Source organism: Aquarana catesbeiana, linkage group LG13 (genome assembly GCF_042186555.1).
Source record: "Aquarana catesbeiana isolate 2022-GZ linkage group LG13, ASM4218655v1, whole genome shotgun sequence".
In the NCBI taxonomy this organism is placed as follows: domain Eukaryota; kingdom Metazoa; phylum Chordata; class Amphibia; order Anura; family Ranidae; genus Aquarana; species Aquarana catesbeiana.
Window position 1 is genome coordinate 186,741,027 of NC_133336.1, and position 72,089 is coordinate 186,813,115.

General features: G+C 43.9%; 2 protein-coding genes across 2 annotated transcripts; both read left to right on the plus strand.

Moving 5' to 3' along the window:
• Positions 1-6,209: 6,209 nt before the first annotated feature.
• CTXND2 (cortexin domain containing 2) lies at positions 6,210-9,317 on the plus strand. Its single transcript, XM_073610688.1, has one exon. It carries the CDS (start codon positions 6,252-6,254, stop codon positions 6,414-6,416), a length of 165 nt encoding a protein of 54 aa, XP_073466789.1. The 5' UTR covers positions 6,210-6,251; the 3' UTR covers positions 6,417-9,317.
• A 25,388-nt stretch (positions 9,318-34,705) lies between these two features.
• LOC141117704 (uncharacterized) lies at positions 34,706-44,216 on the plus strand. Its single transcript, XM_073610703.1, has 9 exons — positions 34,706-34,791; positions 35,902-36,004; positions 38,071-38,474; positions 38,942-39,041; positions 39,245-39,433; positions 40,664-41,037; positions 41,501-41,600; positions 41,815-42,273; positions 43,420-44,216. The coding sequence occupies exons 1-9, from the start codon at positions 34,742-34,744 to the stop codon at positions 43,882-43,884; spliced, it is 2,244 nt and encodes a 747-aa protein (XP_073466804.1). The 5' UTR covers positions 34,706-34,741; the 3' UTR covers positions 43,885-44,216.
• The last annotated feature ends 27,873 nt before the right edge of the window (positions 44,217-72,089 follow it).

Sequence of the window (72,089 nt, forward strand, 5' to 3'; positions counted from 1 at the left end):
TTTTTATATCCCCTTTCCTGTTTTATACAGTTCAACTACCTTTTCCCGCAGATCCTTTAACAATTCTTTTGCTTTCCCCCATGACGCAGAATCCAGAAACATCAGTGCAGGACTGGATGAAAGATGCAAGGGTCTGTCAGGAGTCCAGAAACTCATTGACCTTTTATACACACATCCTTATTACAAGCAAACGGATCACAGGTGAGGATGGTTATCTTTAATAGCCATTCAAAACCCTTTGTGTCAACTTGTGTGCATGTTATCAGGCCAAAATCACCAGGGTATGTAAACTTTTGATCAGGGTCATTTGGGTAGTTTCTGTTTTCATTATGATTTAAAAAGAGTAAACACAGTTGATGGATAATAAATAGCTTCAGCCAAACACTAAGCATGAGTGAAAGAAAAGTTTTTGTGTTATCATTCATATTCTCTGAAAAATGGCCAAGAAATCATAAATTCTGCCAGGGTATGTAAACTTATTGATCACAACTGTATGTAACGACATAGTCTTATGCCTAGTGTACATGATGACAAAATCCGATTAAAAATACTGCCTTCGTAACGATCATGCGATAATCTGATTAATATTAATAAGGGCCAGTTGCGATGTCCGAGATCGCAGTGCAAATCACATGTGATCTCTGTGCGATGCCATTTCAGCCATACAGATAGTATGGCTGAATTTGCATCGCATTCGGACCAAACTCCCACAGGACCCTTTTTTTGGTCCGCAGCAGAATCGGATTGCATGGGTATTCACACAATCTGAAAAACACACACATATATATATATATATATATATATATATATATATATATATATATATATATATATATATATATATATATATATATATATATATATATATATATATATATTAAACATCAAGGAATAAATTGCAGTGCTTCAAGTGAAAAAATATTATAATTTAACATAAAGTCCACTGGTGAGATCGTGTCAGATGCCAAAGTCTTTAAAATAAATTAGGTGAGTAAAGATGCCGCAAGCTCCACACAAACAAGCGTGTCCGTGTATCCCTCATGCTCCCCCCTGTGTAGTTGCACTCACCAGATAGATCTCCCCACTCAAAGGGTAACCTGCATTCACAGTTACAGTAACTATGTAGATATTTTGCCACAGGTACCGCTGGCCTCCTTAGCGTACTTTGCCTCAGTGGTACCATGTAAAATAATGAAAGCCTCCATAATGTAATTCGGTAAACTGTTTTTTATTTGTAAAAGATAAATATTGCACTTACATCAGAGTAAGATTCATTAAGCATTCATATGGGTAAAAAAAAAAAACAGGAAATCCGGAGCTCCCTGCGCTCCATGGACTCAAACCGGATGTGACCCAATGACGCTCTAACTCCGTCTTACGTGTTTCGTCTCTCAGAATCATCAGCGTGATTTTGCTATACCATCCAGTATTTATTGTGTATGGTAACCTTCTTCTAGCAGGCTGCAGCCAGTCCCACATTGCAGGCTGTGTATACTCCTCCCTCTCCTGTCCTCCAGCCTTTTTTTTTGTTCTTTTTTTTTTCTAATCTGATCATTAGTACACAGCTTTTGAGAGCTGATCATGACAGTTCATGCAAAATTATCCAAAGGAACAAGTACAAAATATTTTCTCATATGATACCAATACAAACTAATTTTGTGTAATTAGTATAGTTTTTGTAAGAAAAAAATTGTGTAACCAAGACCGTGCATGCTCAGAAACAATTGCAATACATTGCAATACATTACATCACTTCCGAAGTTGTATTCTGTCGTATGAGAATTTTCATATCTTTGGTAACCTATTAGCTTTTCGATATGATAAACAAGGGAAGAGGCACCTCTGAGTGTAGGATTAACAGCAATTTATTAAAAACATCCAGTTGACAACTCACATGTATGTGAAGAAAAACAGACACATGTGTATATGGAGGATCCCGTGGAATAACATCGGTGGGGAGGCAAGTTCCTCTGCTAATATCTCTGCAAAGCACTAAGATCCCTGCTGGACACCATTATGATGGAAAATGGCCATACGGTGGAGAAACCCAACGCAGGGCTTGGTGTGCAGGTGGCTGGGCGGGTGGAGGGATGATGTCACCAGTGCTTTGTGGAGATAGGAGTGGAGAAACTTGACTCCCCACAGATGTCATCTCTCAGGATCCTCCATTTACAGATGGCCGTTCAGAAACGAACTGAAAAGGGATAAATTAAAAACGCAAAAAGAAAAGCGCGAATCAACACTCACCAAACTTCTACTAACATGAAATTAGCAGAAGGAGCCCAAAGGGTGGTGCTAAAGAGCTGAAAAAAACACATAGTAAGTCTAGTACGTCACTACATTCGTAATTGTTGGCCAACATTTGTGTGACCGTGTGTATGCAAGACAAGCTGGAGCCAACGCCCTTCGGACAAAAGTTCAAGGTTTTGTTGTCGGAAAGTCCGATCGTGTGTATGAGGCATAAGTGTTTTGCGCCTTTTATTTGTCTTTGGCTTTCGATATAAGACCAGCATGCAAAAAAACAAGAAAAAACAACGGACAATCATTTGTTCAATACAGTGGAACCTCGGATTGCGAGTAAAGCAGTTTACGAACAATTCGCAATACGAGCTATTTAAAAAAATGCTGACTCGCTTGGCGAGCATTGTCTCGCAAGACAAGCAGGATTCAAACCACTGGGATGTGCAGTACCGCATTTAGCCAGAGGTGCAGGGGCGCAGGTGACATTCGGAGACACTTGGAAACACTCAGAGACATTCGGTTCCCGAGTGGTCTCCGAGTGTCTCTGAGTGGTCTCTTAATGTTCCCGAGTGTCTCAGAGCATCTCCGAGTGTTTCTCTGAGCGTCTCCGAGTGGTCTGAGTGTCTCAGAGTGGTCTCCGAGTTTCTCCGGCGCCCCCGCAACGCTGGCCACATGCAGTAATGCGTAGACCAGCAGTGGCTGTGTAATGGATTATCTGAGTTTCCATCATTTCCTATGGGGAAACTTGCTTTGATATATGAGTGCTTTGGATCACAAGCATGCTTCTGGAACGAATTATGCTCATAATCCAAGCTATTACTGTATTTTTATCGTGTGTACTAGGCACTACTTCTACTTCCGGGTTATAGCAGTTGTGCAATGCATCTAAAAAATGACTTTGAACTCCAATATGACTGTGCTGCCTGTTCAGCTACACCCTTCCCTTCCTCGGCACTACAGGTCTGTGTGATGAGGGGTTACTCAGTTATGTCAGCATAGAGCACCAAAGTGGAGGGTGGGAAAAGGATGTTGTAAGGCATTTCTAAGCAAAAATCAATTTAAAACCATAGCAAATTTCTGTACAGAGCAGTACTGACGATATAACATTAGCACTGCTCTTTGCATCAATACACTGTAGTGTTAGTGTAGGGTGCCATGGTGATGCTCTAAACTTGGGAGAAGAAGCTCTCCCAATTCTACAGACTTCTGAGATTCAAAGTCAGAATTCTGAGATTCAAAGTCAGAATTCTGAGATTTAAAGTCAGAATTCTGAGTTTATAAATATATTGAATCTCAGAATTCTGACTTTTAATCTCAGAATTCTGTAGAAATTCTTTTTTTTTTTTAAACTTACAATTCTGAATTTCAATCTCAGAATTCTGAGTTTCAAAGTCAGCATTCTGTTTTTTTTTATGATGGCCCCAGGGCTCTTCCATAGAAAACCGTACTTGTTGAGTTAGACAATCATTTTTTGCTTATTTTTAACTCCTTCCGTATAACTTTGATGAGGCAGGGCTGCATCCTTTTCCTATATAATTTGTGTTGAAAGGTGTTCCTCTTTGTCATCTCAGATATTTAGGAGGTATGCGCTTGAGCCCCAATGGGACCATGCTGAGAATACATCTAAACAATGACAGACTGACAGAGGTCACGCCGCATTACTAAAATGCCTCTACGTACAATGACTGTCTAGCTGATGAAAGTGAAGTGTACACAAACCCTGGACCTCAGCAATGTACCATGGCAGGATATCAATCAAATGTATGTCCACTGTTTACAAGCCAAATATTGTCCCATCCAGAATAGATCCAGGCATTCATCCATTTGAGGGACAGTCAGTCATCGTAGGACAGCTGTTGGTCAGGAGGATTTTCAGAACTGATGACTTTTTTTTAGCTTTGCATGTCACTATAAATAAATTCTTCATCTGGGGGTTTAAACACGTGTTCTTTGTAGTATATTCCAATTAATTAGACAGATAACACTTCAAATAAAACAAACAAATTGCTGCTCCTTTTTGCATAACCATTGTTGATTATCCAGTTTAGTCCATGTACCATGGCATCCCAATCCCCATTCCTCACCAAGCAGATGATAAGCTAAAATGTATTCTGCTACATTTTTTTGGTGAAAATAACCCAAATCAGTGTATATTATTTAGTCTGTAGGAAAGGTATAGAGTCCACAAACTATGGTATATGTCTGAAAATTGATCAATCCTGATGTACTGGCGGCCTATCTCATTTCCTGAGGCCCAAAAATGTCAGGAAATTACAAATATCCCCCAAATGACCCCTTTGTGGAAAGTAGACAGTCCACGGTAATTAGTAAGAGGCATGACAAGTTTAAGGGGTCTATTTTTTTTTTTAATTGCTTGCATGAATGTCAGAAGCTGAATGAATATTCATGGTGTGTTTTCTAATAGAAGAATTATTGTCATCAGCTCCATCTAGTACCTCTTTATTATGAGAGGGCCTAGGGCATCCAATGCATTTGGGTGTCCGTTTATGAAGCAGTGAAATCTATTTACTGCTTCATTCTCCGGCATTCACAGAGGAGATCTTTCTCCTCTGTGTGCCGGTTTATGAAGCAGAGCAGATCGCTTCACCTTCTGAGGAGTGAAGCGATCTACAAAGGCTTCCAACAGTGGAGAACGGCCCCTGATACTGGAATCTCGTGAGACTTCACGAGATTACAGCACCAGAAATTCACAGAAACACAGAGATGTCAGTTTATTAAGTAGTGATAAATTATTACCGCTCAATACACTGACAGACGGTGTGGTTAATGTTAAAAAAATAACGAGTCCCCCTACATTATATATATATATATATATATATATATATATATATATATATATATATACACACACACATTATATATACATGTATATACACACACATTATATATAAATACATATACACATTATATATATATATATATATATGTATATATATGTATACACATAAATATGACAGGGGGACATGGTTACAGTGTTGGGGGGGTCTGAACGAGGTAGAAGGAAGTTAAAAATCTTCCTCTTTCCTCCTCAGATCCCCCGAGATTTCCTCTTCACGCCCCGATTCTCCATCTCTGAGCTGGTGAATTGGGGAGGGTGAATTCTGACACAGATTGCCAGTGAAGCGCTGAGATCGCAGCTTCATAAACTGCCCATTTCTGTGTCATTCAATGAGGATTCTCCATGTGCGGAGATCAGCGGCGGGAGAACATGTTCAAACACTTCTCCCCCCGATTATCTCTGTTTCATAAACCGTTTATGGACTGTGATCAGCGGCAATCCTTGGGATCACTGCTGATCACTGCTTCATAAATGGACACCTTGATGAAGGGGAGTTGGTTGTATGGCCCCCAAAATGCCTTGGCTGTCCTTTGCCCTCTCATAATAAAGAGGTACTAGATGAAGCTGATGACAGGAATTCTTCTATTATAAAACATATCATAAACATTAATTCAGCTTCTGACTTTCATGCAACCAATGTTTTAAAAAAATAGATCCCTTGCTGTAACCAGCTGAACAATAAAGACTTTGGACTCCTAAGGATTTTTCATTTGGCACTCTCTTTGACCTATTACACATGAACTTCTCAACTTGGGAGAATGTTCTCTCCTGGGAGATCACCATCTTTATGGTGAGCTGTTGAATACAGGCCAACTGGGACCAAGTAATGACTAAAATCCATGTCCAGCACTATCTACCATTATCCCTTGAGCTGTCCTACCCTAGGACTGAGTGAATGAAGGTTTTTGTGGTTCATTCTTTGCTTGTCTTATCAACCCAAACCTGTTACTGAAAGGAAGGACACAAGGATCACGTAACAACATTCTCCTAAAGCTCTAACAGGTGGAGCCAAGGCATTATATGCACCCGCTGGAAGGCCATTTGGAAAATTGCTCTAGATGTTTGTATTTTCTTTTCAATATCATGACCTTCTGTTTCTTTTAGGTCTTTGCCCATTGACACAGATGACGAAAAGACAAGGAACCTCAAGATGGATGACCCCACCTTACTGCCCCTTGTGGATGTGGATAAAGGATTTGCTATTGCATTGTTCCTGCTCCTTTGCGTGTTCCTCGCCATGATGATCGTACGCTGTGCTCGCCTTATAATGGATCCCTATAAAGACATCCCAAATTCCATGTGGGAAGACCAGTAGAGGAATGATCTCGGTGGGAGGTTAATGACTTTGACTTTTGGCCTTCTAATCTCCAGAACACTGGGGATCCTGTATATACCTTCTTATGTGGTTCCTGTCAGGCAGGAGGATTATGAAAGTTACTATTAAATCACTGCCTTCACCGGTGAGGATCAGCAATTGATTCTGAGAGTGAAACCTGCCACTTCAGCACTCACTTGACAAGCCATTACTTTCTCTAATTTCATTAGCTAAATGAGCTGGTTTTTCAATGATCATTCACTTCTGCGCTCATCCATCTTGAAGAAAATCACAGTTTTTGTCAGGCTGTTAATTTAGTGCTCAAGGCCAGTGCACGGGCTGCTGCTCTCAATATGAGAAGCCAATACAGTTCTTCTTAGGTGGAAATTATTTAACTCATTCCAATAGTGGTTAGGACTTAAAAAGTAAAAAACAAAACAAAAGGAATATAAAAATGGCATTACTATCCAACTTGAGCTGGGCATATCATTAGAACCAAACTGTTAAGGGGCAGCATGATATTTAAAGTGCACTTGTGATTTAATAGTAAACATATTGCTATGAAGGGGGCTGGGGAGGTAGACAGTACTTTGTCCTTCCAACAAAGGTTTTAATGTATTTTAGAAGTGTCACTTTAAGACCCATTTTAGTTTTTGGTGTTTTTTTTTTTTATTTTAACCTTGGTAGTGCTATTAGGTTAGATCGTTGGAGAGACCTAATACCAGACAATTGATATTACATTCTAGAACAGCAATTCTCAACCAGGGTTCTGTAGAACGATAGGTTTCCTCAAGAGGTTGCTGAATGTTCCTTGAGCAGTGGCTGATTGACACCCCCCCCCCCCCCCATTTAATGATGCCTCCATAGGTCAAGGGAGCCAGTGGCATGACGCCAGTGATATTTAGCTATCTGTAAAGGTAGCATTCTGACCACCACAATTAGGTCTTCCCACTTGCCACCAATATAAGGGTTATTTGTTCCAATGACCACCAATGAAATGGTTTTTGGAAGGGTTCCCTGCGACCTACAAATTATTTCAAAGGTTCTAAACACAATTAACCCCGGATATACTGAGGAACCAGATAAATGGTATTTCAAAGGTTCCCCTGGGGTTAAAATGTTGAGAAAGAAATGTTCTAGAATGTTGGTGCTACAGAGAGTAAGCTGGAGAAAAAAAAATACGAGTTGTCTTTTCCACTAGTTTTTTTAAAACAATTTCAGGACAACCTAACTCCTTGGAGCTGGTGGTAATATGTAAGAGGGTGAGGCCTAATTGAAAAGTGAATGGGGACAATACCACATTTCTAGAACCTATAAAACCTTCATATTGGAAAACCCGAGGGCAGTGCCTACCTTCCCTAACCTCTTCCTTTTCAACGTATTGTTTGAGGCAAACTAATAAGTGCACTTTAAGAAATACTTTTATAGTCTTTTGATTTACCTTTTTATATTATCTTTTTAGATTTTTAAGATGGGTAGAAACATAATTTCTAGTGTAGGTTTGTCGTTTCCTTTAACATTGTTTCTGACCAAAGATCAACTCTGTAGGACAGCTGATAGGACAACAACATTAGAATGCAAATTGTGAAATACACTCTCATGGATGTGCAATATTTAATTGTAGACTGGGTGATACATACAAGAATACATAGGACGCAGACACCCCAGTGCTGCTCCTGCGGGAACAATAGGCTCATTTCAAGGTACCTGTAGACATGGCATTTCAGTTATTGGATCTGGTTGAATTTGGTCAGATTGGCGACTGTCTCATGTCAAAGGACACCACCAGACACCTCTTGTCAACTCATCTCAGGGAGGAAATTGAACAGCTTATCACCCTTCCCAAAGATAATTTGTCTAGCTGCTCTTCCTTTATGTATCCTTGGCTGAGGATACATGTTTAAAGCTAAAGGACATCCTTGGGATGAGTGATATCTTCTATGCATGGCCTGTCTACAGCTCTGGTTGAATTTGGTCAGATTGGCTTCAGTCTCATGCCAATGGGCACCACCAAACATCTTTTGTCAACTCATCTCAGGGAGGAAATTGAACAGCTTATCCACTTGTCACCACCCTCCTCCAAAGAGGATTTGTCTAGCTCCTCCTCCTTTATGTTCCTTTGACTGAGGATACATGTTTAAAGCTAAGACATCCTTGAGATGAGTCATGACATCTACACAAGGCCTGTCTACAGCTAGAAATACGTCCAATAATCTTTTGCTCTGCTAGTGAAAATTACTACATTTCGAAGATAGCTTTTTACTGTCAACCATGGCTTGGCCATCATATCCTAGAGGCATTTCCCAAAAAGTTGTCCTGTTATTGGATACATCAATTGTAACATAATAAGGACTGTTAGAGAACCTATCATCAACTGTTGGTTTTATGATTATTATTTTTTTTTTAGTAATTCCTCTGATTTTTTTTCTTTTTAAACTTTTTTCTCTATCCACAATCTGGAAGCCAGTATCTTATACTCTGAGGGTTCTGAAAGCAGGAGAAAAAATGTCTAACCATATTTCAGTCATTTATACATGATCATTGTACGGTAATGTTTTCAGACACCGTGAGGAGCTCACGTCAATAAGAACTCCCCTGACACAGCAGTGCTAGAAGGAAACCCTAACACAGCAAACCTTCATTCCATAGCACAACGTTATTAGAGCACAACAAAGTGGTAGCAAATAATAGCCAACTTTTAAGGAAAGATTATATTTTTGTACTTTTCCTTCAGCCTATGACAAAATGCCAATAAAATGGGATAACCTTACTGAAGCCTTGAGTCTGAAGGTGAAAATTGTTTCAGGCAGCATTTTTTTTTGCATTGAAGTTCTCGCAAACCCTAACAAGGAACTTCCCTTATTTGTTCCCATTTTGGTCTTTTAAATATACAATTGAAATTGCATTTGTTATATGTGTTCGATAAGCACAAATAAATACCAGTTGATGCTTCCAGAAATCTCGGGCTGTCCTGTTCACTCTGCCTGTGTTATCTAAGGGAGTCTACTCAGATCGCCCAGTTCCTTTCTGAGCTACAGAACACCTCCCCTAATGTTGTAGAGATGAGGAGAGGTGTTCTGTAATTCATACATTCATAATTTCAATGTAACAAAGGCATTGTGTTGTCGGCCCACAAAAAGGAAATTAGGAGCTCAGTGCTTTCTGCTTAGGTTCAATGGGTATTTTTATTCAACAGGCTAAAACATAGGGAAATGTACTTGTATTGCAGAGATGTACTGCATATGGTCTATTTTTAATTTCTCCCTGATATACACTTTAAAGCCCAAATGAATGCTCCTGTAAAATGCTCCCTTATAATTGGAGATCTATAGCTCTGGCTCATACGGGGCATGGTGGAACTCTGTAGAAAGGCCGCTGCTTCCATACAAAGATCAGTGGTTCTCCTTTACAAGTATAATGGATACTAGCACATTATGACAGACTTGCCTGTACACGGAGCCCTCCAACGCAGCGCAATCATGGCTCCCCGGCTCTTCTGTCTTCACTCAGTCTTCCTTCAGGGTTTGCGAGCTCCGGCTGTATCAATGACTGGGGCCATGATGACGTCACTCCTGCACATGCATGTAAGAGCCCCGGAAAGCAGCTCTGAAGGTATGGCACAGGTATACCGTCCCTTCAGGGCACGTGCGTCGGTGACGTCACCGGTTGCATCCCGTGTGAATATCTCCTAAACAGTGCAAGTTTAGGAGATATTCATTGTACCTGTAGGTAAGCCTTACTATAGCTTACCTGGAAGTACAAGTTAAAAAGTGGGCTTTACTTCCACTTTAAGCTAATGAATGCAAGTGTCCTCTTATAATACGTAAATGTGGCTCACACGGTATTGAGGACATAGCCTTGAGAGGTGACCTATGACTCCATTGATTAATTGATTGTACTATACTCCAGAGCACAATGCTGCCACCATCACGTACAGCAGTTCATTGTGCATTCTTTTTTGTTTTTATAAGGACTTTGTGACAAAGACCTAACTTGTAGCTGCACTATAACTGATCAAGTTCTTCCAAATGACTTTTAGACTGTTAAAGTAGTATATTTGGAATTTCAAGTTACGGGTGAGTCCTGCAGGCGGTGCTTCACGTGCTGCAGCAACCAAAGCAAATGATGTACAGTGTAAGGACCACCAAAGGAAATCAGGGTTGGGACTACTAGGGAGCAATGTGAGAAGCCAAGAATCTCAGCCTGCAGTATGCATTTTCTCCAGCGGGTGGTGCTCTATGATTACAGTAGTATTAAACTCAAAAAACAAACATTTATCATATTGCAGCTTACCAATTCTTGGCTGCATTCATTTTCTTCTTTTTTTATTTTTTTATTTTTTTGATCTGGCCAGTAAGTGTTGTTATTCAACAGAACAAGCTTTCCTGCAGATCTAGCAGTTACCAGGTTGAGACAAACCATTTACCACTGACCAGATTGCTTACAATGGTCAACTTTTATTTATGTTAAACATTTTATCAGAAAGGGAACAAATGTGTATGCTGTAACTGCTTATAAAGTGTTAGCTAGAGTTTTCCTTCAATTTCCCAGATAGCAAGCAAGTGTGCTACAAGTCAGCATTGCATGACTCCAGATCAACTTTCTTTGCAAACATTCTGCAAGTTCTGGTTCAGTTACGTGCAATAGTCCTCCTGCCACAGGGGGTCACTGTGGCTGAATTTTCATGCTGTAGACTTGCAGAGCTCTTGCTGTAGACTCACCACTGCAACTTTGCTCTTACTAGAGGCTTGCCATGCAAATTTGCTTCAAATTGGAAAAACTAGAACTTGTGTTTTAAGTGCTCTGCAAGTGTATAACTTGGCAGTGAAAATGTACAGCAAGTTAAGACTTAGAATTCAACAAGTTATCCTTGCTATCTGGGTTGTTAGTGCAATTAAACCTGCTAGTCTATCTAACACTCCCCTCCCCCACTAAGACTGACAATGCTGCTGTCCAAAGGTCCCCCCTGTGCTCCTTCATCCAGAGTGGGGACACTCTAAGGCAGGCCATAGATTATGTGATTTTCTTTCCCGCAACCTGCAGGATAGAAAATCGCTCAACAACCCCCCCCCCCACGCAGCTATTGTGTTCTCCCGCTAGGAGGGGGGGGAGCTTGGGGAGCCGTCCCTTACGGTCGACATGCTGGTTGTACCAAAGTCGATCCATGGATACAATCAACCTGCCCATAGATGGTTTGAATCTCAGCCGGTCCCTGCTAAATCAGCTGAGATTCGATTCATATATGGCAGGCTTAATACAGGAGGTGTGTTATTGTCCAGATCACCAAGTGAAAACAGAGGGGAAAAATACAAAAAAAAAAAAAAGAAAACTAATGCGGCCGCCACATCTAATGATTGGTAAGCTGCAACATATTACATTTTTGGTTTTGGGGGTTTAATACTGCTTTAAGTATGATTTAGGGATAATAAGGATTTGCCTACACCGAAAATGCTTGTGTTATATGTTGTGCTAGGGGTTTCAATCAATTGACTTGAATGGCAAAATGCAGATCAGTAGAAGCAAAATGTAGCATAGGGAAATATTCATAGTGTACCATGCAATGTGAACAAGTCCTATAGAAAACAACATGTTTTCTGTAGTATATGCATTGTGCAGTGTTTAAAAATGCAGGAGAATATGTTCATTGTGAGAGGGGGAGGCAGATCATCAAGCCAAATCAGGGCTCACACTATGGGGCAAGGTGAGAGTCTTGTTATAGATCAGTGGTCTCCAAACTGTGGCCTGGGGGCCAGTTGCTGCCCGTTACTTGCTTTTATCTGGCCCTTGGGGTACTGTTATATTAAAGTGGTTGTAAACCCTTTGCAACCACTTTTTACTACAGGCAAGCCTATAATTACACTGACACTAATGATGGGGCTCAAAGACACCAAATGGTGGGGCACAATTCCTCCCAATAAACCAACAATGGAGCCCAATAACATCAATGATGGGGCACAATTCCTCACACTGACACCAACAATGGGGCCCAAAGATACCAATGGTGGGGCACAATTCCTCCCACTGACACCAACAATGGGGCCCAAAGATACCAATGGTGGGGCACAATTCCTCCCACTGACACCAACAATGGGGCCCAAAGATACCAATGGTGGGGCACAATTCCTCCCAATGCCACCAACAATGGGGCCCACAGACACCAATAATAGGGCACAATTACTTCCACTGACACCAACAATGGGGCCCAAAGACACCAATGGTGGGGAACAATTCCTCCCAATGCCACCAACAATGGGGCCCAAAGACACCAATGATGGGGCACAATTTCTCCCACTGACACCAACAATGTGGCCCAAAGACACCAATGATGGGGCACAATTCCTCTCACTGACAACAATAATGGGGAATTGTTTACTCCCACTGAAGCTGGGACATTTTGTACTCCTGATGGCCACGGTCTGGCCCCCCTAAAGTCTAAAGGACAGTAAACCGGTCCTTTGTTTAAAAAGTCTTGTTATTGATTAGTGGTCTCCAAACTGTGGCCAGGGGGGCCAGATGAGGCCCTTTACTTGCTTTTATCCGGCCCTTGGGGTGCTGTTATACTCACTGACACCGATGATGGGGCACAATGACACAACGATGAGGCATAGTTCCTCTCAATAAAACCAACAATGGGGCCCAATGACACCAATGATGGGACACAATTCCTCCCAATGACACCAATGCTGGGGCCCAATGACACCTATGATGGGGCACATACCTCCTAATGACACCAACAATAAGGGCCCAAAGACACCAATGATGGGGCACAATTCCTCCCACTGATACCAACAATGGGGCTCCAGTGCATCTCTATTGTTCCCACTGGTACCACATCCCCTCATATAGGACACTGAAAAATACTCGATCCCTACCAAAAAAAAACTAATAAGAATTTAAAGCTACCACACCAAACATTAGAGTTCACGGTTCTAATTTTACAAAAAAACTTTGAAAAGTTTAAAATGAGAAACACTTAAAACTCATAGGTATCAATTAAAAGAAAATTGCAGTCACATGTATCAAAAATTATGAAATGCATCCCTAGAGAGTTCAAATAAGATGTTCCATAAAGGAGTCTCCGATGCGTTTCGCAGGGACAAAGCCCACTTTTTCAGGGGGAACAGACATAGAACTCTCATAGATTTACAATGTGCATGCAGCATGAACCAGGAAAGCAGAGCCACTGTATATCAGGGGAAACCAACCCAATACTTAGATGCTTATTGATTTACTGTGCACATGCAGTAACTCAAAAAAGGATGACACCATATTCCCAGAACCTGGCCCAGGACACAGCATCATCGAGACTGAGGTCTAAGATGTGGCATTGTTCTGGCAAGACAGGTACTGTTGGCACCTATGTAGGCATAAGTTTTTTTCCTGCAGCTATGGAAACCAGTACGGCTTGCAGGGATACAGAATAGCAAAGCTGAACAAGGTTACAAGACAGGATTACAGATAGCTTTTTAAAGGTCAGTCCCCCCCCCTCCCCCCATACCCAAATTCCAGTTATGGGTAAACACATGGGTAGTTGAGTTATCTTGCCTAGAAACCCCAATGTTTTAGTCTCAACTAACTTCTATTATGTAAAAAATTGGGTTTTATGGTGTGGGTGAATGATACATCAATTTATAGCACCACTTCTTTTTTGACATTTGGACAGAGAGATTAGTGTGTTTTTTTAAGGGTGCTTTAGTATACACAATGATAAACTAATGGTTAAAACTTCATCATTTATTCATTTACAATATTAAGAACATTCCTTTATAAAAGCATACAAATTTGTTACATGGTCATTGTTGTTTTAATTTATACAGTGGTATGAGAGTGTGTAGACTCCTGACATGTTTCGCCCTTTGGGGCTTCTTCAGGGGATTTGATAACCACTAGTGATCTAAAAGCTAAAATAACAGAAAATGAGGTATCAGTCACATACTATGGTAACAACATATAGTACATTCACATACTTAGATATTCACAGTGTTAGGCCCTATCATGTTTACCCTTCACACTCTTGTTAACCAATAGAGTCTTATCCACACAGACAATGAGTTTTCGTGTGATCACAGAAGGTTAAGGCTACTTTCACACTGAGGTGTCGGCGGTGGCAAAGCGCCGCTACTTTTAGCGACGCTTTACCGTCGTTTTAGCGGCACTGTTCGGCTGCTAGCGGGGAGCTTTTAACCCCCGCTACCTGCCGAAAAAGGGTCAAAACCGCCCGGCGCTTTGCCGGCGGTTTGGCGGCGCTGCCCAATTGATTTCAATGGGCAGGGGTACTTTGGGAGCGGTATATACACCGCTCCGACAGCGCTGCAAAGATGCGGCTTGCAGGAATTTTTCTACCATCCTGCAAGTGCACCGCTCCAGTGTGAAAGCATTTGGGCTTACACTGAAGAGACAGTAGAGGCTCTTTACTGGTGCTATGCAGGCGCTATGTTTAGCGCCTCAGTGTGAAAGTAGCCATAGAGCGACCAGACTGTGCTAAATACATATGCATATATACCATAAGACTTCCAATTCTTCAAAATACCCATATCATACTGATCTGCAATACTTGATGAAGTACTTACAATGTGTAGCATTCTGAAAAACCACATGGGGAGCTGCCACGTTCCCTTTGTAGGCACTAGATATGGGTGCAGACAACCCATATCACTAGCATGAATCAAATCCCTTGAAGAAGCCGCAAAGGGCAAAACATGTTTGGAGTCTACACTGACATACCACAGTATAAATGAAAACAACAATGATCATGTAACAAAATGTGCATGCTTTTATAATGGAGTGTTCTTAAAATGGTAAATTAATGAATGATGTAAAATTATCGAATGATGAAGTTTTAACCTTTAGTTTATCATTGGGGGAGATTTACTAAAACTGGAGAGTGCAACATCTGGTGCAGCTCTGCACAGAAACCAATCAGCTTCCAGGTTTTATTGTGAATGCCTAATTGAACAAGCTGAATTTAGAAGCTGAATGGCTACCATGCACAGCTGCACCAGATTTTGCACTCTTCAGTTTTAGTAAATCAACCCCATTGTGTATACTAAAGCACCCTTAAAAAGTCCCACTAACTTCTCTTTCCAAATAACCTCCATTACGTGTTCTCCTTAAAGCCCAATTGCAGTTTTAAATATTTTTTTTTTTAATCAGTAGCTCAGCATCTGTAAGAAAAAATATGTGGTTCTGGATAAAATACCTATTCCTGTCCTCCGCAGACTCACTTCTCCAGTGCTGGTCCTCTTCTGGGTTGAATGATGTCCATCTTCACTCAACCCACTTGCTACCCCCCCCCCCCCACCACCACCACCACCCGCTGTCCTTACCCTGGATGCGAGTGGTGAGAGTGTGTCAGGCTCGGGGAAAGCTGCTCCGGTTCCCTCTCCTGGAGCAGCTTCCGCTGTGTCTCCTTTCTCCTTCTCCCGGCGCTAGGCGTCCAATAGAATCGCCTGACATTTTGGCCAATCAGGAAACAGGTTTCACACCTGCTTCCCGATAGGCTGGGAGGAGGTTCAGTGTTGCAACAGCGAATCTTCATTCGCTGTTGCAACACACCTGGGTGGGCTCCAGACGCAATGCTCTGCGTCCCGAGTCCACCCTGTTTCCAAGCCTATTAGCATACCTCCCAACATTTTGAGATGGGAATGAGGGACACCTACTAACAAATGTATGTAGGCATAGGGCACGCCCCCTGTCACACCCCCTTAAAGAAGAATTAACCACAAAAAAAAGGTTAATTAAATCCACAAGGACTTTTTTTTACCATTGCTATTCCTTTATATTGGCTTTTAAAATGTACATATGCCGCAATTTAGAAATCAGATGAAAGGTTTAGCACTGGGAAACACTTTTTGAAAGATAAAAAGTGCATTTTGTATACTATATGGATCAGACCAAAATGAGGGACAAATGAAGGAGAAAGAAGGACAGAGGGACATTGCTCCAAATCAGGGACAATCCCTCGAAATCAGGGACAGTTGAGAGCTATGTATTAGAGCCTATGGCTCTAATCGGGTTCTCAAAAAAAAAACCTGGCCACTCTAATTGATATGCCCGGTGACCCGAAAGGGTGCCAGTCACATGACTAGAGAGTGGCAGCAGTGGCCATGGATAGATTCATGCTGCAGTATGCATTAATCTATCCAACTGCATATAGGGGGTGGAGAGGATGGGGAGGGCGGCGCCCCTAATAGACAGGCCGCCCCTGCACAGGACCCTTTCCAAATGCTGACTGCGGATACCCTGGAGGGGTGTGAACAAGCCGGGCACACTTTCCTGTCATGTGATTTGGATGCGGGTAAACTCGCATAAGTGTGAACCCAGCCTTAGTGTAATATCAATTTTTAAAAAATCCAACAGGAGTAAGACCCCCCCCCATAAAGGTGCTTGTAGGTTATGTCTTGGATCTTGATGCAGACATCTCACCACCAGACTCACCTGGAGGTTATCGGTGGGATACGGACTGAAATCTGGTCCCATTTCCCATCATATACAAATGTGCTTTTCTTCTGATCTGCAACCAGGGAATATTTTATGATAGATAACTGTGATTTTTGTTTTTTTTTTAACTAAAGGAAGTGAATACTATTAGGCTTAAAGAGGTCCTCCACTTTAAATTCTGGTTAAACCCCTCCATGTAGCAACACAGATGTGGTTCTTCTGCTCACCTTTTGTATGCAATGTTGGAGAACTGAAGGTGGTCATACACATCACAACCTCATTGTACAGTCTTTGTACTATCCCCATTATATTTAAAGTGGTGTTCCGGCCGAAATTGTACTTTTTAAATAAAAATACCCCTATAATACACAAGCTTAATGTATTCTAGTAAAGTTAGTCTGTAAACTAAGGTCTGTTTTGTTAGTTTATAGCAGTAGTTTGTTATTTTATAAACTTACAGCAGGCCGTGGCCATCTTAAGTGTGGGCATTTGAAGCCAGACTGTATTTCTTCCTGGATCTCATCCTTGCAGATCTCGCACATGCTCAGTGCAGCACAAGCAGTTTAATAGGTTTCAGGTCTGGTTTCCATAGCAATGGCAGTGTCAGAGGAAGTTGCCGCTCCTTCCCAGAAGGCATTGCAAACAGGAAATGATGCGATGGGCCACGGCCAAGGAGGAGGAAGTGAAAAATGAATACAGCAGATATACAGTAGGTGCTGAGAAAAAAAAATTAAACATATCCAATTTGTTTACAGTGCACAGTTTAGTGAGGGATGCTGAAGAGTTGTAAAAGTGGGTGGAACTCCACTTTAACAACAATCGTGTAGTATGAGAGATTCCCTGAACAGTACATTCAATCTAAAGCCATTCAGGGAAGCCCACAGATCTACAACATTACTGACCTCATAGCTAGCCTGGGACAACGTATAGGAAGATAGGACAAAATACTACATGTACTTTGCATTCTGGGGTATAATGGAAGTGAGATGTCTTCTTTCATTAGGCCTATCCACTAAACTGTGTATACTTATCTTCTAATTCCACCTCCCCGCTCATCCAGGGAAGTGAACATGACAGCACTGGCCCTTGGTGATTGGCTACTCAGGCGTCCAGTGTAGTCAAATAGGAGAAGGGGGCAAAGCTCATAAACCAAGTTCATAGTGTGAGAATGCTGGAAGATTTATAGCACAGGTCCGCTCGTAGCACCAAGTGGAGCACCCCTCTAAGCATTTTGGTAACTATGCATTGCGTTCAAAATGATATGGCATTGATGTGAATAGATAAGCACAAATCAATTTCTTCAGGATTTATTTGTTACTTTTTAATTTTCTTTAAACAACCTGTACCTATACTATGTAGAAAATATTTATACTAAGTAAAAAAATATTAAATGCATTCTAAAGAATATTTCGTTGTGGATGTCTGTGTTTGTTTTTTTTAATAACAGGGCCTTGATCTGGCCTTGACCTGACATAAACTCCAGACACAAAAATACAGGAAGATGCGCTAGACCAACCATTCTCCACCAGGGTTCCTCCAAAGGTTGCTAGGGGTTCCTTGAGCTGTGGCCGATTGACCTTCTATCTTAAAGTGGTGTTCCGGCCAAAATTATACTTTTTAAATAAAAATACCCCTATAATACACAAGCTTAATGTATTCTAGTAAAGTTAGCCTGTAAACTAAGGTCTGTTTTGTTAGTTTATAGCAGTAGGTTGTTATTTTATAAACTTACAGCAGGCCGTGGCCATCTTAAGTGTGGGCATTTGAAGCCAGACTGTATTTCTTCCTGGATCTCATCCTTGCAGATCTCGCACATGCTCAGTGCAGCACAAGCAGTGTAATAGGTTTCAGGTCAGGTTTTCATAGCAACGACAGTGTCAGAGGAAGTTGCCGCCCCTTCCCAGAAGGCTTTGCAAACAGGAAATGATGTGATGGGCCACGGCCAGGGAGGAGGAAGTGAAAAATGAATACAGCAGATATACAGTAGGTGCTGAGAAAAAAATGTAAAAATATCCAATTCGTTTACAGTGCACAGTTTAGTGAGGGATGCTGAAGAGTTGTAAAAGTGGGTGGAACTCCACTTTAAGGTGTCTGCATAGTTCTGATGTCAATGCCACTTGATAGAGCCAGTTGCATGAAGCCAACAATCTTTTAAGCCATCTGTAGGGATTGCATTTTGACCACCACTGTAAGGGCTGCCTCATTTCACATGACCACAAATGTAAAGGGCATTTTGTTTCACTGACTACCAATGAATTGATTTTAGTAAGGGTTCCTCAAGACTAGAAAATTATTTCAAGGGTTCCTCTGGGGTAAAAAAGGTTGAGAAAGACTGCGCTAGACTAAAGAGTTCAAGATAATTTTATTGTTGGTAAAAAAAAAAAGTCCTAAAAAAACAACCAACACGCTTAAGGGCAACACCGCTCTCCCTTCATCAGGGCTCAACACAGGATAAAGCTTGGTGCTTAGCAAGTGCTGTCAAGTTGTGGCTCCATGTGGCATGTTCAATACTGGTTCTAGTATAGATCTGTGAAGTTAAAGTAATACTAAAGTCAATTTTTTTTTTGTGTAAAAATAACAAACGTTATACTTGCCTGCTCTGTTGCAGTGGTTTTGCACAAAGGAGCCCAGATCCTCCTCTTCTCGGGCCTGTTTTCAGCGCTCCTGGACCCTCCCTCCTGTTCAGTGCCCCCTACAGCAAGCAGCTTGCTATGGAGGCACCCGAGCTGAACCCCAGCTCCGTGTGTCCATTCAGACAGAGCCACGGCCCCTCACCGCTACTTCTCTCTCCTCATTGGCTCACTGATTGACAGCAGCGGGAGCCAATGGCGCTTTGCTGCTGTCTCAGCCAAAGAGGAGGGAGAGTCCCGGGCAGGTGAGTCTCTCGTGCTGCATCTGGATCTAGATGGGCTCAGGTAAGTATTAGGGGGGCTGAGGGGGGATGCTGTACACAGAAGGTTTTTTATCTTCAGAAGTCCATCAATTCCAAACAAACAACTTAATACACAGTGAAATACATACATTGCGGTGCTTTTACCTGCCAAAGGAGAGATTGCTAGGGCAAAGATGCCAGGGCTGTACAGCGTCAATGATTCTTATGGAGCTCTGACGTCAGTGGACGCAATAATACGCCCCAGTACTGCGGGTCAGTGGATGCAATAATATGCCCCAGTATTACAGGTCACTGGACGCAATAATATGCCCCGGTATTGCAGGTCAGTGGACGCAATAATACGCCCCAATATTGTGAGTCAGTGGATGCAATAATAACCCCCGATATTGCATGTTAGTGGACGCAATAATACGCCCTGGTATTGCAGGTCAGTGGATGCAATAATAGACCCTGATATTGTGTGTCAGTGGACGCATTAATAGCCCCCAACATTGGTGTCAGTGGACGCATTAATAGCCCTCAACATTGGTGACAGTGGATGCATTAATAACCCCCAACATTGGTGTCAGTGGACGCATTAATAGCCCCAACATTGGTGTCAGTGGATGCATTAATAACCCCCAACATTGGTGTCAGTGGACGCATTAATAGCCCCAACATTGGTGTCAGTGGATGCATTAATAGCCCCCAACATTGGTGTCAGTGGACGCATTAATAGCCCCCAACATTGGTGTCAGTGGATGCATTAATAGCCCCCAACATTGGTGTCAGTGGACGCATTAATAGCCCTCAACATTGGTGACAGTGGATGCATTAATAACCCCCAACATTGGTGTCAGTGGACGCATTAATAGCCCCCAACATTGGTGTCAGTGGATGCATTAATAACCCCCAACATTGGTGTCAGTGGACGCATTAATAGCCCAAAACATTGGTGTCAGTGGACGCATTAATAGCTCTCAACATTGGTGTCAGTGGACGCATTAATAACCCCCAACATTGGTGTCAGTGGACGTATTAATAGCCCTCAACATTGGTGTCAGTGGACGCATTAATAACCCCCAACATTGGTGTCAGTGGACGCGTTAATAACCCCCAACATCGGTGTCAGTGGACGCATTAATAGCTCTCAACATTGGTGTCAGTGGACGCATTAATAGCCCCCAACATTGGTGTCAGTGGACGCATTAATAGCCCCCAACATTGGTGTCAGTGGACGCATTAATAGCCCTCAACATTGGTGTCAGTGGATGCATTCATAACCCCCAACATTGGTGTCAGTGGACGCATTAATAGCCCCCAACATTGGTGTCAGTGGACGCATTAATAGCCCTCAACATTGGTGTCAGTGGATGCATTAATAACCCCCAACATTGGTGTCAGTGGACGCATTAATAACCCCCAACATTGGTGTCAGTGGACGCATTAATAACCCCCAACATTGGTGTCAGTGGACGCATTAATAACCCCCAACATTGGTGTCAGTGGACGCATTAATAGCCCTCAACATTGGTGTCAGTGGACGCATTAATAGCCCCCAACATTGGTGTCAGTGGATGCATTAATAGCCCCCAACATTGGTGTCAGTGGACGCATTAATAGCCCTCAACATTGGTGTCAGTGGATGCATTAATAACCCCCAAGATTGGTGTCAGTGGACGCATTAATAGGCCCTAACACTGGTGTCAGTGGATGCATTAATAACCCCCAAGATTGGTGTCAGTGGATGCATTAATAACCCCCAACATTGGTGTCAGTGGATGCATTAATAACCCCCAAGATTGGTGTCAGTGGACGCATTAATAACCCCCAATATTGGTGTCAGTGGACGCATTAATAGGCCCTAACACTGGTGTCAGTGGACGCATTAATAACCCCCAAGATTGGTGTCAGTGGACGCATTAATAACCCCCAACATTGGCGTCAGTGGATGCAATAACATCCACAGCATTGGTATTAATGCACGCAATGATAAATGCTCAGTATTGAAGTCAGTGGATGCAATAAAATTCTCCAGCATTGGTATCACTGAGTGCAACAACAACCCCCAGCAGTGATGTCAGTACTATTGGCAACTCTCCAGATAGCTGGTCTGTTTCAGTGAAAGTTAACCCCTGCCTACCTTGGTGGCAGTAAGAGTTAACCCCTCCCCTTGGATTGAAGATCACTGGCAGTGAAAGGTAACCCCCATAAGTGATCACTTACCCTTCACAGCTCCCGCACTGCTCTCTTTCCCTAGGATGGGATTTGCTTGTACTGTGAGTGCATTTTTTCTGCATTTCTATGTCTCTCAGGTGTGAAATCCACCCATCCATCTCCACCCCAATACATAAACCTAAAACTGTGAAAAATGTGTAAAGTCATCATAAATTATAAATCCAATGTCAAAAGCCGCTTCAAGTGCGCACCAGCTTCAGGCTGCATTTCTGTGCGTCTTTCCGGAACGCCAAGGTGTGAATGGGGCCACAGCGTTCCATCACCGGTGTACATATACACTTCTAACCGCCAGCATTGGTGCCAGTTGATGCAATTACAACCACCAGCATTGGTGCCAGTTAATACAATTGCAACTGCCAGCACTGGTACCAATGGATGCAATTACAAATGCCGGCATTGGTGCCAGTTGATGCAATTACAACTACCAGCATTGGTGCAAGTACATGCAATTACAACTACCAGCATTGGTGCAAGTACATGCAATTACAACCACCAGCATTGGTGCCAATGGATGCAATTACAACCCCCAGCATTGGTGCCAGTGGATGCAATTACAAACGCCAGCACTGGTGTCAGTGGATGCAATTACAACTGCCAGCATTGGTGCGAATGGATGCAATTACAACCCTCAGCATTGGTGCCAGTGGATGCAATTACAGCCACCAGCACTGGTGCCAGTGGATTCAAATACAACCCCCAGCACTGGTGCCAGTGGATGTATTTACAACCGCCAGCATCATGTCAGTGGATACAATTACAACCGCCAGCACTGGTGTCAGTGGAAGCAATTACAACCCCCAGCATTGGTGCCAGTGGATGCAATTACAAACGCCAGCACTGGTGTCAGTGGATGCAATTACAACTGCCAGCATTGGTGCGAATGGATGCAATTACAACCCTCAGCATCGGTGCCAGTGAATGCAATTACAACTGTCAGCATTGTGCCAGTGGATGCAATTACAACCGCCAGCATTGGTGCCAGTGGATGCAATTACAACCGCCAGCATTGGTGCCAGTGGATGCAATTACAACTGTCAGCATTGTGCCAGTGGATGCAATTACAACCGTCAGCATTGGTGCCAGTGGATGCAATTACAACTGTCAGCATTGTGCCAGTGGATGCAATTACAACCGTCAGCATTGTGCCAGTGGATGCAATTACAACCGTCAGCATTGGTGCCAGTGAATGCAATTACAACCGTCAGCATTGGTGCCAGTGGATGCAATTACAACCGCCAGCACTGGTGCCAGTGGATGCAATTACAACCCCCAGCATTGTGCCAGTGGATGCAATTACAACCGCCAGCATTGGTGCCAGTGGATGCAATTACAACCGCCAGCATTGGTGCCAGTGGATGCAATTACAACCGCCAGCATTGGTGCCAGTGGATGCAATTACAACCGCCAGCATTGGTGCCAGTGGATGTCAATGGATGCAATAATTTCCCCCAACACTGGTGTCAATGGACGCTCCCAACATTAGTATCACTGGGTGCAATCATAACCCCCAGCACTGATGTCCATACTGTTATCTCCCCTCGACACTGGCGGTCAGTGGCAGTGAAAATGAACCCTCCCTGCATCTGTGGTTAGCGGCAGTGACAGTTAACCCCTCTCTCTGCATTCCTAGTCACTGGCGGTGATTTACAAAACCCCCCTTCCCCTGCTGATAACTGACCGTGAAAGGTAACCCCCATTGGTGATCACTTACCCATCACAGCTCCCGCACCCCGCTCTCCCCAGGCGGGGATTTTGCTTGAACTGTGGGTGGTGCGTTTTTCCTGCGTTTCCATGTCTTCCAGGTGTGAATGGAGCCTGATACATATACCTAAAGCAGGGAAAAAAGAGTAAAGTGTTCAAAAAAATTAATTTAAATAAAAAGACTTTTAAAAAGCATGCAGCACGCCCAACCAGCCCCCCCCCCCCCTGCCCATGCTTTTATATTTTACAACAAAAAAAAACATGTATTCTATTGTGTTTGTGTGCATTAAAATGCACTTAATTGGGGTTTCATTTTGCATTTAACCGCTTTATGACCACCCACCGCACATTTACTGCAGCAGGACGGCCGCTCTGCACCAGATCACGTATAATGTACGTGATCCTAGTACGTGATCTGACACTTCCGGGTCTGCAGCGCCCCCTGCCAGCGACCACAGTGGAAGCCCCACCGCTGGACTTGATGTCCGCTAACTGTTTAGTACAGAGGGATAACATTGGTCGGCCTATGCAAACAAGGCAGATCGCCGTTCAGAAGGTAGGGAAGACATTGATCCTGTGTTTCTGCTAAGCAGGAACACAGACCTATGCCTTCCCTTTGGCTCAGTTCACACACTTCGCAACGCGCGAAGCTGTCACTCAAAAAAAGCTCCTGTTCCTTTAGGGTGGCAAGTGTCAGGCATTGCGATTTGCCGCAATTTATGGCACGACAATCACAGCAATATCGCGCCGTAATTGAGGCGCCATTAGGAAGTAATGGCATTGCAGAAGCGTCCTGCGATTTCCCGCGATTTCGATTCAGATCGCTCAGGTGTGAACGGAGCCTAAGTAGAAGAACCTCCCACACAGTGACACATTTCATTTTTACTGCTTGCCCTTCCTCCTCACACTTAGAGCCTAGTGCAGATGCGTTTCTCTTCAAACAATTATACAGTGGGGGGGAAGTGTTTTTTTGAAGCACGTGATTAGAGCCAGAGGCTCTAAAAGGGCTTCAAAAAAGGGTGGGCTTGGGGCACAGATCCCACCCAGTTTCTTCCCCGCCAATCAAGAGGCTGGTCGTGAGACCCGTATCCCCGATTGGCCAAAATCGTCAGGCAATCCTATTGGACACCTAGCGCTTAGGAGGAAGGGAGTGGAGACACACGGTGGAAGCCATGGAGGAAGCCGCTGGGGGAGCGGACACCGGAGCCGCTGCCCGCACCCCACCTCCCACCACTTAGATGGGGTCCGCCCGCCGTGCTGGAGGACACCAGAGCCGCTGCCCGCCCCTCGGCACCTAGATGAGGTCCGCCCGCCATGCTGGATGACACCAGAGCCGCTGCCCGCACCCTGCCTTCCACCACTTAAATGGGGTCCGCCCGTTGAGCTGGAGGACACGGAGCCCCTGCCGGTACCCTGGTTATCACCACCTAGAAGGGGTCCACCCGCCATACTGGAGGACACTGGAGCCGCTACCCGCACCCCACCGCCCGCCAACTAGATGGGGTCTGCCCGCCATGCTGGAGGACACTGGAGCCGCTGCCCGCACCCTGCCTCCCACCACCTAGATGGGGTCCACCCGCCATGCTGGAGGACACCGGAGCCGCTGCCCGCACCCTGCCTTCCACCACCTAAATGGGGTCCGCCCGTTGTGCTGGAGGACACCGAGCCGCTGCCCGTACCCTGGTTATCACCACCTAGATGGGGTCCGCCCGCCATGCTGGAGGACACTGGAGCTGCTGCCCGCACCCCGCCACCCGCCAACTAGATGGGGTCCACCCGCCGTGCTGAAAGACACCGGAGCCGCTGCCCGCACCCTGCCTCCCACCACCTAGATGGGGTCCACCCGCCATGCTGGAGGACACCAGAGCCGCTCTCCGCACCCCGCCACCTAGGTGAGGTCCGCCCGCAGGAGCCGCTGCCAGAACCCTGCCTCCCACCACCTAGATGGGTACCACCCGCCATGCTGGAGGACACCGGAGCCGCTCTCCGCACCCCGCCACCTAGGTGAGGTCCGCCCGCCGTGCTGGAGGACACAGGAGCCGCTGCCCGCACCCTGCCTCCCACCACCTAGATGGGGTCCACCCGCCATGCTGGAGGATACCAGAGCCGCTCTCCGCACCCTGCCACCTAGATGAGGTCTGCCCGCCGTGCTGGAGGACACGGGAGCCGCTGCCCGCCTCCCACCACCTAGATGTGGTCCACCCACCATGCTGGAGGACACCAGAGCCGCTGCCTGCACCCCGCCACCTAGATGGGGTCCGCCCGCCGCGCTGGAGGAAACATTTAAATTTTTAAAAATCTGATTTTTTTTTAATCGATTTTTATCCACTCTGTTTGCATTTAATAAATGGCTGCGCAAAATATTGTGCAATATTTATTCATGCTGAATAAACTAAATTATTAATGTATCTTAAATAGAAAACTATCTTTAGATAGATTTTTTTTTTTTTTACTCCAAAAGCACTTTATTTAAATAAATTTGGTAAAAATGAAAAAAAAAAAATCTGATTATCATCAAAAAAATCTAATTTAAATTTTTAAAAAAATCAGATTTTTTTTTAATTGATTTTTATCAATCCTGTTTGCATTTAACAAATGGCTGCGCAAATCTTGTGCAATAATTATTCATGCTAAATAAACTAAATTATTAATGCATCTTAAATAGAAAACTAACTTTAGATAGATTTTTTTTTACTCCAAAAGCATTTTATTGAAATAAAATTGATAGAAATGAAAAAAAAACCTGATTAACACAAAAAAAATCTGATTTAAATAAAAAAATGATTTTTTTTTAATCGATTTTTATCCACCCTGTTTGCATTTAATAAACGGCTGCGCAAATCTTGTGCAATATTTATTCATGCTGAATAAACTAAATTATTAATGCATCTTAAATAGAAAACTATCTTTAGATAGATTTTTTTTTACTCCAAAAGCATTTTATTAAAATAAATTTGATAAAAATGAAAAAAAAAACCTGATTAACATAAAAAAAATCTGATTTATATAAAAAAAATTATATATTTTTTTTATCGATTTTTATCCACCCTGTTTGCATTTAATAAACAGCTGCGCAAAATATTGTGCAATATTTATTCATGCTGAATAATCTAAATTATTCATGTATCTTAAATAGAAAACTATATTTAAATAGATTTTTTTTTTTACTCCAAAAGCATTTTGTTAAAATAAATTTGATACAAATGAAAAAAAAAATCTGATTAACATCAAAAAAATCTAATTTAAATTTAAAAAAATCAGATTTTTTTTAATTGATTTTTATCAATCCTGTTTGCATTTAACAAATGGCTGCGCAAATCTTGTGCAATATTTATTCATGCTAAATAAACTAGATTATTAATGCATCTTAAATAGAAAACTATCTTTAGATAGATTTTTTTTACTCCAAAAGCATTTTATTTAAATAAGTTTGATAAAAATGAAAAAAAAATCTGATTATCATCAAAAAAATCTAATTTAAATTATTTAAAAAATCAGATTTTTTTTTTTATCGATTTTTATCAATCCTGTTTGCATTTAACAAATGGCTGCACAAATATTGTGCAATATTTATTCATGCTAAATAAACTAAATTAATAATGCATCTTAAATAGAAAACTATCTTTAGATAGATTTTTTTTTACTCCAAAAGCATTTTATTAAAATAAATTTGATAAAAATGAAAAAAAAAAAAAACCTGATTAACATAAAAAAAATCTGATTTATATAAAAAAAATTATATTTTTTTTATCGATTTTTATCCACCCTGTTTGCATTTAATAAACGGCTGCGCAAAATATTGTGCAATATTTATTCATGCTGAATAAACTAAATTATTCATGTATCTTAAATAGAAAACTATATTTAGATAGATTTTTTTTTTTTACTCCAAAAGCATTTTGTTAAAATAAATGTGATACAAATGAAAAAAAAATCTGATTAACATAAAAAAAAATCTGATTTAAATTAAAAAAAAAATCTGATTTTTTTTTTTAATCAATTTTTATCCACCCTGTTTGCATTTAATAAACAGCTGCGCAAAATATTGTGCAATATTTATTCATGCTGAATAAACTAAACCAGACTTTTTTTTTTTTTTTAAATCAGATTTTTTTTTTTTTTAATCGATTTTCATCCATCTTGTTTGCATTGAATAAATGGATGCGCAAATATTGTTCATCAAAAGAAAAAAAATAAATTCAACAGCTTCCATTTTATTCTCCTGGGCCTCTGCTTTCAGAAAATATATCATATATGGGAGGTTAAAAGTCATTTCTAGCAAAAATAAATAAATGCAGATGTCAATTTTAATCCAGGCAGCAAAGGGTTAAATGTTTTTCCCTGCTGTGCCCAGCTCTGACCGTTGGAATCCTGATGACGTCATAGTATGTGTGTGTGCGTGCGTGTATAAACTAGGACGGGACAGGCAGTGTGTCAGTTCTGAGATACAGAGCTTAGTGTTTGTTTGTATTGGAGATAGTGTGATATACTATTGTACTTTACAAAGCGATTTTTAGAGGATATTCAGCGATTTTTGCAGATTTACTACATTTCAGTACGTATTTAATTTTCTATAAATAAATTTTCTTGTAAAATGATTCATTTCCCTTTTAGAACCCCAAATCATCCCCTGCCCTGTGTGTGTCCAACTGACCAAGACAATACACCTGCCTTTACACTGCTCCGCCCTTCTCCCCGCCCCACTGCTCCTCCATCGCCGCTCGGCTCCTCCCCCCCGCCTCCCTAATTGGAGCACTGGCAGGCAGCAAGGGTTGCCGGGGTGACGAAACGGCGCCAAACCCGGACCTCGCCGGCTATCGCGAGAACCAACTGACCTGAGGTTAACGCGCTGGGCGTACGTGATTCTGGTCTGTTGACTCTGGCCACGTACTGTTGCGCGTGACGTCGCAGACAAAAAAGAAAAGCGGGCGCCATTTTCTTCCATAGAGAGCCGTTGTCTTTTAGGAAAAATGTAAAATTCTTTGTCGTGTAATGAAAAGGAAAAAAAAAACAAACGTTTTTTTGCTTTTCAAACACAATTAAAAAATGTGAATTAAAAAAAAAAAATTAACCCCTTTCTGCCCAAACCAATTCTCACATACGTGTCAAAATCAACATTTGTTTTGCTCATAAAATGATTTAGACCCCCCCCCCCCCAGATAAGTTATATTGTTCTGTAATCAGGGACCCTAAAGAATATAATGGTGGCTGTCGCATTTTTTTTTTTTTTTTTTTATGTCACGGGACAGCGTTTAATCAAACGTTAATTTTAAGGGAAAAACAGAGACCCTAAAAGATATCATGGTGGCTGCTGCAAATTTTTTTTATGTCGCACGATATTTGCGCAGCCGTCTATCAAATGCAATTTTTTTTTTATATTTGATGACAAATCAGGTATTTTATTGTGTTTGTGTGAGGTAAAATCCAATAAAGTGGATTTTTTTTCTTAGAAATTATTTGCATTTAGTAAACGGCTGCGCAAATATTTGTGCGTCAAAAAAAAAAAATTAAACAGCCGCCATTTTATTTCCTCCCCCCCCCCCCGACCTCTGTGTTTAGAAAATATATCATGTTTGGGGTATTATAAGTAATTTCTAGCACAAAAAAAGGCAGATATTAACATGTATGAGAGAAATGTCAAAATTGTCCCAGGCAGCGAGGGGTTAAAAAAAAATTCCTGCAGTGTCCAGCCCTGATTGGCTGTTTTAAATTCTGTCGATGATGTCATAGTGTATGGTAGGTCAGAAAACAAATGCAGGGCAGGCAGTTTGCCATATCTCACAGAGAGAGCTCAGGATAAGACGTGTTTTTATCTGCTGGAGACAGTGTGATATACTATTTCAGTTTATAAACCGATTTTAGAGGAAATTCATATATTTTGGAGATTTTCTACATTCTAGTATGTATTTATTTCATTTTCTATAAGTCACCTCTCTTGTAAAATGATTCATGTTAGTTTTAGGACCCCAAACCACCCCTGTGTATAGACAACACACCTGCCTTGCAGAGCCATTATATACAGTGTATATATACAGTATCTCACAAAAGTGACAGATATCTGCTGATTCTTTTTTTTTTTTACTATCAAAGGAAAACTATCCTAAAATAGTAAAAAAGAAAAATCATTTTTCTTTTTTTTTTTGTTATTTAGCTGTATATCTCTTGCTATTACCATAATTTACCACCAAACAACAACCCAAAATAAATTCCCCTGCTCCTGACGATCGCAGCAATACCACAAATATTCAGTACTCGACGCTTATCAGCCGTTTCCATTGATTTCAATGGTAATGCTCTATTACAGTGGTCTTCAAACTGCGGCACGGGGGTGGCCAGATGGGGCCCCTTTCTTGCTTTTAGCCGACCCTTGGGGCACTATTTCATCCACTGATACCAATGAAGGGCACTCCCAATGACACAACTATGGGGCACAGTTCCTCCTAATGACTCCAACAATGGGGTCCTCCAATGATGGGGCACAAACCCTCCAAATGACACCATCAATGGGGCACAATTCCCCTTAAAGACACATGACATGGGGCACAGTTCTTCCCAATGACACCAACAATTGGGCCCAGTGACACCAATTATGGGGCACACTTCCTCTCACTGACACCAAAGCATTGTTTACCCCCGCTTATGACGGGAAATTTTCTACTCCTGATGGCCATGGTCCAGCCCCCCCCCTAAAGTCTAAAGGAGCATTGCTTCATTCTTCAAAATCAACACACGTGTCAATGAGCCTACATGTGTCTATCTAAAACGTAAAAAGTTTGGGCCCTTTAAACAAGGCTATTCACTAAAAACACTTATGTACTTTGTGTAGAGTTTATCTGCATTGTTAGAGGGATTTTAGTAGAATGTTAATCTTACATTTTTCTCTTATTTCATCCACAGGAAAAGCATAAAAACTACTTTTCAAGATGTTGAGAAGGACTTTCGAGAGAGCTGTGAAATCAGCCTTTTCACTGCTACACACGTAAGTTAGAAATTAATTTTGGGTAAGATGGGAAATGTTAGGGGCCATTTTATAACGATGAACAGATATCCACATTTTGCGGTCCATTCATAAAATGCAGACCACGGTGTGAATCCTGCGATGCCCCATGGAGTTCTTTCTGCCCCCCAGCAAAAAATCAAAAGTAAGCAGCTACACATACTGTAGCTGCTGACTTTTAATATTAGGACATTTAGCTGTCCTGGAATCCAGGGATGTCGGCACCCCAGCCAATGTTTCCATCGGCTCTCGGGTGCTGCCGCTGCCATTCGTGAAGCACCCAGCGCTTTCTGAATGGCCTGGTGTTCTGCCAAAAACTCAGACTCGCTAAAATCTCCAACCACGTCACTTCCGGCGACTCTCCAGCAGCAATAATTGGAGATTTTGAGTTGGCTATTTTCGCAGAACACCAGGAATGTGTGCACCAGTGGCAGCCCGTCCATATGGGGCGCCGCCCCCCTAATCCATGCGCACAGCCCCTAATCTACATGCAGGCCGCACGTAGGGTTGCCACCTTTTCTTCAAGTCAAACCCGAACATTTTAGAGGCGCACGCCAATTTTTTTTTATATTATAAACTATACATATATTTTGCTATTAAATAACATTTCTAATCATATGAAGTTAATAACAAGAGTCCCCCTTTACATCAGAGTTCCCCTTTTACATCTGAACTCGCAGAGTTCCCTTACACTGTAAGGGGGGACTCTGCAGACTCTGATGTAAGGGAGAACTCTGGGGACTCTGACATAAGGGATGCTCTGGGAACCCTGATTTAAGGGGGAACACTGATAACTCTGATGTATGGAGAAGACTCTGATGTAGGGGGGAACACTGTGGCCTCTGGTGTAAAGGGGAAATCTGATGTCAGGGGTGCTCTGAGAACCCTGATTTGCCTTAGTGTACTCACTCAGAGGCATAAGAGAGAAGAGGGAGACTTCAGTCACAGACAGGGATGGATGGTGAGCTCACTCACCCCTTCGCAGTAAGCACCTCTCATCCAGATGTATCTGAGGCTGGTGGATTCAAATTTCCAGGCCCAACTTTCCTTTTCTGAGGCACAGCGCCGGGGATTGGAGCGTGGGCAGACACAGAGGGGTAGGGGTGTGTGGGGGGGGACGACAGGTGCAGATTGCTCCCTCTCTCCTCTCCCGTATGTGTGTGTGTTTGGGGGGGGGGTGTTAGTGCTGGCTTTGGGCAGTGTGAAGGGGAGTGTAACAGACACTCTCAGCTTAGACAACTGCAGCAAGCAACCCTGCTGGGAAGCCATAGTCCAGTCTAAATAATGTGTCCGGGTTTCAGGCAGTCTGAAACTCGGACGCATGATTCCAAACCCGAACCGTCCGGGTGAATCCTGGACAGGTGGCAACCCTAGCCGAACGTCCCAGTGATCATACTGGAAGTGGGGACAGGTACCTGTCAAAAACAGTTACCCACTCCCCACGAAAGGTGCCAAATGTGGCACCGGAGGGGGAGGAGGAGTAAGATAAGCGGAGCGTCCGCTTTCGGGTGGAACTCTGCTTTAATGAAGTAGGGAAAGCTCCATGATTGGAAAAGAGACAGTCGTGTGACTTTGATTGGTCACACGGTCAGGCTCCCCTCCTAAATTTTCTTTATATTCATTCATGCAGAAGAGTAGCATCCCCGACCCCCATACAACCTCTGTACCTACGTTCCCTCACAGATTCTTGACCACTGGGGCTGAGGTCGGCTTTGACAATGACCTGGGAGCGGCAAAGTCACTTCCTTAGTCAAGTGACCGTGCCTAGGCCAAGTGATTGGCTGCTGGGCCTGGGTACTATCGCAGGTGGCATGCTCCTCCATGTTAGGAAGTGGCAGGTACTCTTGCCAGCAGGGAGCTATGAGGGAACACAGATAAGGCAAGTACATCAGGTCGGGGACGCCCTTTTCAGAGACACTGTCACTTTTCTCTTCATGAGCAAATTAATTGCCGGATATTATTAAACGTGCACTTAGCTGGCCCAGCCCAGTAGCCCAGGCTCAGAAAGGCCTCATACACGGATGTTTAGTACCTCATAGGTCCCTGGGGTATAACATTCCTGGAGCTTTCCTGTGCCTGGGGAGCCACAGGTGGTGTGTACAGCCGGACATACAAGTGAATGGCTGTACCCGGCTGTATTGGTGCATGAGAATACCCCTGTGCATGAGGCTAAATTGTCTTTCTTTGCTTCTAATGACAAAAATAATCAATTTTTTTTATTTCTCTTCCAACAGTCCGAAACAACCGGAGAAAATAGATGCGTTTGGACGTCGTGTCTGTCGCACTCTATATGAACAGGAACAGGAAGACAGGCGAAGGAGAGTTAACGAATGGTGGTAAGTACACATTCTTCCTTGTATACAAGTCTTAGATTGTATGGAAAACAGAACCTAGATCTTACTTCTATTCTCTTTGTCATTGTCAACAGGAGGATTGTCAAGGCAGTAAAAAAGAAAGAGGAGAGGGAAGAAGCCTTAAGAGCTGCCGAACAAAATGAAGAGAAGGAAAAAGCAGAAGAGGAAAAGAAAGCCATGAGAGAGGCAGAAAAGGAAAGGAGAGCCGAGGAGAGGCGGTAAGTAGACTTTCTTCCTTGTAAGCAAGCTTTATATTGTATGTAAAATGTATGTGAAAGAGTTAGAACCCCTGCAAGTTTTTATTGCGGACTGTGTCCCCACTGGAAAGATTTGACCTCTCTAGCTGTCCTGGTGACCTCCGTCTCTGGTACAGAAAGTGATGGGAAATCCAATATTTTTGAGCTATCCCAGGATCAGAAGGTGAAGGGAAATCTTTCAATGGGCATATCTGTTCTGGTGACACCTGTCTAAGGTGGCAGCATGATTTGAAGCCCAGGGGCTGATCGTAGAAGCAACTGGCTTACTACTAAAGCTGCTAAGACCCGCAGGCACCACTGAGATCAGCTGTTGTTTTACAATGGCGCTGGGGCAGCTCTGGGACAAACAGTCGCTGCGTCGGCAGCAATCGGGACTCAAGAAGAAAAAAAACTATTTGTATAGAACTTTAAAGGGATTATATAATGGTCTAAATATTTACCTTAAAGTGGTTGTAAAGGTTCAATTTTTTTTTTTTTTTTTTAAATAACAAACATGTTATACTTACCTCCACTGTGCAGTTCGCTTTGCACAGAGTGGCCCCCGATCCTGCTGTTCTGGGGTCCCACGGCGGCTGTCTCGGCTCCTCCCCACTAAAGCTAACCCCGTCTGGGAAGCGCTCCCCCTGGGGGGTTAGCTTGCGGGCACGCTCCCGAGTCCTGTATCCGGCGTCCATAAGCAGCCAACTACAGGACTCGGCCCCGCCCCCTGGCCCTCGCATCATTGGAGTTGATTGACAGCAGCGCGAGCCAATGGCTGCGCTGCTATTAATCTATCCAATGAAGAGCTGAGAACAGGCGAGAAGACCGGGCAGACATCAGCCGTGGGACTTTCGAGGGCTCAGGTAAGTAAACGGGGGGGGGGGCCTGCAATCGCTGAATGTTTTTTTACCTTAATGCATAGGAGGCATTAAGGTGAAAAAAAACATGTACCTTTACAACCCCTTTAACCCTGTTTTAAGTCTTTATTTGAAATGCAAAGATTTGATATAACGCAGGCCATATATTAACTAATTTTGTGGTTGAAGGAAAGAAAACTGGTTGATTCACCCATCAACACATTCAGTATATCAACACATTCTATTGTATTCTGACAGTGGAAGGTTTCCCAGCCGTCAGAATACAATGATCGTTGCTTGTGATCACATGAAAACAATTGGACAGGCTGGTTGTACTCGATCGATGGACTGACTTCAGTACAACCAGCCTGCCCATACATGGATCAAAATTTAACCAGTTCCTGCTAAACCAAATTTCGATCCGTCTTTGGCCAGCTTTATTTGTAAAAAAAAAAAAAAATGTGAGTTAAAAAACATTTAAAACAAAATAAACCCATAACCATTATATTTCCCTTTAAATATATATTGTATTTTTATGTGATGCTTTTTACAATTCTGATCTTACTTATCTCTTTTTATTTTGTCAACAGGATGATCGCCAGCAAAATACAGAAACGATTCAAGAGGCAGATGGCGATGTACAAAACTGGCATGCCGCGTTTCTTACCAACACTGGAACCGTAAGTTGGAAATTCACTTTGAATAAGATGGGAGTTTGGGGGAGGGGCTAAGTCATTGAGGCCGCTTTTTAAATAGGAATAGATATCCGCATTTAACAGCCCATTCGTAAAATGTTGGCCACTGTGTAGAGCCTGCGATGCCCCATGAAGTGCTCTCTGCTTAATGCAGCAGGGAGAGCTTCATGACTGGAATAGAAGAGTCACGTGACTTTAATAGGTCATATAAATAGTTTTCCCTGCACTCTTTCCCAGCCTCTTGCTCCTCCACAGCTGGCACTATACTAGGCTGTTGATGACCTGGGGAGTGGTGATGACACTTTCCCAGTATCAAATGATTGGCTACTAGACTCAAGTATATTGCCAAGGGAGCAGCAGTGTTCATTTTGGCAGCAAATTTTGATTTAGTTTTAGTCTTAGGACTAAAATGGCATTTTACTTTTAGCCCCATTTTGGTCTTCTGTAATTGTTTTAGTTTTAGTTGTGTTTAGTCGACTAAATCTCCAGTACGTTTTAGTCGACCAAAATGTCCTACATTTTAGTCGACTAAAATCTCCAGTACATTTTAGTCGACTAAAATCTAATGGGTGTAATTTAATTGTAATGCATTAGTAAACATTTCTCTACAATTTCCAAATTAATTATATACTGCTGGAGTGAAAAATCTAATAGGTTATTAATGTATTGAGGTATGAACATGCATTACAGACCAGTGTTAATTTTGAAGTCAAATTTCAATGTAGTTTTAGTTAGTCTTTTGACTAAAATGGCATTTTAGTTTTAGTCGTATTTTAGTCATCTCAGTTGTTTTAGCTTTAGTCGTATTTTAGTCGACTAAAATAGTATTAATTTAGTCGACTAAAATGTTTTAGTCGACAAAATTAACACTGGGGAGCAGGTGACATGCTACCTCCATATCCATTAGTGGTGGGTATTCTTGCCAGCTCTTGAGCCAGGCAGTGATTGAGAAAAGAAAATTGGTGTTAAATGCATTGGTGGATATTAATATAAGGGCACCTTGATGACCCAGCCCAGCGGCCCAGGCTTAGAAATTGTTTTTTATTGCTTCCAATCACAAAAATGGGTGACTGATCTTTTTTCTTTCTCTTACAGCATTCCAGAGTTTAAAATAATGGAGGAATTTTCACAATATGAGGTCTTCGGGAGCCACAAGTTGCTTATTGTGAACAGCAAGACAACAATGAACTTCCGCCAGGTAAGTGACCTTTATACTTCTTACTTAGTTTCACAGTTTTGAAAAACAGTAGATGTTTTGGTCCAGAGGAGTGGGGGGAAAATTGGGGTGCTTTCTAATAAAGAGTCAGATTCCTTACTGACCACATGTTAGCGGGTGCAGATTTTTTCTGGATCAAACTACCGTATATACTCAAGTATAAGCCGTCCCGAATATAAGCCGAGGCACCTAATTTTACCACAAAAAACTGGGAAAACTTATTGACTCGAGTATAAGCCTAGGGTGAGAAATGCGCAGCTACTGTAAGTGGAAAAGAGGGTCAACAATGCCCATTTGCAGCCTCGCTGTGCCCATTTGCATGCTTCACTGTGCCCATTTGCAGCCATAGGTCCCCCAAACTTCAAACTCAGTAGTTAAGGGTTCCTAGATGCCCCCTAGCTGCAGCCAAAATTTGGGGTCTCTGGACCCAAAGGGCCCCGAAATGACATTGCTGCAGATGGACACAGTTGACTGAATTTGGGGCCCCGTATCTCGGGGCCACTTGGTGCTAGGAACCCCAAAATCGGTGTGCAAACCCAGTGGAACTAGCACTACAACATATCTAGCTGGGGTTCCTTGCACCAAGTGGCCCTGAGATACGAGGCCCCAAAGTCGGTTCGGAAAATGTCAAGCACTTTTCTGCAGCAGAGAATGACACTTTCTGAACCAACTTTGGGGCCCCGTATTTCAGGATCACTTGGTGCTAGAAACCCCAGCTTGGATATGTTGTAGTTCTAGTTCCACTGGGTGTGCACACCAAATTTGGGGTTCCTAACACCAAGTGGCCCGGAGATACAAGGCCCCAAAATCGGTTTGGAAAATGTCAAGCACTTTTCTGCAGCAGAGAATGACACTTTCTGAACCAAATTTTGGGCCCTGTATCTCAGGGCCACTTGGTGCTAGGAACCCCAGCTTTGGATATGTTGTAGTTCTAGTTCCACTGGGTGTGCACACCAAATCTGGGGTTCCCATCACCAAGTGGCCCCAAGATACAGGGCCCCAAAATCAGTTCAAAAGATGTCATTCTCTGCTGCAGAAAAGTGCTTGACTCCAGTATAAGCCGAGGGGGGCATTTTCAGCACAGAAAAATGTGCTGAAAAACTCGGCTTATACTCGAGTATATACAGTATTTACATTTCAGCTCAGCCAAGTAATGGGGAAATTTTTATTTTTTGGATAGTGTTGGTAAGGGGTTAGATGCTTGGACAAGTTTTTACTGCAGTCTGTGTCTTTACTGGGGAGATTCACACCTTTATTAGTACTGATGACCACTGTCACTGAAACAGAAAAAATCCCAAATTTAAGCCAAACTTCAGACTGCTTTTAAATGTATTTATGCAATGATGACATCTCCCCCCCCCCCCCACTGTGATGTAGACATGACATGACCAGTCTGATTTTGGAATCTAATCAAAGGCGCAAATGCCTGAAGGCCGGTCAGGTCATGTCTGCAGATTCGGTGTCCCTCTAATACCTATAGTGAACTTGATTCATCATCAGTTTGATGCAGGTCGTGAAATTTTCTAATACACCTTCCCCATATAGCACGATTCTCAGAGGAAACCCTTTTTTTTTTTGGGTTGGTCATTCACTTCCAAGGGCTGCCAGTCCTGTCCGCACAATCGGAGCTCCTTTATAGTGTGACCACAGACATGAAGGCTTAGCCAGGCATGGGCTTGGATAAACTTTCCTGCTTATGTGATTAGATGGGGAAGAAGGGGGAGGAGTTCCGCAGAGCTGGCATCAAACTATAAATTGCCTCAGATTGATTAATTAGTATTATGAACCTGACAATAGACTACACGGGGTGACCTTGTGAAATTGTCAGATAGTGGAAGAATAACGGGAGGCGTCCACTCACTTCATCTACTGAATGAACTTGAAGTGAGAGGAACCTCCCCATGCAGGACACTGACAATACAAACCTAAAACATGTCATCTTTTCCCCATTCTATTGACATGTGAAGGATAGAGCTTTTCATTTTGTTCTGCTTTAAACCTGGACTTCAACTTACTTTTTGTTTTATTTATCTATTTTTATTGTGTAGCTGAGAGAAAAGGAGAAGAAGTGGAAGGAGGAGGAACAGAGGAAATTTAAAAAGAAGTGGGAGATATGGAATCAGGAAAAAGAGAGGACACAAGAGAATGCAGCAGCTTTTGTCCGCAAAATAATGATGGATTTTGAAAAGAAGAATAAGGAGAATGAGCAAAGACTAATGCAGGAAAAAGAGCACAAGAAGAAAGTTAAGGTGATAAACAAGAAGCTGAAGAAGCACATGAAGGAAGAGTTGAAGGCCATGAAGAAAGGGACATTGACACAGCTGCAAGCAAACAGATTGAAAAACCACTACCGGCAGTTAGAACTGGACTATGAAGAAAAGAAAGAGAGGAAAAGACAGAAGCTGTTGAAGAAACAGCAGGAGAAAAACGCAAAGAAGCAAAAGGAAAAAACGTAAGTAAAAAACTCACTTTGGTCAAGATAGGATCTTGGGGAGTGCTAAGTCGTTGGGGCCACTTTATAAATAAGATCAGATATCCACATTGAACAGCCCATTCATAAAATGTTTACCACTGCATGGAGCATGCGATGCACCGCAAAGTTCTCTCTCGCTAATGCAACAGAGAGAGCTCCATGATTAAAATAGACCTGGTTATGTGACTTTAATAGGCCATATAAATAGGCTTCCCTGCCAAATATTTTTTTTTTTTTTACATTCTTCAATGTGAATGTGGTGGTTATTCTTGCCGGGCCATAAGCCAGGCAGTGATTAATAAATTGGTGCTGAATGCATTGGTGGATATTAAAAATAAGTGCACCTTGGTGGCCCAGCCCAGCAACCCAAGCTTACAAATTGTTTTTTCTTGCTCCTATTAACAAAAACTTGAGAAAAATAATCTTTTTTTTTATTCCTCTTACAGCATTGATGAGGACCACGTGGAAGTTCCTGGTTCTCGTCACAGTGGCGCACAGACAGGCATCAGGATCGACTTGCAGCTCCACGGCCTGGCACCGAGCAAAGTAAGTGATCTCTATACTAAGATATATTTACATAGTCTCACAGTTTATCCCACTGAAAGAGACAAAGATAATAAATAAAAAACCTTGGAAACGTTTTAGTCCTTTTCCCACTCTATTCAAATCGAACAGAAAAAAGATTTGGGTGGAGCTCCACTTTAAAGTCTGTACTTCAACTTACCAATTTTTTCTTTTTTTCTTTATAGGATTATTTGGAAAAGGTAGAAGAGGAAAGGAGTGCTGAGGAGAGGGAAGAAGAGGAAAGGCGTGCCAAAGAGAGGGAAGAAGAGGAAAGGCGTGCCGAGGAGAGGGAAGAAGAGGAAAGGCATGCCAAGGAGAGGAAAGAAGAGGAAAGGCGTGACGAGGAGAGGAAAGAAGAGGAAAGTATAGTTGAGGTAAGTGCCCTTTATACTTCTTACATAGTTTCACAGTTTATGCAGCTGAATAGAACAGAACTGTCTGGTTCAATCTGTTGAAAAACAGATGTTTTGGTCCAGAAGAAGGCGAAAAAAGTGAAGGGGGTGGATTTTGTCTCATAAAGAGAGACAGATTCCTTACTGACCACACGTAGGCAGTTGAAGCAGTTCCTTGGATGAAACTATTTCCATTTCAGCTTAATCATCCAAGTAATGAGCAACACAATTTTTTTTTTTTTTTTTGGATAGAGTGGGCAAGGGTTATATCCTTTGACAAGTTTTTCCTCACAATCTGTGTTTCCCCGCTGTGGGGGTTCACCCCTTTTTTAATCCTGGTGACCATTGTCATCGAAACAGAAGAAATCCCAAATCTTAATAGCGAGGGGTGAGGAATTCTCACCCCTTTTTTAATCCTGGTGACCATTGTCATCGAAACAGAAGAAATCCCAAATCTTAATATCGAGGGGTGAGGGATAAAGCCAAACTCTGGGCCTCTTTTAAATGTACCTATGCACTGATCCCAAACAATGCTTAGTGATGTAGACATGAACGTTCAGATTTAGGAATCTGACCAAGGATGCAAATGGCAGAAGGCGGTCAGGTCACGTCTGCAGATCCGGTGGCCCTATATCTATAGTGAAATTGATTTGTCATCAGTTTGATGCAGGTCGTGAAATATTCTAATACACCTTCCAAAAAAAGCATGATTCTCAGAGGAAACCTTTTTTATTGGGTTGGTCATTCACTTCCAGGAGCTGCTGGTCCTGTCCGCACAATCGGAGCTCCTTTATAGTGTGACCACAGGCATGAACGCTTAGCCAGGCATGGGCTTGGATAAACCTTCCTGCTCTTGGGATTGAATGGGGAAGAAGGGGGAGGAGTTCCGCAGAGCTGGCATCAAACCATAAACTGCCTCAGATTAATGAATTAGTATTATGAACCTGACAATAGACTACACAGGGTGACCTGATGACATTGTCAGAGAGTGGAGGAATAACGGGAGGTGTCCACTCACTACATCACCTACTCAATGAATAGGAAGTGAGGGGAACCTCCCCATACAGGACACTGACAATACAAACCTAAAACATGTAACTTTTTCCCCATTCTATTGATATGTGAAGGATAGAGCTTTTAATTTTGTTCTGCTTTAAACCTGGACTTCAACTTACCGTCTTTTTGTTTTATTTATCTATTTTTATTGTGTAGATGAGACAAAAGATGATTAATATTAGGAAGGCGGAACAGTTGGAATTGACAAGGGATATGCAATGGCAGGAGCTGGCAGAACAGAGGAGACGGGAGAAAGCAGCAGCTTTTATGTGCAAAACAATGGAGGAATTTGAAAAGAAGCAGAACGAGAAAGAGGGAAGACTAAAGAAGGAAAAAGAGCACAAGGAGAAAATTAAGGTGATAAACAAGAAGCTGAAGAAGCGGCTGAAGAAAGAGTGGAAGGCCAGAGAGAACGGGACATTGACATGGCGGCAATTAGAAATGGAATATGAAGAGAAGAAAGAGAGGGAGAGACAGAAGCTGTTGATGAAACAGCAGAAGAAAAACGGAAAGGAGCAAGAGGAAAAAACGTACGTAAAAAAACTCACTTTGGTAAAGAGGGAGGAGTGCTAAGTCGTTGGGGCCACTTTATAAATAAGATCAGATATCCACATTGAACAGCCCATTTATAAAATGTTTGCCACTGCATGGAGTTTGCGATGCACCGCAAAGTTCTCTCTCGCTAATGCAACAGAGAGAGCTCCATGATTAAAATAGACCCAGTCATGTGACTTTATAATAGGCCATATAAATAAAAAGGCCTCCCTGCCAATTTTTTTTTTTTTTTTTTACACCCTTCCAATGCGAATGTGGCGGTTATTCTTGCTGGGCCATAAGCCAGGCAGTGATTAATAAAATAAAATGAATGCATTGGTGGATATTAAAATAAGTGCACCTTGGTGGCCCAGCCCAGCAGCCCAAGCTTAGAAATTTTTCTTGCTCCTTTTAACAAAAACTTGAGAAAAATAATCTTTTTTTTAATTTCTTTTACAGCATTGATGAGGACCACGTGGAAGTTCCTGGTTCTCGTGACAGTGGCACACAGACAGACATCAGAATCTACTTGCAGCTCCATGGCCCGGCACCGAGCAAAGTAAGTGACCTCTATACTAAGATATATTTACATAGTTAAATGTAATAGTCTCACAGTTTATTCCACTGAAAGAGACAAAGATAATAAATAAAAAGCCTTGGAAACATTTTAGTCCTTTTCCCACTCTATTCAAATCGAACAGAAAAAAAGATTTGGGTGGAGCTCCACTTTAAAGTCTGTACTTCAACTTACCAATTTTTTTTTTTCTTTATAGGATTATTTGGAAATGATAGAAGAGGAAAGGAGTGCCGAGGAGAGGGAAGATGAGGAAAGGAGTGCCAAGGAGAGAGAAGAAGAGGAAAGGAGTGCCGAGGAGAGGGAAGATGAGGAAAGGAGTGCTGAGGAGAGGAAAGAAGAGGAAAGGAGTCCTGAGGAGAGGAAAGAAGAGGAAAGGAGTGCCGGGGAGAGGGAAGAAGAGGAAAGGAGTGCTGAGGAGAGGGAAGAAGAGGAAAGGAGTGCTGAGGAGAGGAAAGAAGAGGAAAGGAGTCCTGAGCTGAGAGAAGAAGAGGAAAGGAGTGCCGGGGAGAGGGAAGAAGAGGAAAGGAGTGCAGAGGAGAGGGAAGATGAGGAAAGGAGTGCCAAGGAGAGGGAAGAAGAGGAAAGGAGTGCCGAGGAGAGTGAAGAAGAGGAAAGGAGTGCCGAGGAGAGGGAAGAAAAGGAAAGGGAAGCTGAGGTAAGTGCCCTTTACAGTTCTTACATAGTTTCACAGTTTATGCAGCTGAAAAGAACAGACATCTGTCTAGTTCAATCTGTTGAAAAACAGATGTTTTGGTCCAGAGAAAGGCAATAAAAGTGAAGGGGGATTGATTTTGTCTCATAAAGAGAGACAGATTCCTTACTGACCACATGTAGGCAGTTGAAGCAATTCCTTGGATCAAACTATTTTCCTTTCAGCTTAATCACCCAAGTAATAAGCAACACATTTTTTTTTTGGATAGAGTGGGCAAGGGTTATATCCTCTCACAGTCTGTGTCCTTGCTGGGGGGGGGGGGGGGGGGTATTCACCCCTTTAATAGTCCTGGTGACCACTGTCATCGAAACAGAAGAAATCCCAAATCTTTACATTTTCATAATAGCGAGGGGTGAGGGATAAAGCCAAACTCTGGGCCTCTTTTAAATGTACCTATGCACTGATCCCAAACAATGCTTAGTGATGTAGATATGACTGTTCAGATTTAGGAATCTGACCAAGGATGCAAATGGCAGAAGGCGGTCAGGTCACGTCTGCAGATCCGGTGGCCCTATATCTATAGGGAAATTGATTTGTCATCAGTTTGATGCAGTTCATGAAATATTCTAATACACCTTCCCAAATAGCATGATTTTCAGAGGAAACCTTATTTATTGGGTTGGTCATTCACTTCCAAGAGCTGCTGGTCCTGTCCGCACAATCGGAGCCCCTTTATAGTGTGACCACAGGCATGAACGCTTAGCCAGGCATGGTCTTGGATAAACTTTCCTGCTCTTGTGATTGAATGGGGAAGAAGGGGGAGGAGTTCTGCAGAGCTGGCATCAAACCATAAACTGCCTCAGATTGATGAATTAGTATTATGAACATACAAATAGACTACACGGGGTGACCTGATGACATTGTCAGATAGTGGAGGAATAACGGGAGGCGTCCACTCACTACATCACCTACTCAATGAATAGGAAGTGAGGGGAACCTCCCCATACAGGACACTGACAAGAAAATCCTTGTAAAATATGTAACCTCTTCCCCACTCAAAGCATGAAGAATATATTTTTTAAATTTTGTTACACTTTAAAACCTGGATTTTAACTTTCTGTCTTTTTTTTCTTTATTGTCATTATGTAGAAGGAAATGAGGAAGGAAGAGGAGGACCAGAAGAAGGGGGAGGTGAAACACAAGAAGATAAAGAAAGATGAGAAGAGAAAGAGAAAGGAGGAAAAGAAAAAAGAGAAGGAATTAAAACATCTTATGAAGTTGAGAGGCATACCGAAATGTGAAGAAGCAAGAAACAATCGCCAAAGAGAGTTGGTGGAGGACATTGCTTTTGTTGTAGACCTACAGTTTGAAATGAGGAAAGAGATGAAGAGAATTAAACATATGCCGAACAAGTATAAGATACAGAGAAAGGAGGAAGAGAAAAAAGAGGAGGAGAGAAAGAAGCAGATGATGATAAGAGAAGAAGAAGAGAAGGAAATGAAGAATAGGTGCAAGCAGTTCCTTGCCTATTTTAATAAGAGAGGAGAAATGAGAAAGAAGGAAGAGAAAAAAGAGAAGGAAAAAAACAAGAAGATGGAGAAAGAAGAGAAGTGAAAAAGAAAGGTGGAAAAGGAAAGACTGAAGGAGGTAAAATATCTGATGAAGTTGAGGGGCATACCGAAACGTGAAGGAGCAAGGAGCAGGAGGCAAAGAGAGTTGGTGAAACACATGTTCATTGCCGGGGGATGAAACATGTGTCAGGAAAATAAGGCTTGAGGAATGCCAAGCACTGCACAAGAGGAGAAAGCCAGAGGAAAGAAAAGAAAGGACCACTCAGATGATTCTTCACTGCAACCTCATCAGTTCCCATCACTGCAGCCTCATCAGCGCACATCAGTGCCACCTTATCAGTGCAGCCTCATCAGAGCACATCAGTGCCCATCACTGCCGCCTTATTTAGTGTACATCAGTGTAGGATCATCAGTGCAGCTTTTCAGTGCCCAGTGGCGGAACTACCAGGGTCGCAATGGTCACACTTGTGACCGGGCCCTGGCGTTTCACCACTGTCGGGGGGGCCCCAGCGGGCTCTGAGCTGAGAGCGTCTGTCTCATAAAGCCCAGAGCCTGCACTGACAGTTCCTCCTCCCTCGGACTGATGGGAGAGGAGAGAGACATGTTGCTCCTTCTCCCGACCCTCTCCTCCTGTGTGCACCGTGTGAAGTGTGAAGCTAAGCAGCTGAATGTGATAATTTAGCTGCTGAGTTTCACACTTCCCACGGTGCACACAGGAGGAGAGGGTCGGGAGGAGGAGCAGATCGGCTTTCACCTCTCCCATCCATGCGAGGGAGTCGGGGGGGGAACTGTCAGTGCAGGCTCTGGGCTGTATGATAGAGAGACGCTCATAGCTCAGAGTTCTGCTGAGTTGGTACTGATAGACAGCACTGATGGGCACCAATAGGCAGCATTGATGAGCACTTATAGCTGCCAATGATAACGGCATTGATGAGCACCGATAGTCAGCATTGTTGGGCATTGGGGGCCCTGAGGGCTCTAGTTATGCCTCTGTCACTGCCGCCTCATCAGTGCAGCCTCATCAGTGTCCATCAGTACAGCCTCATTAGTGCAGCCCCATCAGTGCCCATCACTACAACCTCATCAGCGCACATCAGTGCAGCCTCATCAGTGCCCATCAGCGCCGCCTCGTCAATGCAGCCTCATCAATGCCCATCAGTGCAGCTTCATCAGTGCCTATCAGTGCAACCTCATAAGTGTCCAGTAGTGCAGCCTCATCAGTGCCAAACACTACAACCTCATCTAGTGTAAATCAGTGTAGCAACATCAGTGCGTCTTTTCAGTGCCCAGTGGCGGAACTACCAGGGTCGCAAAGGTTACACTTGCGACCGGGCCCTGGCGTTTCACCACTGTCGGGCGGCCCCAGCAGGCTCTGAGCTGAGAGCGACTGTCTAATAAAGCCTAGAGCCTGCACTGACAGTTCCTCCTCCCTCGCACTGATGGGAGAGGAGAGAGACGATCTGCTCCTTCTCCTCCCGACCCTCTCCTTCTGTGTGCACCGTGGGAAGTGTGAAGCTAAGCAGCTGAATTTGATAATTTAGCTGCTGGATTTCACGCTTCCCATGGCGCACACAAGAGGAGGGGGTTGGGAGGAGAAGGAGCAGATCGGGCTCTTGCCTCTCCCATCCGTGCGAGGGAGTCGGGGGGGGAACTGTCAGTGCAGGCTCTGGGCTGTATGAGAGAGAGACACTCATAGCTCAGAGTTCTGCTGAGTTGGCACTGATAGGCAGCACTGATGGGCACCGATAGGCAGCATTGATGAGCACTTATAGCTGCCAATGATAGCGGCATTGATGAGCACCGATAGTCAGCATTGTTGGGCATTGGGGGCCCTGAAGGCTCTAGTTATGCCTCTGTCACTGCCCCCTCATCAGTGTCCATCAGTGCAGCCCCATCAGTGCTCATCACTACAACCTCATCAGTGCACATCAGTGCAGCCTCATCAGTGCCCATCACTACAACCTCATCAGTGCAACCTAATCAGTGCCCATAAGCGCTGCCTCGTCAATGCAGCCTCATCAATGCCCATCAGTGCAGCTTCATCAGTACCTATCCGTGCAACCTCATAAGTGTGCAGCCTCCCCAGTGCCCATCACTACAACCTCATCAGCGTACATCAGTGCAGCCTCATCAGTGCCAATTACTACAACCTCATCAGCACACATCAGTGCAACCTCATCAGTGCCCATCAGCGCTGCCTTGTCAATGGAGCCTCATTGATGCCCATCAGTGCAGCCTCATCAATGCCCATAAGTGCCGCCTCATCAGTTTCCCTCAGCGCAGCCTCAGCAGTGCCCATCACTGCAGCCTCATCAGTTCCCTTCACTGCAGTCTCATCAGTTCCCATCACTGCAGCCTCATCAGCGCACATCAGTGCAGCTTTAAGGGCCCTTTCACATGGGCTTTACAATCAGGTCCGTCTGAAAAAAAGAGCATATATGCCAAAGCATGGGGTCAGGGGTGGGGGAGCTATCTGCTCCTAACATTAGGGGCGGATTGCCCCCATGCTTCGGCATATATTTTTTAGGCACAGATTGCGTTAAAAAATGTTTTATTGTATTTGAGGAGGGGGGTGTGACCTGTCCATACCAATATTTTGAACGCTGACATGTCTTCATCCCAATTATTAGGACAAGAAAAAGAGAGCAAAAAGCGGGACTTTAGCAAGACATGTCACCGCATAAATATTAATTGGCCAGGCGCATATAGAGTTGGCCTGTATCCAATGCAAATATATATTCCGGACATCAATAGTATATAACAAAAGGAACCATGGGCGTAATCACAAAGGATTTACAACAATTTTTCGTATAAAACATTTTAATACATCATTTGACATGGACAACAATTAATATAAAGTCAATCACTGGGTATGGTAGATATAAAAATTATACAGTTACAGTACAGGTGGTTGTTAGATTGTAGGCATCCTTAAGTTGTTAACTCTACGCATTTCTTGGCTTACAACCAATCATCAGGAGTTCAGATGCATAATACCTAAAAAATAATAGAGCAGCCATTAATCTAATGATTGACACATACCTATCAAAAAGACAAAAACTACAACAGTACTCACAAATTGATGGATAACTGATAAAATGGGAAGGTAGTCCGGGCCTGCAAAGTCTCACCCGGGGTTGAGGCATGGACCAGCCCCCCCAGGAATATACCCCAAAAAGGAGGAGGCCGCCATCTGGACCGGGACACTCCACACAAACATGGCCCAACGAGAAAGGAGAGACCTGGCAAGCGCATGTGGAGTACTGTGGGGGGAAAGAAAGAATGTGAGTGAAGATGGGGGTAGAGTGAGAAACCCATCCATGATTGAACCGTTGAGAGTGAGTTGGGGAGTGTAGTGAGGGAGCTTGAGACAGATGGGAGGGATCTGTCTCAAGCTCCCTCACTACACTCCCCAACTCACTCTCAACTGTTCAATCATAGATGGGTTTCTCACTCTACCCCCATCTTCACTCACATTCTTTCTTTCCCCCCACAGTACTCCACATGCGCTTGCCAGGTCTCTCCTTTCTCGTTGGGCCATGTTTGTGTGGAGTGTCCCGGTCCAGATGGCGGCCTCCTCCTTTTTGGGGTATATTCCTGGGGGGCTGGTCCATGCCTCAACCCCGGGTGAGACTTTGCAGGCCTGGACTACCTTCCCATTTTATCAGTTATCCATCAATTTGTGAGTACTGTTGTAGTTTTTGTCTTTTTGATAGGTATGTGTCAATCATTAGATTAATGGCTGCTCTATTATTTTTTAGTTATTATGCATCTGAACTCCTGATGATTGGTTGTAAGCCAAGAAACGCATAGAGTTAACAACTTAAGGATGCCTACAATCTAACAACCACCTGTACTGTAACTGTATAATTTTCATATCTACCATACCCAGTGATTGACTTTATATTAATTGTTGTCCATGTCAAATGATGTATTAAAATAATGTTTTATACGAATAATTGTTGTAAATCCTTTGTGATTACGCCCATTGTTCCTTTTGTTATATACTATTGATGTTCGGAATATATATTTGCATTGTATACAGGCCAACTCTATATGCGCCTGGCCAATTAATTAATATTTATGCGTTGACATGTCTCGCTAAAGTCCCGCTTTTTGCTCTCTTTTTCTGGTTTTATTGTATTTGTTTTGCAGGTATGGTAATTCTTACTGTTATACTGTAATGTTATTTTGTTTTATTGTTAACCATCATTTGCTTAGCCGATACACCATTCAGCTGCAGCACTGATTTATTTATCTTGACAGCAACAGCGTTTGCTCCCACGATACGTAAAGCTGTGACTCCAGCACTGTCGGAGGTGATTTCACCACCACAGTTAAAAAAAGAGCATATATGCCGAAGCATGGGGGCAGGGGTGGATAAGCGATTTGCTGCTAACATTAGGGGCGGATTGCCCCCATGCTTTGGCATATATTTTTTAGGCACAGATTGCATTAACCAGTTGCCGACCGCCTAACGCAGATATACTGCGGCAGAATGGCACGGGCAGGCAAAATCACGTACCTGGTACGTGAGCTGCCTCCCGCGGGCTGGGGGCGCATCGCGCCCTCCCCCGGTGCCCGAGGCGGTCGGCATCGTTGGGGAAGCGATACAGGCTGAGGGGGAGGCCACTCATTCGTGGCCACCCCCTCGCGATCGCTCCCCACTAATGAAATTCTTCCTCTGCTGCTGTAATGTAAATAGCGGCAGAGGAAGTGATGTCATCTCTCCTCGAGCCGGTCTTTTCGTTCCGGCGCCGAGGAGAGAAGACATCAAGTAAGTCTGCACCAACACTACACTTTCAGTAGAACAAACTAGGCACACTTTTCACCCCCCATCACCCCCTGATCACCCCCCTGTACCCCCTGTCACAGTGACACCAACAGCAGTTTTTTTTTTTTTGCATTGGTGTCAGTTTGTGACAGTTATAAGTGGTAGGGCAGTTAGGGTTAGCCCCCCTTTAGGTCTAGGGTACCCCCCTAACCCCCCTAATAAAGTTTTAACCCCTTGATCAACCCCCGTCGCCAGTGTCACTAAGCGATCGTTTTTCTGATCGCTGTATTAGTGTAACAGGTGACGCTAGTTAGGGAGGTAAGTATATAGGTTCGCCGTCAGCGTTTTATAGTGACAGGGACCCCTATATACTACCTAATAAAGGTTTTAACCCCCTGATTGTCCCCTAGTTAACCCTTTCACCAGTGATCACCGTATAACTGTTACAGGTAACGCTGGTTAGTTAGATTGTTTTTTATAGTTTATCATAGTTTCAGGTCACCCGCCGTTTATTACCTTATAAAGGTTTAACCCCCTAATCGCCCGGCGGTGATATAAGTTAAGTTTTTAGGGTCAGATAAGGTCTGCGTCGCCCCAGGCAGCGTCAGGTTAGCGCCAGTACCGCTAACACCCACGCACGCAGCATACACCTCCCTTAGTGCTATAGTATCTGAACGGATCAATATCTGATCCGATCAGATCTATACTAGCGTCCCCAGCAGTTTAGGGTTCCCAAAAACGCAGTGTTAGCGGGATCAGCCCAGATACCTGCTAGCACCTGCGTTTTGCCCCTCGGCCCAGCCCTGCCCAGCCCACCCAAGTGCAGTATCGATCGATCACTGACACTTACAAAACACTAAGCACACATAACTGCAGCTTTCGCAGAGTCAGGCCTGATCCCTGTGATCTCTAATAGTTTTTTGGTAGCGTTTTGATACAGTGGCTGACAGTCAGGAGCTTTTTTGCCTGTGAGTCTCACTAGTGTACCCCTAAATTTAGAGCCCAAAATGGCAAATCGAAGGTACACTAGTGAAGAGGCCTACACGTTTCTGAGCATGACAGATAGTGAAGAGGAAGTCACTCATCTGTCAGATTCAGGCTCACAATACGATCCTGTAGACGACAGCGGCTCCATGACAGATAGCTCAGACGACGGAGTTGTGGTCCCTGCCAAGGTCAGGCGTACCAGACCCCAATCTTCTTCTTCTGTCCTTGAAGTGTAAGAACCGCAGGTCCCTGTTATGGAGCGAAGAAGTACTAGCGCCACTATTCCTTCTGGTGTACTGGCAAGCACCAGCGGCCTAGTACACCCTGGTCGTATATCCAGCACTGCAGTAACACTTGGTGACGTGGCGAGTCCCATAAGTGCAGTTCAAGCTGGCGAGGTGGCAAGCACAAGTAGTGTCCCGCTGCCACCAAGAAGACGAACACAGGCCCGTCGTGCCCATAGTGCCCTTCCTGCTGCATTCGCCAATCCAAATTGGGAACCCACCACTTCTGCAGCACCCGTACTTCCCCCATTCACTGACCAACCCGGCATTCAGGTGGAAACAGTTGATTTTACGTCACTGAATTTTTATTCGCTGTTTTTCACCGAAGATCTCTATAGATCTATTGTGGACCAAAGCAATTTGTACGCTGGTCAACACATCTCCACTATTCCCCAGTCCTCCCTTGCCAGAGATTGGAAACCACTTACGGTTTCCGAATTTAAGATCTTTCTGGGCCTTTCCCTCAACATGGGCGTAAATAAAAAGAGTGAGTTGCGGTCATATTGGTCCGCTGACCCAATTCACCATATGCCCGTGTTTTCTGCCTCCATGGCCAGGGCACGATACGAGCAGATTTTGCAGTTCATGCACTTCAACAACAATGAACTCTGTCGTCCTCGTGGAGACCCTGAATACGATCGGCTCTACAAAATTCGCCCCCTCGTAAACTACTTCAACCAACGTTTTGCAGACTTGTTTACTCCCCATCAAGTTGTCTGCATTGATGAGTCCCTGATTAAGTTTTCTGGCTGCTTGTCATTCAAACAGTACCTTCCCAGCAAGCGTGCCAGATACGGGGTCAAGATGTATAATCTCTGTGACAGGGCCACAGGCTATACATGTAGTTTTATGGTTTACGAGGGCAAAGATAGTCACGTAGAGCCGACAACATAGGAAGTGCTGGCAAGATTGTGTGGGTCTTGGTGTCACCCTTATTTGGAAAGGGGTACCACTTGTACGTGGACAATTATTACACGAGTGTGCCACTTTTTAGTCACCTTTGTGATCATCAGATTGGAGCATGTGGCACCGTGCGACCTAATCGCCGGGGCTTTCCCCAGCGGCTTGTAGATTCCCGTCTTAGGCTGGGGGAGAGAGTGTTTTCGTTCTTACCTCCCTTCATGCAGACACGACGGTCCAAATTACTACGGCGACTGGTGTTGTGGAGAAACCTCTCTGTGTCCACGAATATAACCAAAATATGGGAGGGGTGGACCTCAACGACCAGTTGTTGGCACCGTACCTAGTTGCCCGTAAGGCCAGACGCTGGTACAAAAAAGTGTCTATTTATTTCAATTGGCTTTGCTGAACGCTTATGTGCTATACAGAGCTTCAGGACGGACTGGATCCTTCCTTAAATTCCAGGAAGAGATCGTCAGAGCTATTCTGTTTCCAGACGGTGCTCCACCTCACCTTTCCCAACCAAATGCAGTAAGCCGGCTGCATAAGAGGCATTTTCTTTATGTCCTCTCGAGTACCCCTACCCAAAGAGCCCCCCAAAAAAGATGTCATGTCTGCAGAAAGCGCGGATTTAGGCGTGACACCCGGTATTATTGTCCCTCCTGTCCTGACAATCCTGGTCTTTGCATTGGTGAATGTTTTGAACGCTACCATACACTAGTATTAGCATAGGGTACAGCACTGCACAGACTAGGACACACTTTCACAGGGTCTCCCAAGATACCATCGCATTTTGAGAGACCCAAACCTGGTACCAGTTACAAAAGTTAAAGTTACAAAACAAAGTGTAAAAAAAAAAAAAAACCCCAAAAAAATATAAAATAATAAAAAACAAAAATAGTTGTCGTTTTATTGTTCTCTCTTTCTCTCTCTCTATTCTCTCTCTATTGTTCTGCTCTTTTTTACTGTATTCTATTCTGCAATGTTTTATTGTTGTTATGTTTTTATCATGTTTGGTAACCATTTTTTTGTTTTCAGGTACGCCATTCAGCTGCAGAGCGGATTTATTTATCTTGACAGCAACAGCGTTTGCTCCCACGATACATAAAGCCGTGACTCCAGCGCTGTCGGAGGTGATTTCACCACCACAGTTACATACTTCAGCATATATGCCGAAGCGTGGGGGCCGCAGTGGGTGGAGGAGCGATTTGCTTCTGCCTTTTGCGGGAGGATGCCCCCATGCTTCGGCATATATATATATTTTAGGCACAGGTTGCATTTAAATGTTTTATTTTTTACTATGTTTTTTTTTGTATTTGCTTTGCAGGTATGGTAAGTCTTACTGTTATACTGTAATGTTACTTTGTTTTATTGTTAACCATCATTTGCTTAGCAGGTATGCCATTCAGCTGCATATATGCCGAAGCGTGGGTGGAGGAGCGATTTGCTCCTGCCTTTTGCGGGAGGATGCCTCCATGCTTCGGCATATATAAATGGTGCATGTATGCCCATCACTAGAAGTGGGTGGATGAAGGGAGGTATTCTAATGGTGGGCATACCCACCGATCAATCTCTTTTTTTCGTTCAGCCCACAGGCTGCATGAAAAAAAAGTTTACAATATATGCCCAACAAGGACCAGCAACGTACTGGTATGTTGCTGGACTTTGAGTGGTTATACCAGAATGATGCCTGCAGGTTTAGGTATCATCTTGGTATCATTCTTTTCAGCCAGCGGTCGGCTTTCATGTAAAAGCAATCCTAGCGGCTAATTAGCCTCTAGACTGCTTTTACAAGCAGTGGGAGGGAATGCCCCCCCACCATCTTCCATGTTTTTCTCTGGCTCTCCTGTCCCAACAGGGAACCCGAGAATGCAGCCGGTGATTCGGCCAGCTGACCATAGAGCTGATCAGAGACCAGAATGGCTCCAATCATCTCTATGGCCTAAGAAACTGGAAGCTACGAGCATTTCATGACTTAGATTTCGCCTGATGTAAACATCGCCATTGGGAAATTGGGAAAGCATTTTATCACACCGATCTTGGCAGAGGAGAGATCTAGGTTCTAATAGACCCCAATTTTTTCAAAAAAGAGTACCTGTCACTACCTATTGCTATCATAGGGGATATTTACATTCCCTGAGATAACAATAAAAATGATTAAAAAAAAAAATAAAAAAATGAAAGGAACAGTTTAAAAATAAGATGAAAAAGCAAAAAAATAATAAATAAAAAAAAAAGCACCCCTGTCCCCCCCTGCTCTCACGCAAAGGCGAACGCAAGCGTCGGTCTGGCGTCAAATGTAAACAGCAATTGCACCATGCATGTGAGGTATCACTGCGAAGGTCAGATCGAGGGCAGTAATTTTAGCAGTAGACCTCCTCTGTAAATCTAAAGTGGTAACCTGTAAAGGCTTTTAAAGGCTTTTAAAAATGTATTTAGTTTGTCGCCACTGCACGTTTGTGCGCAATTTTAAAGCATGTCATGTTTGGTATCCATGTACTCGGCCTAAGATCAACTTTTTTATTACATAAAACATTTGGGCAATATAGTGTGTTTTAGTGCATTAAAATTTAAAAAAGTGTGTTTTTTCCCAAAAAAATGTGTTTGAAAAATCGCTGCGCAAATACTGTGTGAAAAAAATGAAACACCCACCATTTTAATCTGTAGGGCATTTGCTTTAAAAAAATATATAATGTTTGGGGGTTCAAAGTAATTTTCTTGCAAAAAAAAAATAATTTTTTCATGTAAACAAAAAGTGTCAGAAAGGGCTTTGTCTTCAAGTGGTTAGAAGAGTGGGTGATGTGTGACATAAGCTTCTAAATGTTGTGCATAAAATGCCAGGACAGTTCAACCCCCCCCCCCCCCCCCCCCAAATGACCCCATTTTGGAAAGTAGACACCCCAAGCTATTTGCTGAGAGGCATGTCGAGTCCATGGAATATTTTATATTGTGACACAAGTTGCGGGAAAAAGACCATTTTTTTTTTTTTTTTTGCACAAAGTTGTCACTAAATGATATATTGCTCAAACATGCCATGGGAATATGTGAAATTACACCCTAAAATACATTCTGTTGCTTCTCCTGAATATGGGTATACCACATGTGAGACTTTTTGGGAGCCTAGCCATGTACGGGACCTCGAAAACCAAGCTCCGCCTTCAGGCTTTCTAAGGGCGTACATTTTTGATTTCACTCTTCACTGCCTATCACAGTTTCGGAGGCCATGGAATGCCCAGGTGGCACAAAACCCCCCCAAATTACCCTATTTTGGAATGTAGACACCCCAAGCTATTTGCTGAGAGGTATAGTGAGTATTTTGCAGACCTCACTTTTTTTTCACAAAGTTTTGAAAATTGAAAAAAGAAAAAAAAAAAAAATGTTTTCTTGTCTTTCTTCATTTTCAAAAACAAATGAGAGCTGCATAATACTCACCATGCCTCTCAGCAAATAGCTTGGGGTGTCCACTTTCCAAAATGGGGTCATTTGGGGGGGGGGGGGTTGTGCTATCTTGGCATTTTATGGCCTTTAAAACTGTGATAGGTAGTGAGGAGTGAATCAAAAATGTACGCCTTTAGAAATCCTGAAGGCGGTGATTGGTTTTCGAGGCCTCATATGAAGCTAGGCTCCCAAAAAGTCCCATACATGTGGTATCCCCGTACTCAGGAGAAGCAGCAGAATGTATTTTGGGGTGTAATTCCACATATGCCCATGGCATGTTTGAGCAATATATCATTTAGTGACAACTTTGTGCAAAAAAAAAAAAAAATTGGTCAATTTCCCGCATCTTGTGTCAAAATATAAAATATTCCATCGACTCAACATGCCTCTCAGCAAATAGCTGGGGTGTCTACTTTCCAAAATGGGGTCATTTGGGGGGGGGGGGTTGTGCCATCTGGGCATTTTATGGCCTTCAAAACTGTGATAGGTAGTGAGGAGTGAAATCAAAACTTTACGCCCTTAGAAATCCTAAAGGCGGTGCTTGGTTTTCGGGGCCCCGTACGCAGGTAGGCTCCCAAAAAGTCCCACACATGTGGTATCCCCGTACTCAGGAGAATCAGCAGAATGTATTTTGGGGTGCAAATCCACATATGCCCATGGCCTGTGTGAGCAATATATCATTTAGTGACAACTTTGTGCAAAAAAAAAAAAAGTTTGTCATTTTCCTGCAACTTGTGGCAAATTATAAAATATTCCATGGACTCAACATGCCTCTCAGCAAATAGCTTGGGGTGTCTACTTTCCAAAATGGGGTCATTTGGGGGGGTTTGTGCCATCTTGGCATTTTATGGCCTTCAAAACTGTGATAGGTAGTGAAGAGTGAAATCAAAAATTTATGCCCTTCGAAATCCTGAAGGCGGTGCTTGGTTTTCGGGGCCCCGTACGCGGCTAGGCTCCCAAAAAGTCCCACACATGTGGTATCTCCATACTCAGGAGAAGCAGCAGAATGTATTTTGGGGTGTAATTCCACATATGCCCATGGCATGTTTGAGCAATATATCATTTAGTGACAACTTTGTGCAAAAAAAAAAAAGAAGAAAAAAATTTTGTAATTTTCCCGCAACTTGTGTCAAAATATAAAATATTCCATGGACTCAACATGCCTCTCAGCCAATAGCTTTGGGTGTCTACTTTCCAAAATTGGGTCATTTGGGGGGGGTTTGTGCCATCTTGGCATTTTATGGCCTTCAAAACTGTGATAGGTAGTGAGGAGTGAAATCAAAAATTTACGCCCTTATGAATTCTGAAGGCGGTGCTTGGTTTTCAGGGCCCCGTACGCGGCTAGGCTCCCAAAAAGTCCCACACATGTGGTATCCCCATACTCAGGAGAAGCAGCTAAATGTATTTTGGGGTGCAATTCCACATATGCCCATGGCCTGTGTGAGCAATATATCATTTAGTGACAACTTTTTGTAAATTTTTTTTTGTCATTATTCAATCACTTGGGACAAAAAAAATGAATATTCGATGGGCTCAACATGCATCTCAGCAATTTCCTTGGGGTGTCTACTTTCCAAAATGGGGTCATTTGGGGGGGTTTTGTACTGCCCTGCCATTTTAGCACCTCCAGAAATTAGATAGGCAGTCATAAACTAAAAGCTGTGTAAATTCAAGAAAATGTACCCTAGTTTGTAGACGCTATAACTTTTGCACAAACCAATAAATATACGCTAATTGACATTTTTTTTACCAAAGACATGTGGCCGAATACATTTTGGCCTAAATGTATGACTAAAATTGGGTTTATTGGATTTTTTTTATAACAAAAAGTAGAAAATATCATTTTTTTCAAAATTTTCAGTCTTTTTCCGTTTATAGCGCAAAAAATAAAAACGAAAAGAAAAAGAAAGCTCTATTTGTGGGAAGAAAAGGACGCAAATTTCATTTGGGTACAACATTGCATGACCACGCAATTAGCAGTTAAAGCGATGCAGTGCCAAATTGTAAAAAGTGCTCTGGTCAGGAAGGGGGTAAATCCTTCCGGGGATGAAATGATTAAAAAATGTTTTATTTTTACTATGTTTTATTGTATTTGCTTTGCAGGTATGGTAAGTCTTATGCCCGTACACACGGTTGGACTTTGTTCGGACATTCCGACAACAAAATCCTAGGATTTTTTCCGACGGATGTTGGCTCAAACTTGTCTTGCATACACACGGTCACACAAAGTTGTCGGAAAATCCGATCATTCTGAACGTGGTGACGTAAAACACGTACGTCGGGACTATAAACGGGGCAGTGGCCAATAGCTTTCATCTCTTTATTTATTCTGAGCGTGCGTGGCACTTTGTCCATCGGATTTGTGTACACACGATCGGAATTTCCGACAACGGATTTTGTTGTCGGAAAATTTTATCTCCTGCTCTCCAACTTTGTGTGTCGGAAAATCCGATGGAAAATGTCCGATGGAGCCCACACACGGTCGGAATTTCCGACAACACGCTCCGATCGGACATTTTCCATCGGAAAATCCGACCGTGTGTACGGGGCATTACTGTTATACTGTAATGTTACTTTGTTTTATTGTTAACCATCATTTGCTTAGCAGGTACGCCATTCAGCTGCAGCACTGATTTATTTATCTTGACAGCAACAGCGTTTGCTCCCACGATACGTAAAGCCGTGACTCCAGCACTGTCGGAGGTGACTTCACCACCACAGTTAAAAAAAAGAGCATATATGCCGAAACATGGGGGCAGCAAGGGTGGAGGAGCGATTTGCTCCTAACATTAGGGGCAGATTGCCCCCATGCTTCGGCATATATTTTTTAGGCACACATTGCGTTAAAAAATGTTTCCCGCGATACGTAAATCAGTGACTCCAGCGCTGTAGGAGGTGATTTCACCTCCACAGTTAAAAAAAAAAAGTGGTGCATGTATGCCCATCATTAGAAGTGGGTGGATGAAGTACGGTATTCTAATGGTGGGCATACCCACCGATTAATCTCTCTTTTTTGTTTAGCCCACAGGCTGCATGAAAAAAAGAACATTACAATGTATGCCCAACAAGGACCAGCAGCATACTGGTATGTTGCTGGACTTTGAGTGGTTATACCAGAATAATGCCTGCAGGTTTAGGTATCAAGGTATCATCTTGGTATCATTCTTTGAAGCCAGCGGTTGGCTTTCATGTAAAAGCAATCCTAGCGGCTAATTAGCCTCTAGACTGATTTTTCAAGCAGTCTTCCATGGTTTTCTCGGGCTCTCCTGTCCCAACAGGGAACCCGAGAATGCAGCCGGTGGTTCTGCCAGCTGACCATAGAGCTGATCAGAGACCAGAACGGCTCCAATCATCGCTATGGCCTAAGAAACCGGAAACTACGAGCATTTCTTGACTTAGGTTTCGCCGGATATAAACAGCGCCATTGGGAAACAGGCAAAGCATTTTATCTCACCAATCTTGGTGTGGTCAGATGCTTTGAAGGCAGAGGAGAGATCTAGGGTGTAAGAGACCCCAATTTTTTCAAAAAAGAGTACCTGTCACTACCTATTGCTATCATAGGGGATATTTACATTCCCTGAGATAACAATAAAAATGATTAAAAAAAAAAAAATGAAAGGAACAGTTTAAAAATATAATAAAAAAGCAAAATAAATAATTAAAAAAAAAAAGCATCCCTGTCCCCCTTTGCTCACGTGCAAAGGCGAACGCAAGCGTTGGTCTGGTGTCATATGTAAACAGCAATTGCACCATGTATGTGAGGTATCACCGCGAAGGTCAGATTGAGGGCAGTAATTTTAGCAGTAGACCTCCTCTGTAAATCTAAAATGGTAACCTGTAAAGGCTTTTAAAGGCTTTTAGTTTGTCGTCCCTGCACGTTTGTGCGCAATTTTAAAGGATGTCATGTTTGGTATCCATGTACTCAACATAGGATCATCTTTTTTATCTCATCAAACATTTGGGCAATATATTGTGTTTTAGTGCATTAAAATTAAAAAAATTCCCAAAAAATTGCGTTTGAAAAATTGCTGCGCAAATACTGTGTGAAAAAAAAAAAATTCAACACCCACCATTTTAATCTGTAGGGCCTTTGCTTAAAAAAATATATAATGTTTGGGTGTTCAAAGTAATTTTCTTGCAAAAAAAGCACCGCCTTCGGGCTTTCTAAGGGCGTAAAATGGTGATTTCACTTCCTCACTATCTATCACAGTTTCAGAGGCACTGAAATGTCAAGATAGCACAAAACCCCCCGAAATTACCCCATTTTGGAAAGAAGAAATTTCAAGCTTTTTGCTGAGAGGCATGTTGTGTCCATGGAATATTTGAAATTTTGCCACAAGTTTCGGGAAAATAAATTTCTTTTTTTTTACACTAAGTTGTCACTAAATGATATATTGTTCAAACATGGCATGGTTATATGTGGAATTACACCCCAAAATACATTCCGCTGCTTCTCCTGAGTACGGGGATACCACATGTGTGGGACTTTTTGGGAGCCTAGCCGCGACCCCAAAAACCAATCACCGCCTTCAGGCTTTCTAAAGGCGTAAAATTTATTTTTTTCCTTTTTTAAATTTTCAAAACTTTGTGACAAAAAGTGAGATCTGCAAAATACTCAACATGCCTCTTAGTAAATACCTTAGGGTGTCTACTTTCCAAAATGGGGTCATTGGGGAGGGGGGGGGGGTTGTGCTATCTAGGGATTTCATGGCATCTGAAACTGTGAGCAGTGAGGAGTGAAATCAAAAATGTACGCCCTTAGAAAGCCCGAAGGCGGTGATTGGTTTTTGGGGTCCTGTATGCGCTGTATGCGGTTAGACTGACAAAAAGTCCCACACATGTGGTATCCCCATATTCAGGAGAAGCAGCAGAATGTATTTAGGGGTGTAATTCCACATATAACCATGCCATATTTGAACAATATATCATTTAGTGACAACTTTGTGTAAAAAACAATGTAATTTTCCCGAAACTTGTGGCAAAATATAAAATATTCCATGGACTCAACATACCTCTCAGCAAATAGCTTGAAGTGTCTTCTATCCAAAATGGGGTCATTTGGGGGGGGTTGCGCTATCTGGGCATTTTATGGCCTTCAAAACTGTGATAGGCAGTGAAGAGTGAAATCAAAAATTTACACCCTTAGAAAGCCTGAAGGCGGTGATTAGTTTTCGGGGTCCTGTATGTGGCTAGGCTCCCAAAAATTCTCACACATGAGGTATCCCTGTGTGCAGGAAAAGCAGAATAATGTATTTTGGGGTGTAATTCCACATATGCCCATGGCATGTTTCAGCAATAGATCATTTTGTGACAACTTTGTGTAATTTTTTTTTTTGTCATTTTTCAATCACAAAAAATAACAATAAAAATAAAATATTCAATGTGCTCAACATGCCTCCTGAGTCTAGCCTTTGCATCTATAGACACAGAATGCCAGACTCTGCCCCCCCCCCCGACGCCCACGTCATTGGATGTGATTGACAGCAGCGGGAGCCAATGGCTGCGCTGCTATCAATCTATCCAATCAAGAGCCGGGAGCCCGTGGAGAAGAAGCCAGCGCGTCCCCGCCAACTGAATGAAGGAGTTTAGGTAAGTAAAACGGGGGGGCTAGGGGGCCAGGTGTTTTTTTCACCTTAATGGATAGGATCCATTAAGGTGAAAAAACACTTATTTTACAACCCCTTTAAGCCACGTCTGTGCATTTCCTGTTTGCCAGATTATTGTGCCCTTCTACAGCCAATATCTTGTTCTTTGCGCTCCTGCTGCCGTCTGTACCTTCATTACCACACATTACTGACTTTTGGCTTGACCCTCGACTAGAGTTGCCACCTCATCCCTTTAAACCCGAACACCTTTGAATTACACAGGTTCTGAGGCTACTTAAATGCAGATAAGGCACCAAGTGAGTTTAATTACCACCTTAATCGGCCACAGAACCTGTGTAATTCATATGTGTTCGGGTTTAAAGGGATGAGGTGGCAACCATACCCTCGACTGCGTTTCCACTTGATCCCAACCGGGGTCAAAACTAGGGGGAGGCACCTGCCCCAGATACCTATTTGAGAGGGGTGCCACCAGGCAGGGCCAGGACAAGTGGGGGGGCAGAAGGGGCATGGAGACACACTTGCACTTACTGAACAGAAACAAGATTAACACCTTCCCCGCCTCCCCTCTGGCTCCTCCAGCCACCCGCTCTGTGTAAACAAAGCCTAGATTGGCTGCTCTGTTTAGAGCAAGCAGCAGGAGCAGCAGCAAGGGACCCAGACATCCATCACAACATTGCCTGGACATTGCGGGATTTCTTTCTCCTCCAGTACTGGGAGTCACTGGCAGTCTCCCTCCGCACTGTAACCAGGGCTGCTGTGTATGTACGGCTGTGGATGTGTTCACTCACCGTACACACCACTGACCTTCTCCAGCAGGTTAGGGGGGAGCAAGGGCATGGCAGCTGCCTGTTCACCCACTACACACCATTCACTTTGTGGGGGGGGGGGGCATGGCAGCTGCCTTTAGTCCTCTTGGTCTTCCTACTGGGGGGCTGTCTGTGTTTTGGTCCCCTCTTATCACCCCCTGCAGTCCTAGCTGGGGATCTTCTTTAACTGGGGGGGGGGGAGGGAGAGGTCGCCTCTTTCACCCCCCTACAGTCCTCCTAGCTGGGGGTCTTCTTTAACTGGAGGTGGGAGGGAGCACCGGCACCGTGCTCTTATACACTGGGGGGAGAACCTCTGGGGGAATCTAGGATGGAAAAGGACCTGGGGGTCCTAGTAGATGATAGGCTCAGCAATGGCATGCAATGCCAAGCTGCTGCTAATAAAAAAGCAGAATATTGGCATGCATTAAAAGGGGGATCAACTCCAGAAATTAAAACGATAATTCTCCCGCTCTACAAGACTCTGGTCCGGCCGCACCTGGAGTATACTGTCCAGTTCTGGGCACCAGTCCTCAGGAGGGATGTACTGGAAATGGAGCGAGTACAAAGAAGGACAACAAAGCTAATAAAGGGTCTGGAGGATCTTAGTTATGAGGAAAGGTTGCGAGCACTGAACTTATTCTCTCTGGAGAAGAGACGCTTGAGAGGGGATATGATTTCAATTTACAAATACTGTACTGGTGACCCCACAATAGGGATAAAACTTTTTCGCAGAAGAGATTTTAATAAGACTCGTGGCCACTCATTACAATTAGAAGAAAAGAGGTTTAACCTTAAACTACGTAGAGGGTTCTTTACTGTAAGAGCGGCAAGGATGTGGAATTCCCTTCCACAGGCGGTGGTCACAGCGGGGAGTATTGATAGCTTCAAGAAACTATTAGATAATCACCTGAATGACCGCAACATACAGGGATATGTAATGTAATACTGACACATAATCACACACATAGGTTGGACTTGATGGACTTGTGTCTTTTTTCAACCTCACCTACTATGTAACTATGTAACTATGTAACTAAGTTCCTGAGGGGGGTCCCCTCTTATCGACCCGTGCAGTCCTCCTAGCTGGGGGTCTTCTTTAAGTGGAGGAAGAGGAGTTCCTGAGGGGGATCCCATCTTATCACCCCCTGCAGTTCTCCTAGCTAGGGGTCGCCTTTGACTGGAGGGGGGAGGGCAGTTTCTGAATGGGGGTCCCCCTATTATCACCCCCTGCAGTCTTCTTTAACTGGAGGGGAGAGTGAAGGGAATTCTTCTATTCATGGATAGGGGTCACCTCTTATTGCCCCCCCCTGCAGTCCTCCTAGATGGAGGTCTTTTTTAATTGGAGGGAGGAGGGAAGAAAGTTCCTGAGGGGGTCCCTTCTTATCGCTCCCCGCAGTCCTAGCTGGAGGTCTTATTTATCTGGAGGAGGGAGAGAGGGGAACTTCTATATTCCTGGATAAGAGTCCCTTATTATCACCCCTCCTTGCAGTCCTTCCAGCTGGGGGTCTTTTTTATCTGTAGAGGAATTCCTGTTTTTCTGTGTATCACTTTCCTGCAGTCCTGCTATCCAGGGGTCTCCTTTAACTGGAAGGGAGGGGGTTCCTGAATTCCTGGATGGGGACCCACTGTGTCTGTGTATTTCTGGATGGATGAGAGGGGGTCATTTCTATTCACCCCCATGCACTATTCTTATTAAGGGACCCTTGAGGGGGGTCAGTATTCCTGGATGGGAGCAAGGGGTCCCTTTGCTCACCCCCCCCCCCCCCCCAGGGGATCTCTAAGGCTTTGTTCACACCATGGTGCAAAGATGTTCTGCAAGGGCTTAAGGCTCGGTTCACATATGAGCCGCATCCGTCACACAGCAGGGGTCTGGTGCATGCTGGTGCACTGTTTCAGGTCCATTTTCAGCCAGAATTTTAGGCTGAATTCGGACCTGAAACGGACCAAAAAAGGCACAAGTTTTTCCTGCGAAACGCACCGGACCTGCTGTGGAGATCCATAGAGAGCCAGTCACAATCTCCAATTGGATGCGGAGAAACCCGCTTCCAGTTCGCATAGGTGTGAGCCCAGCCTTAAGAAAAAATTGGTTCTCTATGTGCCCTGTTCACACTACAGAGTGCAGATTTTTTTTCTGCGCAGAAATCTGCTACGTGTATGCAGTTTTCAACATTGGTGTGAATAGAGCACAAAGCTGATGTGAATGAAAACTCAGGTCAACCTGCAAAAAAAAAAAAACCTCACTGAAACACGCATGAAAACTGATATAAACCGACGTGAAACTGATGTAAACGAATGCCTCTGCACAAATTTGCATGGTTTTCCCATCAGTTTTCATGCACGTCTGGTGGGAACCAGCCCTAAATATTTCCCCTGTACACCTGGAAGTGTGTGGGTGTGTGTGTGTGGAAGGGTTTCCCAGATTCCAGTTGGGGTCTCAGATTACTCCTTGCAATTCTGGATGGGGGTCTCTGATTACTCCATTATGGGGGCCCCTAAATACTAGATTCTCATTAATGATTGAATTTTGTAGGGAGGGTCCAAAGTTACTCCATATATTTGCAGTGAGGAGGAGGAGGCATCTTTCATTACTCCATTTTGGGGTTCTCTTTTTAATGTGTGTTCTCATTTGTGGGGGGTCTCTACTTCCTCCATTATGGTATCTTTGTTCTCCAGTGTAGGCATCCCTTGTTATTCAGTGTCGACTAGTACATAGACCCCCTCTTTAATCTGTCCTCCATGACAGGTTACCCCCTTTAGTCGGTGCCCTCCAGTGTATAGTTCTCCTGGTTTGGAAGGGATCTCTGGTCTCTAGTAAACTGTGTTTACTTTGCTTCAGTTTGTGAAAGAACAGGCAGCTGCTCAGCACAGAGCACTTCCCAATCATTTACTGTCCAAGGCAGCTGAGGCTGCAGAGAGAGGAACTGGGGAATCTGTCCTCTGCCCCTTTCTCTGTCTCAAAAGTGGGACATCAGGGGTCTGTTTAGACATTGAAAAATGGGGGACAAGGGGTTGGGACTTTGAATGAAGCACGTAGGTGTAAAAATTCAAATTGATTGGAAATCAATGTTGTAATACATAATGATAATCAGGGCTGCCAACAGGGGGGTACAGCCATCACAACTGTAAGGGGCCCTGGGGCCCGAGGGGCCGGCCCGGGCCAGAAGAAGGCAGGACAGGTGGAGGGCAGCCGTGTTGTGCATTACAGAAACAATCTCACAGTTTCTGCTTTTCTCGTGTCATTGACTCAGACATCGAGCTCTTTACGGCCACCTCTGGCTACTATGTGTATGTGCACCCCTCATGTGATTTGTACTGCGCTTCTCAGCAACATGTCAGCTTTGTGAAAAGGGGCTGGGACTAGGTAGGAAGACCTTCTTTACAAGTAGGGGCTGTGAGGGAATTGAGGGGGGCTGTTTGTGTACAGGGAGGGGCCAGAGCCTTGTGTGTTTACAGGTTTGTGTATTTGTGGGGCTGACATATATACAGGTGTGTGTGGGGGGGGGGGCTGACATATATACAGGTGTGTGTGTGTGGGGGGGCTGACATATATACAGGTGTGTGTGTGTGTGGGGGGGCTGACATATACAGGTTTGTGTGTGGGGGCTTACATATATACAGGTGTATGGGGGGCTGACATATATACAGGTGTGTGTGGGGGGGCTGACATATATACAGGTATGTGTGTGGGGGGCTGACATATATGCAGGTGTGTGTGTGGGGGGGCTGACATATATACAGGTATGTGTGTGGGAGGCTGACATATATGCAGGTGTGTGTGTGGGGGGGCTGACATATATACAGATGTGTGGGGGGGCTGACATATATACAGGTTTGTGTGGGGGGGCTGACATATATACAGGTTTGTGTGTGGGGGGCTTACATATATACAGGTGTGTGTGTGGGGGGCTGACATATATACAGGTGTATTATGGGGGGCTGACATATATACAGGTGTGTGTGTGGGGGGGCTGACATATATACAGGTGTGTGTGTGGGGGGGGCTGACATATATACAGGTGTGTGTGTGTGTGTGTGGGGGGCTGACATATATACAGGTGTGTGTGTGTGTGTGGGGGGCTGACATATATACAGGTGTGTGTGTGGGGGGCTTACATATATACATGTGTGTGTGGGGGCTGACATATATACAGGTGTGTGTGTGTGGGGGGCTGACAGATATACAACTGTGTGTGTGGGGGGGCTGACATATATACAGGTGTGTGTGTGTGTGTGGGGGGGCTGACATATATACAAGTGTGTGTGTGTGGGGGGCTGACATATATACAGGTGTGTGGGGGGCTGGCATATATACATGTAGCACTAACTCTCGGTGGAGCTGCTGGTTTAAGCGGGCTGTTACCTTCACTCTCGATACCTCTGTTTCACCGGCATCTAGGGGTCTAGGGGTTCCGTTGCGTTTACCTCTGGACGATGTAAGCACCAAACACTTGAGTATTTTCCAATGCTTTCATGAACCAATAATAAAAGAAGTAGCAGGAAAGAGGCAGAAGGAAAGTTGCAGGGAAGCTCAAATACCTTTCCTTAGTATTCTTTAGAACATTCTTTAGAATTGAACTCTTGTAGTTGAATGCACTCCCCTTGTGGGATTAATCTTTGCCCACCTGGATAGGCCCCTCTCACTTGCCTAGCAGCCAGTACGCAGCACGAACAAAAGTCTCTGCCACAGACTTGTTTTGGAATAAAACCCGTACGATCCTCTACCACAGGATGTATTGGTTTGCGATGAATGACAAACACAGTACTTGAACCTTTAAGCCAACCCGGCAGTACTATGCAGCAAGACTACTTTAGTATACGTCCTCCAACCGAGTCACCAGGCCCCTCTCCAGACCAGCACTCTGCATGATCCTTCCATGACGGGTCCTTCCCTGGGATCTTCTCGGTTGTCCAGCTTCTTCACTCAGGATAGACAGCTCAGGACCATTCCTCTGCCGCTGTGGTAGGCCCCAGACAGGCTTCTGGGCCCACCCACACGCCACAGCGACGTGGGCCTCCGGCATGGTACTCTTAACGCATACCTGTCGGCCAGGAGGGCCAGCAGGTGGCTGAAAACGAATCCTAAAATATGGCGTCTCTCCCATAAATACCCTCTCCCAGAATGCAACACGGAGGACCACCTCCACCGAGTCATCTCCGGGACAGAGGAGCACTTATACACTTTAACGTGTTGCCTTTCGAACACCAGCCCATGGCGACAACGACACCCACCGGCGCAGTGTGGAACTACACGCAACTCAGCCAAGCTGGAACAAGTCAGCAAATCTGACTTCCTCTAACAAGTAACCCACAAGATTTAACTATCAGCGGTGGATTAAAAATCTACCAGCGCTACATACTCCCCCTACTACAATAGACGTTGTCCTCAACGTCTGTAATAATAACTCCCAAGCCTGAGATCAGGTATTTGAGCTTAAAACTTGGATAAGGGCAAAGAAGAAGGAAAGACAGTATAGAGATATACAGTTTTAACATTTATATAACAGTATGTTCACATCCGCAAACAAAATCACATTATGACTGTCACATCCCCACTATCTATCTAGCTGAAAATCCTAACAGCTTGATGCTCCTGAAAAGAAAACGAAGTTAGACACACACTAAATATGTACAATATCCTTAATAACAGTTTGGGAGCAAAGTCTCATTCCAGCAGGAGAATGACACTCTCTCCCTGTATATTTTCTCCTTTTAACTACTTCCATACTGGGCATTTTCACCCCCTTCCTGCCCAAGCCAATTTTCAGCTTTCAGCGCTGTCGCACTTTGAATAACAATTGCGCGGTCATACTACACTGTACCCAAATTAAATTTTTATCATTTTTTCCCCACTAATAGAGCTTTCTTTTGGTGGTATTTGATCACCCCTGCGATTTTTATTTCTTGTGCTATAAACAAAACAAAAGTGACAAGTTTGAAAAAACACAATATTTTTTACTTTTTGCTATAATAAGTATCCAAATTTTTTTTTTTTTTTAAACAAATTTTTTCCTCATTTTAGGCCGATACGTATTCTTCTACATATTTTTGGTAAAAAATATCGCAATAAGCGTATATTTATTGGTTTGCGCAAAAGCTATAGCGTCTACAAAATAAGGGGATAGATTTATAGCGTTTTTATTTTTTTTATTTTTTTTACTAGTAATGGCGGCGATCTGCGATTTTTATCGTGACTGTGATATTGCGGCGGACACATCGGACAATTTTGACACATTTTTGGGACCATTCACATTTATACAGCGATCCATGCTATAAAAATGCATTAATTACTGTATAAATGTGACTGGCAATGAAGGGGTTAACCAGGAGGGGGCGCTGTAGGGGTTAATGTGTTGCTAGGGAGTGATTCTAACTGTGGGGGGAGGGGATTCACAAGGGGAGGAGACCGATCGGTGTTCCTCTGTACAAGGAACACACCATCGGTCTCCTCCCATCTGACAGGACGTGGATCTGTGTGTTTACACACACAGATCCACGGTCCTGCTCGGTTACCAGGCAATCGCGGGTGCCCGGCGGACATCGCGGCCGCCGGGCACGCGCGCCGGGACCCGAGCGATGCGGTGGGCGCGCGAGCGTGCCGCCGGCGGTGCGCCCCCTGGGCTGCCTGGAAGGCTGCGCCGTCATATGACGGCGGCCCAGAACAACAGCTGCACCGTCCCGCCGTCATATGACGGCGGGCGGGCAGCAAGTGGTTAAAGAAACAAATTAAAGAAACTTTAGAAGTCCATCCCTATAGATGTATAAGTATGTCATATCTTTCAAATGAAGAAAGTCCAGCTAGCGAAGACTGGGCCCTGAAATTAGAAACACTGAGATGAATATCAAATCTTGATCAGGAAGGTCTATAAACACTGACACTATCTATCTACATACCCCACAGTTCTTTATCCATAATCACCAGTAGAACCGAGGATCTGGCAATGTCAGTGATTTTCCTTGTTTATCCACTGTAGTGATAAAGTACACAATGTCATCTTTTCCGGGTCTGCAAATGACCACTTTGTCAGCATGAATGTGCCGACCATAGTTTCAGTGTAGGAAACATCCACTGAAGCGCTCATCCATAGCGACAGAATATCCAGTTTTCCGGAAAGGCTTAGGCACAAATAGTCCCAAACAGCTTCACTGTACCACAGCTCCCGGTTAGCTTCAATCTCTTGCATAATGTCCTGGGTAACATATGGGAACTCCAGACCATATTCCCTGGCCACACGCTTAAGCACTCTCTATAAACGTGCAAGTTTGGGCAACGATCTATTTTTCCCCAAACCAGGGGGCACACAAGAGTTCAATGACTTGCTCACCATAGACCCGACGGGTGTCGGCAACAAAGTAGTAACTTTAGGCAATGTCTCTCCGACAGTACTGTGTGGCTCCACACAAGGTGATTGTTCTCCCAGAATTCAGGGCTGTCCATTCTGAGAAGGTTGAGGCAGAAGTAACGTCTTCACCCTGGGCCCATAACAGTTCTTGTGACATTGTCTCAAACAAATCACCATCACCGGAGAGATCCGACATGGAATCTATCTCCGAATCTCTCAACTCTTCTGCCAGCAAATATTTACACAAAGTCCCAGATACATTCCCCTGTGAACTCTCACCCGTTCTTGACGTGGACTTCTCCATTTCGGGCAGTCTCTGGGGTATGCCTTGACCACGGCCGCGGGAAGCGTTTACATATCCCACCTTCCTCTGGACAGGTACAACGGGGATAGGCGTAGTGGACCCGGAAATCAAGGTAATGTCCGCTGATGAGTCGGTTACCGCAGTATCTCTCTCAGGAACACTCCAAGTGACAACAGGCGGAATCACAGCCTGCCGTTCTTTTTCAGCAGTAGCAGCAGCTTACACTGTGGCGATACCTGCAGCCCAGTCCATACGATAAGCACGGGGCGACATGGTAGGTTGCTCCACCACAAACAAATATTCTCCACATTGCAAGCAGCGAGCAAATGGACGGAGATGTACGGCCAGTCCTTCACACTTGTGGCAAAGCATGCCCAGTCCTTCAATAGCTCCGACTGTATAAAGAACAAACCTCCCTTGCAGTTTCAGACGAATGCCGGTATCCGTAGGCCTCTCTTCTTCTCTGGCGCCAACACACACATACACGCGTCCCACGCGGTATCAAGTAGGCTAGGCTCCTCCCACTTGTTCCTCTGATCACGTAGCTCCCGGGCTTTTACTGGTGCCCACCGCCTACGCAGTCAGAAATAAAGTCCTGCAACTTTTAACCTCTTCTTCTCCTGAGAAATCGACAAAGTCCAGCTCTCACCGTAAACTCCCTGTGAAACACTTCTCCAGGTTGCGAGAACTGATGGACAACAAATCCCGGAGGATGCCCCCACATGGAGCACTAACTCTCGGTGGAGCTGCTGGTTTAAGCGGGCTGTTACCTTCACTCTCGATACCTCTGTTTCACTGGCACCGGGTCTACGGGTTCCGTTGCGTTTACCTCTGGACGATGTAAGCACCAAACACTTGAGTATTTTCCAATGCTTTAATAAACCAATAATAAAGGAAGTAGCAGGAAAGAGGCAGAAGGAAAGTTGCAGGGATTAATCTTTGCCCGCCTGGATAGGCCTCTCTCACTTGCCTAGCAGCCAGTACGCAGCACGAACAAAAGTCTCTGCCACAGACTTGTTTTGGAATAAAACCCATACGATCCTCTGCCACAGGATGTATTGGTTTGCGATGAATGTCAAACACAGTACTTGAGCCTTTAAGCCAACCCGGCAGTACTATGCAGTAAGATTACTTCAGGATACGTCCTCCAACCGAGACACCAGGCCCCTCACCAGGCCCCTCTCCAGACCAGCACTCTGCGTGATCCTTCCATGACGGGTCCTCCCCTGGGATCTCCCCGGTTGTCCAGCTTCTTCACTCAGGATAGACAGCTCAGGACCATTCCTCTGCTGCTGTGGTAGGCCCCAGACAGGCTTCTGGGCCCACCCACACGCCGCAGCGACGCAGGCCTCCGGCACATAGAACCACGAGGTGGTACTCTTAACGCATACCTGTCGGCCAGGAGGGCCAGCAGGTGGCTGAAAACGAACCCTAAAATATGGCGTCTGTCCCATAAATACCCTCTCCCAGAATACAACATCGGAGGACCACCTCCACCGAGTCATCTCCGGGACAGAGGAGCACTTATACACTTTAACGTGTTGCCTTTCCAACACCAGCCCATGGCGACAACGACACCCACCGGCGCAGTGTGGAACTACACGCAACTCAGCCAAGCTGGAACAGAGGCAAATCTAACTTCCTCTAACAAGTAACCCACAAGATTTACCTATCAGCGGTAGATTAAAAATCTACCAGCGCTACATACAGGTGTGCGGGGGGGGCTGGCATATATACAGGTGTGTGGGGGGGCTGACATATATACAGGTGTGTGGGGGCTGACATATATACAGGTGTGTGTGTGGGGGGGGCTGACATATATACAGGTGTGTGTGGGGGGGGGCTGACATATATACAGGTGTACGGGGGGGGCTGGCATATATACAGGTGTGTGGGGGGGCTGACATATATACATGTGTGGGGGGCTGACATATATACAGGTGTGTGTGGGGGGCTGACATATATACAGGTGTGTGTGGGGGGCTGACATATATACATGTGTGTGAGGGGGCTGGCATATATATATATGTGTGTGGGGGGGGCTGACATATATACAGGTGTGTGAGGGGGCTGACATATATACAGGTGTGTGTGGGGGGGCTGACATATATACATGTGTGTGAGGGGGCTGACATATATACATGTGTGTGAGGGGGCTGGCATATATACAGGTGTGTGGGGGCGCTGACATATATACAGGTGTGTGGGGAGGTGGGGCGCTGACATATATACAGGTGTGTGGGGGGGCTGACATATATACAGATGTGTGGGGGGGCTGACATATATACAGGTGTGTGGGGGGGGGCTGACATATATACAGGATTCAGTAGGATGGCCCATAGTCAAGCCCTGGGGAATGTTGGTGGTCAGGCTGGGGGGGGTGGGTTGTCAGGCCTAAAGCTGTGTAAGGGGCCCAAAAATTTCTGATGGCTGCCCTGATGGTAATCGTGAGTAAGTGTACTATACCCAATGTAATTCATATAAATAGATGTACATACAATGAAGGCAATTTGCCACATAATTGCAGACAGTTATTTACACATAATACACATACTAAAGGATATCAGGTAAAACATGTTATAAATAGAGACACGGCATATAATAGCTCTATTCATTTAGTGGATGCATCCATTGGTAAGTAATGTAATATGATAAGAAGAATTTCTATATGGTCTGACCCTGTCAAGGAAGGAAATATATAAAATAAAATAAATAAAAATGTAAAATAAACTATAAAACCCCACTCTCTAAGATACTTACAAAGTATAACTGCATGATGAGAGTGTGGCATTTAGGATCAGAGATCCCCTAGGCCTAGAGGCATCACCACCAGGAGCTGAGGTGGTGTGGACGGCTTGGAGCCCAGCAAGGATGACATCCCTGGATGTCATCTTATTTATATGAATTACATTGGATATTATACGCTTATTCATGATTACCATTATGTATTACAACATTGATTTCCAATAAATTTGAATTTTTACACCTACGTGCTTCAGTCAAAGTCCCAACCCCTTGTCCCCCCTTTTCATTTAGATAGGGATGGAAGCAATCAACCTCACCAGGTCACCGCCTCATTCAAAGTCCCAATTGCTTTTCCCTTCCTTTCTGTTTAGACATTGTCCACTGCCCTACTGACACTATCCTCTATGGCTGGGGTCAGCAACCTTTTTCCACTTAAGGGCCGGGTTCGATGTATGTGAATGCGTGGAGGGCCGCATTCACCTGCTAATAAATGAAGATAACATTACACAGCCTCTGGCCTCTTTACATTACACAGCCCCCACACCTCTGGCCCCCTTTACATTACACAGCCCCGCATCTCTGGACCCCTTTACATTACACAGCCCCAGTACTTCTGGACCCCTTTAAATTACACAGCCCCCCTGCATATTACATAGCCCCCCCCCCCCCCCAGCTGTGTAAGCACGGAGGGATGGGGCGCTTTAAACTTTCTTTTTCTTATTTATTTTATTTTTTTACACTTTTCCTTTAAAAAAAAAAAATTCTTTTATTTCTGTCAGAACGAATGTAAACATCCCTTGTGACAGGCATGAAAAAAAGGAAAACTGTGGGACTTTAAAAGCTGTCGAAGAAAAGAATATAGTATTTTTTAATTTTAAAAAATATATTTGATTAAAATCAATAAAAACATTATCATAAAAAATCCCTTGTTGTATGTTAAGTACTTTTCATACACATATACAGACACTACCGCTCTACATGTTTCGCTTCGAGTGAGCTTCTAGAGTGTTGTATGAAATCATTACTAAAGAAAGTAAATAAAAACAACAACAAAAATGGGATTA

What these genes read in the sequence shown, in the direction of transcription:
- CTXND2 (XM_073610688.1), top strand. Translation starts at nt 6,252, where the DNA reads ATGGATGACCCCACCTTACTGCCCCTTGTGGATGTGGATAAAGGATTT.
- LOC141117704 (XM_073610703.1), top strand. Translation starts at nt 34,742, where the DNA reads ATGGCGATGTACAAAACTGGCATGCCGCGTTTCTTACCAACACTGGAA. An exon ending in AAGAAGCAAAAGGAAAAAAC is followed by an intron (nt 38,475 to 38,941) that starts GTAAGTAAAAAA and finishes TTCCTCTTACAG; the next exon opens with CATTGATGAGGACCACGTGG. An exon ending in AAGAGGAAAGTATAGTTGAG is followed by an intron (nt 39,434 to 40,663) that starts GTAAGTGCCCTT and finishes TTTATTGTGTAG; the next exon opens with ATGAGACAAAAGATGATTAA.